Here is a 72089-nt window from a genome sequence, read left to right as displayed (position 1 = left end):
CAGGCGCTAGAAGTTTATTTCCTATTGCCTATTAACATTTTTGCCACGCACTAGATGCCTTATCATTCTTAATTTTCCCATACAAGTAAAAAACACCCGTGTGATATTAACAACGAAGCAATCAGTATCCTCATAAGAGTTCAATTAGTATTTAAATACTTTTTATCACTTTAAATCGCAAACCTAAACTATTGTTTTTTTTCCTCTCTCTGTGTTTAATTTGTTTTTTTATTGCCTTTTTTTTCAAGTATATATATTTTACAGACTTGAAACTTCACAGTAATGTTCCTTATGTTACGCAGGATGGCATTTTCCGAAAATTAGATCCCATGGGTGGTTAAAACCAGGCAACAGTGGGTACTTTGTCTGCATGGGAACAGAATTTTGCATTGTTCATGCCTTCTGCGTCTCCATGGCAACGGGCATCGCGCGGCAGTGGCGTACCTACAAGGAGGGGCATGTATAATGAGCGGCGCAAGAGTGATCTGCCTGTAGACTGCCGCACAGTGGGGCCAAATCCGAATTCCCTGGCCAAAAGTCAAAAGGGTTTGACAGTTGGCGCGAATTATCGTACTCGGGGGTTTTCGGGGTCGCTGAGTTCAAAACCATTGTTGTTGCATCGAAAATCGAAATATTTACTTCGAAATTACTTCGAAAACGGCGAAAATGTGCCTTTGATGCAGAAAACTGTGTATTTGCTGGGTTTCTGAGGTCCCTAATTGTACATCTTTAAATTTTACGTCAAAATTTAATAACATTACTTCGAATTTAAAAAAAATTACTTCGAAAATACCATAACATTGATAGTAGCGTTAAAAAATTGTCCCCTGAATGATTTCGAGGTCGCTGAATTCAATTTGTTTATTTTTACATGAAATTCAAACTATTTACTTCGAAACTACTCTGAAACAGCCAAAAAGAAGCGTTTGACGCAGAAAACGGGATTTGGTTGGGTTCCCAACAAAACTGATAGCAAATCTGTTAATGTTGCTTTCAAAATTCGAGATGACTTCTCCGCAATTTGTTCGGAATAACTTCGGAGTGTCAAAACATTATTTGCACGTAAAAAGTAGAGCCTCGGGGTTTTTGAAGCTGCGTAATTCAAATACCATAAAATTTATTTTAAGCTCGCAGTTTTTACCTTTAAATGTGAAGTGGTCATTTGGAAATTGATTTGAAATATAAGATAATATATATAATATAAGTATAAGACTGACGAACAAAAACCGGATGTGATTAGGGTGAAGGCAGTGATTGCAAATCGTTTGCTTAGGTTTGTATTTGACACGCACATCAAAAATAATTTTGTAAACTTTTTTAATACCATAAAAATTAAATATTAAATCGAAGCTAACAAGTGGCTAAAATTAACTAAGAAATTAATTATGCTTCCATATTTTATAAAGATAAACAATCAACAAAAATATATTTACTAAACAAGTAAAACAGTCGAATGATAATGAAATCTCTTTTGATGTGTGTTTGGCTAAAATGGCAATGCAAGAAAAGCCCTCAGTCTTCCTCAGATTCACTATCAAGAGTACTGGTGTCACTTCTACTGTCATCATCAAGTTGTTTAAAGAGGGCAACAACATCCCCACTCAGGCTGCCTGAGAATATTTTGGGAGTTTCCCGTATAGCAGTGATAATCGGATCGGAGGAGGCGAGCATTAGATGAAACTTTCCGAGATCTATGTCTTCGGTAGTAGCGGAAATCTTTGTTCCTGCCTCTTGAGCTTCCTCGCTCAGCATTCCGATGGGAAGCGGACAGGCTTTGATGATGAGTTGCAATTTGGTACTCGCCTAATCACTGGCTGGCAGTGGTGCTATCTCTTCTGAAATTAGGAAGGTCAGGGTCGTCATTAACACACCGTAGTAATTTGTTTAACATAGGTGTGAAGAAAAAACAATGCACTTTATGCCTAATAGTAGTCTTTAGTACTTTCCAATGGCTTTCGCGTTTTGTGCTTTACAAAACTCGGTCTGGCATGGCGTCAGCCAGACAAATAAACAAAACCGTACGCGCGAAAATCCGAAGTACAAGTAGCGCCAGGCAGCGCAGGGCTTGCTTGGTAAATCGACCATCAAGTGTACACATGTCGTCTGCTAACACAATTGTAAGAAAATACATGCTTAACACATTTACATATACTGTGGATTATTGGTGATATGTTATAATGATTTATAACAATTATTGTTTGCAAATAGTTACGGTAAAAAATATTTATAAACGGTACATAACAAGTGACCATTTCTTACCAACGACTACTGTGCCTGGAGATCGGCAGCCACTCACAATGATTGTATACAGTCGGCTTTGTTCATTTCAGAACTCAACTAAGAGTGAACAAAGAATAATAAAAAAAAGATGATTCATCTTTGTTTACAACCTGCGAAACTTTCCAGTCAAAACACGAGAACCAACAAAAACACGCGTGGCGGTCACCGTCGCTCGCAGCCCAGTTGAGTTTCTGCAGCTGAATATACTCCACGGGCAAATTTAAAAATATGTATCTTTCAAACGAGCAAGTTTGAGCAAATGCCGTTTTCAGGGCTATATAGGGTACATATTAGGGTACCTAAAAACACAAAAATCTGGTTGGGGGAAATCGGGGGAAATTTTGTAGCTCAAAGAACAGTTAGATTTACTTAAATTTTACCGTTATTTTATTAAAATACGTTAATTTGCAAGGTAGTTGTAGCTTTCCCGATACGAAATAAGTACTCTAAGAATCAGAAAAGAACGTAGATTAAGCTAGTACCTCTGAGAACTCTAAAATGTTGAACCAAAAGTGAAGTGCATCAATCAATAAACGACGTTTTTATTACCTAAATTTTTTCTGAAAGTTGAGATTTTTGTCTTTTCTCAATTACTGTGCAAAAACTATTCTTCATAACGAAGTGATTTGTGCAATTCTTGATGCCCTGGACACTTATATTTCAAAATATAATTACAGGATTCGCGAAAAAAAAATTAATTTTAAGACTTTTGGCCAGGGAATTCAGATTTGGCCCCACTGTGTGCCGTAGCGAAGTATGGGTACATCAGTTGTACGTTGCGCGCACGAGTCGGGAAACCATCGATGCTATTCATTTTCTCTCCGGTACATTATACAGCATTGTAATAAATATTCACTGAATTTTTTTTTATTTACCATTACTGTAAATGGGAGATGTGGCTTAATATTTTTCCATTAGTATAGCCGTGCGAAGCCGGGTCGGGCAGCTAGTAATACTATGATGTTTTCCTTTGGCTTTGTGAACTTTGGTTCGCAGCATCATGGTTACACATTTCCGTTCCATTTACAAAATTACTCCTTCCAAATGCCGTATACCGAGAGATAGATGTTTACTTACATAGAAAAAAAATACTATTTTCCTTTGTAGATACCTACACAAGGTTGTGCTGTCGTCGAAAGAATTCGAATATCTTTTCATGGCTAGTTTCTACTAAACGTTGCCTTGAAGTTGTATCCTTTGGTTAAGGCTGCATCGGCTAAGGCCACACCCTTAAGGGACCGTTTGGTCAGGGTGTATGTGTTTTAGTGAGGCGGGATGATAAGCTCGACACTTACTGGTATTTCTAGCGTGGTATCACCTCTAAGCACAAGGCTCTGAACCGGTGCTTAGTCTTCTCGTCGTCCCAGGATAACTGTAAAATTTTAGCGGTTACATTATATAAGCGTAACATTAGGTATATGAGGAGAAATTAAGATAAAGTTGTAATGCAAGTCCCAGTTGATTTACGCCTAAAAATTACTCTGAAAACACGCGTTTTAGCCATTTTAACTCTTATAAAAATATATTTTAAAAACTTAATCCTAAATCAAAAGTAATTTTCGGCCCTCATAGAATTCTTAAATGCTTTTTGTAAGCAGACCTCCACTCTGATGTCTCGAGTAGTTTTGAAATCGCGTTGTTTTTCCTGAAGCTCTGCTCGCCGTGTGTGTGCCCGGGCAGACGGCGCCCTTGATATCCGGAAACAGTGTGCGTGGTGTGGTGTGGTGAACCCCAATGACGTCAGCGATCAGAAAGCAGCGTCAGCAGCTCGAATGCACCGCGTCAGACGCGTGTCGCCGGAGGGCGGCTGCATGCTTGCCAGGAACCTGGGTTATAGTGAGGGAAGGGGGGGGGGGGGCAGCCTGGTCTAAGAATAAGCCACGGCCGAATACGGCGCGCGGTTCAAGGGCGACGACAGGCCCCTGCTGACTCAGCCGGCATAGACGCCATGTTAGTCATTACAATTTCTGTCACATGACATTGCTCTTCAGGCTACTGCTTTGAATTTTCCTCGGTATCTTCCTTGCAAATGTTATTTGGACGCTAAATTTCCCATCATCTAAATACTAAATGTTATTTTGAGCTGTAAATAGTCACGTAATTAATTAATAATTAACTATTAATACTTTAATGGAATTTTACAGCTGTTAAGTTACATATAGCAGTAGCGTACGCAAATGAGAGGGGATAAGGGGTAATATATTCCCCTCATATAAATATGCACGATCTCGGTGAAGGTAGTATCTTATGTTGGGTGATGCGAAGTGAGCTGATAATACATCTGGAATCACAAAATAAAAAGACAGCGATGTATTTGAAAATACATGTAACTGTTAAACTGTTAACTGTTAAAACCCTTTTTTTGTTGACGTAAATTTTGTTTTGATTACACAAAATATCTTCTTTTTTGAAAATCCTCTTCCGTAAAAAATTCCTGTACCGCCACTGACACTAACAAATATGTGTTGACACGATTTGTGCCAAAAAAATAAAATTAAAAAGAGCTATTGGGATCAACTGATAGAAATGCTTATTAAAAATAGCCATTACAAGAAAATGAAAGGAATAAAATGCGCGTGAGACCCAGCCTTAAGGCTCTATCACACTGTCAAAATGTTTGCTTCTAAAATTTTCCAATGAAGTACGTCAAATAAAGTTGGAGGGTTATGATAATATCGTAAACGTCACAAGCGAAGCAATGTTTGTTCTAGAAGTTGGATGACCCAGAATATTTTCTGTATGGAAAGATTAAAAAATATTAAAGACTAGCTTTTGCCCGCGGCTTCGCTCGCATTTATGTCCTTAAATAAGTATCAAAGATCATTGAAAATAAAATAAAAAATAATATGGTACCTAATTGTTTTTTTTATTGCGTGACTTATATCATCAGTATTTAAAAATACTAACATACAATTTAGCTTAAAAAACTGAAAACATGCTTTATTGAAATATGTTTCACTATTACAAGTATAAATAAATTTAAATATTAACATTTTAATAACTTCAAAGTATTCACGTATAATAAATTAATTTTTCTTTAAAAGAGCTTACATCAAAGTATTATTCTAGGATGCTCCTGTATACTATGTTATATATTTTTCTGTCGGGTGCAACTATGTGTAGATTTCGGGCATTGGACACACGCGAACAGGCTACATATAGTTGGCCATGGGAAAAGTATGGCTTTTCCAAATGCACCCCTGCTACCTGCAATGTTTGCCCTTGCACTTTGTTGATGGTAACAGCAAAACTATGCCTGACGGAAAACTGAACTCTTTTGAATTTGAAAGGTAGATCAGTGGGGATAATTAAATTCTAGGTATGATAACACTTTCCCCTTTACCAACACCTGTTAAAATAGTAGCTTCAAGTATATTCTGTCCCAATTGTGTGATCCGAAGCGTCGTTCCATTACATAGTCGAGGAGCATCTAGATTTCACATAAGCATAAATTTTACATTTAGTTACATTTGAAGTGTGTGTAAGGATACACCTGAAAGTTCAAGTGAATTTAAAAACTCTGCAGGATATGAAGTGCTTTGTTCTGTATCAATAATTGTATCTATTGACAAATACTCTTTCATTTCCCCTTGCACCTCTTTTAAAATTTAAGTGTTGATTTTATTAACGTTATAATTTTTTTGGCGCCAATATTTTTCTTGCGCACAGCCACTGATCCCTATTCAAATTTTGTTGCAAGTCCGGGAAAACTTGAATAATAAATAAGATCCTCATCATTTTATATTAAATTACAAAATGCTCTTGAAAGTAAGATATAAACTTCAGCATCAACGTCCAAACAAACATCACCGAAGAAAATAAACTGTCACCTAACCTCAAACATTAAAAACGTTTACCTAAGTACCTATTGCTTGGCGGTGACAGAAAAATAATAATAAGTGTGGAATTGACCGCCGGTATTACAGTATCAGATTGGCGAATTATTTAATTTACTTATTGAAACGCTAGATGGCGTTTAGTTTCATTCAAATTACTCAAACTCTTAGTCGGACGATCATACATACCTACCAATATCAATTTTTTTGCCCTTCGGGAAAAAATATTTTTAAAATATTTATATTAATATAAATATTTATATTTTTTAATATTTATGTCCTTTACTATACCCTTGAAAATATGCGCACAAAATTTCATGATGATCGGTTGAGTAGTTTCCGCGTGAAAGCGTAACAAACAAACAAACAAACTCACATTCGCATTTATAATATTAGTAAGGATATTTGGCAGATTCAGCCAACTAAGATCCGTGCTTAGAGAAAACGGAAATGACTTACTTACCATCGCAACAAATATTCGAAATGGTAAAGGATACATTAGAAAATTGTGTTAATAAGTAATCCATGTTGCATGTAAAATAATTTATCTGAAAAATGCGATTATCTCAACAACTTAATTTTAATAACGCAGAATATTCGTATTAATATGCAACGAGTAATAAAACATTACATTTCGAACTGTGTTTAGAAGTTACTAAGCCCATATAAATCATAAGTTATTTTTTTTATCCAACACAGTAATGCATGACATATTTGAGTTTTAAATTATATTAGTATTCAAACGTGAAGAAGCTCAGTCCAATTATAAACCTTGAATGTTTGTCAGGATTTGAAACATATTTAAGGATATCTGTTCAAATGTATTCGAGTGAGGAAATTGAAAGCCAATTTGTCAAATATTTCTCTTCAAACTTTAATGGAAAATATATTTGGAGGCAAAAAAATTACACTGTGAACATGATATTTATAAAGGGCTAATTCAGTGTTGTCAGTGTCCCTAGAATTAAAACCACAAATTGAATTTTTGAATGTCCATGAATGTGCTACAGCACACACAATTTCTAGGGCAAAAATTGTAATATTGTTAAATAAGTAGATCTTAAATAACAAAAATTAAGGCCTTTAAGTAATACAATAAACTGTCATGTATTTATTGGATTCTATTCTCCAAAAATATATTCAGGGTTGGAATTTCTAAAATAATATTAATGTGACGAGTCGGTAAACAGGCCAGAAAAGGAAAGCCCTATCAATTAAGTACCTAAAGTTTTATTTTTTACCTAATATTTACACCATTAAGATATAGGTAAAAATTAACTGTTTATACACAAAGTTATCGTTCTTTCATAAGGTCCGAAATTCACTTTCCACTCTGGAGCTTGGCTCAACAGTGGCTCTAACCTACCACTCGTCTCTTACCACACACCTCGGTCCCAACCCACTGCCTCGCACTACTCACTCGTCCACCACACTCCCGCCGCAGTCCCGATGCACCAGTCTCCGCACACGAGGCCCGCTACTCGTTCTCCACCTTCGCTCACTCAGGTGTCACTCACCCTCTTCACTTCGCTGCCTCGGAGGCTAGCGTCGCCGTTGTCATGCCCATTGGCGTAGCTGTGTTCATAAAGTTGGGGGGGGGGGGGGGACAAATAATGATTTTGATGTCATGTAAACCTATTCCCCTCTTACTATGACGGGGGGTCCGGGGGTCCTTCACCGGAAAATTTTGATTTTAAAAGTGCAAAACAGCGCTTTTTAAGCAGTTTTTGTATCTAACCATTGGATACATCGATGTTAAAATTATTATTGTTTCATAAGGAAAAAATTTGATGAGTGAAGAAATTACAAATAAAGTTGGGCAAAATAATATTATAAAATAAAAATATCACGGTCTATAAAGTTGGGGGGGACAGTCCCCTCCATACAAAAAGTTCAGGGGGACATGTCCCCCCTGTCACCCCCGGTTCCTACGCCCCTGGCATGCCCCTCAGCACCCTTCTGGACTGGTCTCGCACTCCTTCGAAGTGTCGCGTCATCAGGGTCGACTCGACACTCGAAGCTACCAGAACAATGGCGTCCTAGTTGCGCTGCTTAACACAGGTGGGGCTCTGGGAGCGTGCCGAATCCTCCAGAACCGCAGGAAATTCAATGAGGAAGCACTGAGAAAGGGAAAGCTGTTAGAGGAGTTAGCGAGGCGCCGTTGCTAATCGTATTAGGCGTGTAGCGATTATAGAATGCGCCCACCCGCGGACTACAGGCCTGCTGGCCCACCCGACGGCCCCGCATCCCGTATATTTTTAATGGAGCTGATGTGTGATCATTTTTATTCTCGGTTTAAACTTAATGAGATCATACATATTTTCACTAAATTAGGGAGCAAAATTAAAACAATTATATACACGTGCTTATTAATTTTTAATTATTAATACAAAATAGCAAGGAAAATGTGCTAAAATTAAAATTATTTTGTTCCGTATTTCAATAGAAATTGCAGTGTTATGGCCACACAAGACTGCACCGAAGAAAACATTACGATAATAATGATCGAAACACGCAAATCTTATTAAATATATATTAAAATGCAAAAATAACACAGATAATTAATTAAAACTTATGGAAATTAATTATATTTCCAAACAGCAACGTTTTAAAGAAACAGGAGCTTTTGCAGAATTTTGTTTCTTGGTGGGGGTTCGTTTTATATTTGATAGTGGGGGGGGGGGGGGGGGATATATAACTACTGTGCCCACTGTTAGCTTTCAGATTCTTTTTTTTTTAGGAAAAGGAGGGGGACGTATCTCCCCTCCTGCTGCGAGTGTCCCTGACAACACATGGACTGCCACACACGACTACAATGAAAAAAGCATCAACAATGCAATAGCTGTTGTCGGTAGGGAAAAAAAACCGAAGAGAAAAAAATTATTTAAAGAAACTTGTTCAATTAAAATTTTCACTGAAAAATAAATATGTTGCTGATAATAAAACGAATGAAATAAGGAATCGTAAAACTCATTTCCTGTTGAGTAAAAAACAACCCGCGCGCAAACCGAATGTAGGGCTTTGTAGAAGAACACTGTTAAAGGAAAATATTTTCAAAATAACTGTCTAAAAATTCACCAAAAATCTGTGAACTAATTTGGAATTTCATTACAAATTACATTTGAATAGCTGAGGTGTACATAATGGCGTAATTATCGTCATCAGGAAATGAAAAGAAGCGTAGATAAATGCTGTCGATAATCGTTAAAAATTAAATTGCATTTGAAAAAAATTGCTTCGAGGTGCAAAGAAACACCTTAACCACTTACACAGAAGAACTTCAAGACCTTCCTGTCGCCCGCAACGCAAATGACAGACACACTCTCGGTTATCATTCTCTATTTTATTATTACAGCTATACTTTGACTTATGTATGTACTCACACACATACTTACATATGGTTAGGAAATTTCTAGGCATACACTTACTGGGTAGCAGGGAATACCAAACAAACAAGTTTTCGAACACTGTGTATAGATGTATACCTATTAACAGCCCTATAAAAGTTATTTTACTTTTAAAATGTTATAAATTAGTTATGGATTATCATATCATCTTTCTGAGTAAGGTAATGTAGATTGATTTTAATTTTTCTGTAATGTCAGCCGGAAAAATTTCTGGCTTCACCGCTATGTTGTAATCCTGTTTTATAAATTGATTGGGTAAACGGTTTCGACATCTTAAAGGCACTCAAGATGCGCTATGAAAGTGCAGACAGGGACATAAAGCTGACACGAAAGATGGCTACGTCTGGTTTTCAGTGAGACTGTCCTGTATGGTACATGCAGGCCGCGCTGTTGCTTTAAGCGCACCGGGAACGGGAATAGAACTGTGTTGCCAGAAGTCTGCCTTGGCTCCTCGAGCGCGCACCGAAAATAAACCCAAATAAATAATTACAAGCCGTCAGGGTTTCAAAACATTTGCAGCTGGAGCGGTCCAGGTTCAGCCTTGTTTCTTTTCAGTGAGGGTTTTACAATTTTGTAATGTGTTAGAAAGGCAGGGGAATTTTACCGATGCGGATAAAAAAAATTGGCCTTAATGTGTGTGATATTGTTATTATTTTGAAGCGAATTCAAATTCATGTTTTTATTGCCAAACACGAGTCAACTTCTAGGGTTTTCGTTGCTTCCTGTGTTTGTATTAGCTTGTCATTCAGTAAATTTGTTGGGTCGCACATTCAGTAATGGAAAATGATAACTATAAAAATAACTTATTTTATTAAAGTTTCCGGTCTTCCTGTCTTATTATCTGGTAAGCAAAAATTTTTGTGCGCTATATCTGGCTGTTTTTGCTTTGCATGTGTTAGCATTATCTACTGTCAGTTTTGGCACATATTTTTGCGTTGACCTACTTGATTCCAAGTTGTACACACACATTGCCATGTTCTGCATTCCCTTCTCCTCCAGTAAAACTCTATGACTATTTAATAGACGGGGTGAAATAAACCATAGCTTATATTAAAAAAACTATTAAAGTTTTCGCCTGGAATGATTACTTCGGGAAACCATGGAATACGATTTCATTGTTTGCACCAGTAATTAAATATTAAACAACAATGAATATAAACTTCGGCCCCACAATAGGTTGTATATAACCTCGATAATATGCAGCTGCTTGCGCCATGAAGATAGGATTTGGACATTTTCCGTGACTAATAAGCCTATCGATGTTGGACTAAAATAAATAATAATCTACTGCAAAGCTTGAGTGTATGTTCTATATCCACATATAGTCTATTAAGTGAACATGTCATAAACATTGCAAAGTCAAACTGTTAAGGCTCAGTCTTACATTCCATGTTGATAATTTTTATGATTTTCTCTTTTTTCTAGTATTTATGGGTTATTTCGGAAATTTTAACACTATAGGGGAAAATGGGGCAAGATGGGGTACCTAAGGTTTGGCCCTATTTTATGACAAAAAAATGAAATAAAACAAACATTTTTATACATCCAGTCCCTTCATTGTACCTTTGTCTACATAATGAGATGGTTGAAAGTTCCAAAACCACCACTAATCCCAAAAATATCAATACTTAAACAAAAAAAGAGCATTCACCCCGTCTTGCCCCACTAATGGGGCAAGATGGGGTGCCTGAAATGTACCCCTTAAATATACATTGAAAACATCAAATTTTTGTATCTTTACAAACACACTTGTGAAATTAGTTATCACAGATGGCACAGACATGGACAGCGTCCTCATCATCACTTTCAACACCTGCACATGAATTATGCGCCCATCTAGCACAAATACTACACAGAATCCATCCTTCTTCGGAAAAATCTTGACAGTATAAGCACTGATCATCTTCTTCAATACTGTCAATGTCACTGGATATTTCCTGAGTTACACGTGAGGACAATAGAATGCTAGGTCTACTAGAGATTTTCACTTTTAAACTCCGTGAACGTGTTTTCTTAGCTGTCTTCTTTGGTGCATTAGGTTGTGGGTCAACTACTTTTTGCTTGATGGCAACATTAGATCTAGGCCTATATTTGTCTTGTTCGTCCATTAGTTGCGCTTTGTAAGGTGATGCAGTAAGAACAGATGTCTGTCCGCATCGTTTTGACATTTTCCTCTTGTTCCTTTGGTCTACTTTTGGTATAGGCAAAACCTCCCCTGGGCTAGCAACTCGAAAGTTTGAAGGCGATTCAGAAGCTGATGTTGAAGGATGGCTGTTTTTTGAAGCAAAAGTTGCAGCAATTGACGATGAATCGTTAATGTCCTTCGATGTCTGAGGTGCTAAATGCTGAGTATCCTTGATTGAAGCTGTCTCTGCTGATGCGTCCTCAAGAGAGACCTGGATGTCGGTTGTTGCAGATGGTAAGAAATCCACTTCACTGAACACGTTGCTGTCAAGGGGCCATATCCCACATTTACGGAAACCATTCAGTGCATTACTCATTGTTGCTGATTGGATGTATGCAGAGCCAAATAATGAATCAATCTGGTGCAAAGTAACAACTTTTCCAGGATTTGTTTGTTGCCATTTGCGCACTTCATCCTCATAATATTTGCTCAAGGGTTTCATGTATAAAACGTCAAGAGGCTGGAGGTGGTGGGCAATGTGGGGGTAAACATATTAAAGTGACGCCATTTTCTCTAGCCAGGTCAATCAAGTCCAAATTCTTTGTGTGCGTCTTATGCCCATCGAATATGAGGAGTACTGATTTGGCCTTTGATGCTCCTGTGTAAGGAAGAAATTTCTGGAACCACTTTATAAAATGTTCTTTAGTTATCCATCCCGTTTCGTGCACTTCTGCTGTAGCGCCAGGGGGAAGTCCAGTTTGGGATTCCTGCTGCATTCTCTTCCGGGGAAATATCAACATCGGTAGGACGTAAGAGCCAGAGACCGAGAAGCAAATTACAGCAGTTAGAGTCTCACCTCTTTCTGCTGATGTCACTGTGCCAACTTGTCGACGTCCTCTTAGCGCCACTATTTTGGTGTGTCCCTTCGGGTTCACAGCCAGCCCCGTCTCATCTACATTGAAAATCCTATCGCTTGTCAGTTTCAAGGTATCAACCTCTTCAGAAAGGAGATCAAAACATTTCTGCACAGTTACTTCATTAAATCCCATGGCTCGTGCAACTGCTGTTGCCTCAGGTTTCCTTACAGTCAAGGTAGGATTACGAGCCATTAATCCGACCCAGTCTCTTCCAGCTGAACAGTCTTCTTTATTAAATGGGTGCTTGATATAATTTCGTTCCGCTATTTGAAATGCAAGTTCACAAAGTTCTTTTACCGTTAAGCCAAATAACTGACCTTCCATTGTTGTTAAATACATAACCAATTGTTCCTCCTGTTTTTCATTAAAAACACACTGTATAGGTCCCAGCACTTTTTTTTACAGAGTAGTTCGGCTGACTACGCTTTTTCGCAACATGGCGTTTCAAAGTTGTCTGAGGTACATTAAACTGACGTGCAGCCTTGTAGTATCCCATCGACCCATTTACAACTGCTTCCACTGCTTCTTGCATTGAATCCTGCGACCAGTGTTGTCTGGTAGTCTACCGTTCGTAGGTACGCACCATCTGTAACAATATAAAAAAGAAAAATGAAAACTCTTTGTTAATAATCTAACGAATACCTGTAATGCATATAATATAGGTAGGCCTATAGTATAACATAACATAAAAACTTACAGAAGACATTAATCTGCGTAGTTGCATAAAATAAATATTGTAGGGCAAGATGGGGTAGTGTCAAAAAAGGTGGGGCAAGACGGGGTGGTACCCCGTCATACCCCACCCCATCTTACCCCATATGCTCCATTTTGAGGTTAAACCCTTATAGCACACAACCTGTGCATTGAAAATTATAAGTAACTAAGTTATAGGCCTATATGCTCAGAAGAATGTGCTACATAACAGCATATATGAAAATTAACTATATCAACGTGAACTTAATTTAATACAGTAAATATTACACATAAATATTGCAAAATTATGTTGAAAACGTACATACCTTCACAAAATCACAGAACGACGCATGGAAATAGCCGTCGCTGGCTATTGCGGAAGAAACCCAGTGTCTGATCATCTAGTTTCGTCATCATCCGTCGGATAGCGCCACTTACTGGAGTAAAAAATGCCATACCCCGTCTTACCCCGCTACACGGCCTTGCCCCACCTTCCCCTCCCTTGCATTTTTTGACGTGTCACTTATACTTTCAATAAACATTTATTGATAGTGATATAATGGGTACAATACTTCGTGCAAAATGAATACTTGAGCGACAGTTTATACCCATTACATTAAGCTGAGTGAGTATCTGTTGAAAAAATTAATGACATAATAACAAATGCGAGGGTGATGTATTAAAATTTCAGAAACAGCCCTTAAACAAGACTTCTGATGAATAAAAAAATACGAGAACGAGTCTTTCAGTGCACCCCAGAGATGTGTAGTTTCTAACCTCGGTAATGAGCAAATTCATGTATTCACATGTTGCAAATAAAATTATAATACAAAAATCGGACACAAAATTTTACGTAGAATTCTTTAAAATAATGCCGAGCAAAATAAACATATGAAAATTTTATTATCAACTACATTTCTGGACGCGAATCACACGTCGTTTCCGCACCCGCCGCTACTACTCGCTACCGGAGCAGCTACATTGACTATCCAATCAATCGAATTGCAGACCGAAATTTAAAACTACATATATATTTAAACGGCTCCGATAAAATTAAAACAAAAGATAATAATGTTCTCAGGCTTTCACGACCATTGTCTTGGCTTCTGGGTTGTAGCCGTATCCTTGGCGAATAATTCACCGACGTTTCGGTCGACATTTCAGTCGCCATCATCAGGGAGCAGATGGAACGGAAGTCGCATGGAACGGAATTGTGTAATCACGGTGCTGCCATCTGCGGGGGATGACGCAAACCAAAGTTCACAAAGCTAAAGGGAAACTTTATAGTATTAACTGTTTAATAATATTTTAACAAGATGGGCAGTATTTTTGTTCACAAAATTCCTTGTCTAAAACCAGGTCAAAGTCATTTTCGTTATTATCGGGGCCGTTTCATTGTGTAGTTTAAAATTTAGTTCTGATAATAAAATGATATTCAATAGTCGAAGTAGCTTATCCGACAGCTAATACTAACGGCGGTTGCAGAAACTACATGTGATTCGCATCCATAAATATAGTTGAAAAAACAATTTGCGTATATTTATCACGTTGGCTTTTATTTTCCACAGGTTCTGGTGATGATGGCCGAAGTAGAGTGTTGTTTGGTTTCGGTCAGCGGCACACGAGTAGTAAAATAATTATCAGTGGCAGATATATAAAATAGAAAAAAATAGAAATAAACATTAAAATTTAAACACATGTATTTTAAAAAAATTACTATTGACGCATGGGCGTAGTAGTAGCCGTAGGTGAAGTGGCTTCTCACACAGTTTAAATTGTGGGTGTTGTAACAGCTCACATCGCATCGCACAAAGTAACATACTGCTTTCAAAGATATTTTGTAATTTTTCCCCAGTTTCTGGGAAGGGGGAGGGGCATTTATCCCTCCTATTTGCCATCAAAACCCCCACTCCTTTTTATTTGCTCTGATGAATCTTCGCCTCGTCTCACTCTACTGACACTAAAGAAGTTTTAATTAATAATTAGTCGTATTTATTTTGGATGCTGGTAATACACTTCTATACAAATATTAAAATAATATATTAGGTCTTTTCTGTAGGTTACACCTTTTAAACTGTTTGGAGTTTGCTATTTTGTTATCATTGAAAATTAGTAAGGTCTGTTCGAGAATATTTCATAGGAAGCTCTCAGCTGGCTTAAAAATAATAATCCATTACGTGTAACGTGGTTTCGTCACCTAACTGCATAATTATATTTCCTATAAGCTGTTAATTGTGGTATGAATATTTCCACGTATGATTTCTTTTTTATTTAAATGTACGTATTGAGTGATCTACTTAAAATATAGCTTTTGTAATGCTTCCTACACTGATAAGGTCCGTTCTAAAATGACGTGGAAACGTAGACGGATCTCATGGAACAGAGTTTCTACAACAGCGCGCAGACGGAGACGGACCCGCACGGATTAGCTCGGCAGTGCTGAAATCTTTCGTGCGACCAATAGATGCCGAATACTTGGCTGCGGCAGTAACCATGTTTGATCAACTTTTAAATACGTTAAAAATTGTTTCAAGTGCAATAATTACTAGTGCTCTATTATTATTTTGTCATTTATTTTTTGTACTATTTAAGGACATTATGCCCGTGCTATGGTTTCAAAGCATAATTCTAATAAAAAAAAATTAGTTTAATGATACATAACCTTGAAATGCAATCTCATTAGATGCCATTTGTTACGTTTCCGTGCATCGTGGAAGCGGCAGACGCGATATAGAAACGTTCCAGGAAGATGTCTCCGTTTCCGTGTCATTGCAGAACGCATGGGCGTAGAAAACGGGGGGGACGGGGTGGACACGCCCCCCCCCCCCCAATAATAAAAGTCTTCAATTTAGTCACCTCCAATAAAATATTTAGTTTCGTAGTTATATTAAAAATATGATTTCTGTCATATAACCTATATGTTGCGCATAGTGCATTTAGTCCAATCGTGGTAATGTGAGCACTTTTTAATTCGATCTTCGAGTAAAATCAAAATCAGGTCCGATACCGAATACAGATATGTTAACTGTGTTTTTACAAATTTGTTCTATGAAAATATTAAAAAAAAAATTATATACTGCAACCAACTATAATTAGAATATTTAGGAAAGAAAAATGCCTAAAAACCACCTTTTTGCACCTTCAAACCCCAAATTTTCTCGGGGGAGGACCCCCGGACCACCCGCTTTTTTTCCCCCAGGGGATGGATATTCCTCAACAACTAAATCAATTGAAGTTCCCCCCAAAAAATATATCCTTGCGACGCCCTTGCAGAACGGGCCTTGTCGTTTATCTTCCCAGACGCAAACCACAGAATCTGCAGGCTGGCTCAGATCAGTTGCTAATGCGGACAGCACAGTCAGCGACCAGTGCGTCGCGGAACTGACACCGTCATCATTGCCGGTCCGCATGCCTGTCTGTGGCATCGATCCAGGGGCTCGCGGGGTGCCGCCCACTACCTCTTGGCATGTGTCTGTGTGTACTTTTTTGATGTGTTTGGGTGTAAATGATTCTGGAGTCTGTGGTAGGGGGTGGCTGTTTGGCCTTTCGGCTGTGGTGGAGTGCTGGTGTCTGGTTGCGTGGAGTGGGGGGTGATGCGCTCACGAGATCCGCCAGAGGAACGCGGTCACAAACATCCGAGGACGTGTGCAGGAGCGCACACAGGATTTAATATCTGTGGAGAGGTGTTTGGGGGAGGGGTGGTTATGTATCCCAACCATCACTCACTTGCGTACGGCCCTGGACGCGAGAATCTCCGCTCGAGGCGCCCGTGCTATTCTGGAGAGCCGCGAAGACGCTTCCAGAAACAGCTCGCGCGCTTCTCCCCCTCCCCCCCATCACCCAGTCAACGGCTGCTACGTGTAGTTTTGTGTGTGTGTGTGGGGGGGGGGGGGTTAGGGGAAGGGGAGGGGGAAGTTTTAAAACAGAGTCGGCGTCCCTCGCGCGGCAGTGCAGGTGCGAGGCGTCTCGGAGGAAACCTACGTAAAAAAAAAAAAACACTCTTCACAGTGAGTACAACACGTTTAAACTAATCATCTTTCAGGGGGTTAAATCGACCACAAGTAAGGGTGTACACAGAATTTAATTTAATGGGCGGATTGGGTTTGCGGGGGAGGAGGGTGTGGTGAGGGTAATGAGATGAACCTTTCTTTGCTTGCAAAGTCTTTCCTTTTTGTTGGAGGTAGTGATAGATTTTCAATGGCGTACGCACGGGGGAGGTAACATAGTAAATAATTTGAAAGCAAACAGCAGACAAAAAGGTTCTAATCCCCCCTTCCCTTTTCCAAGTTTAATTCTCGTTGTAGTTTCTGTCTGGGGAGCCAAACACGCCGACTTCGATTCGAGGCTTCATATGCAAAGTTAATTCAAAACTATACATCATAATATTTTTTTGGTATCGGATGCTAAGATTGAAAAATAAATTAGTCTTTATGGTTTTCGGAAACATTCATTAAAATCATATTGAATTGGTAAAACTTTGTAGTTAAAACAATCAACCATTATTTTATTATTCATCCAATTTGGATCATGGAAAGAAAATACAAAATAAAAGAAGCAAAATAATTTAGTACACTACGCCCATAAGTCATTTACCGTTATTGACCAACAAACCTCAATTCAAATAAATTTTGAAATTAATTATAACGTGTTCACTGCGTCGTCAAGCGCCACTGTTTGAATACGAATAAGTGGTCTAAATTAGTTAAACGGTGCTAACTGAAAACTTGTTTAGTGATCTGTCTGCCTTCAATGTAAGACACCTATAGAATGACTTCTACCTCTAGATTTACTTGATTTTAAAATCATTATTTTAAATAATATAAAAACTTTCACTCCCAATTTAATCAGTGTATACTGCTCTATATCTGTGGACCTTTTGGTATATCTGTTTATAACTGCTTAAAGTGAATATTTTATTTTGGAAAAATTTATTTTAGTGACAATTTATCTGATAGTGTAGATATATTTTTACTGGTTTTCCAGTCATGCATTTTAACTTGAATACATGTCATCAGTAAATTTAAATTATTAATACAGTGAAAAAATCTTAAACTCACACGTACAAATGTTTTTTTTTTAACAAGAACAGTTTTTGTAGTTATAAACAAATTTTCTACAAATTCTAATTGTACTTCAGGATTTGGCTGAATAACAGGAATATGCGTCTTTAAACTCAATAAATAAAGTGTTAAATAAGATATTTTAATGTGCATTAAAAAAAACCTACATTTTTGACTGTAGCATTCCATTCATGTTCTATTTTTGTCAGTAGACTGTAGTATTTTTAACACACTTATCTCATTGTAGAAGTGCACAATATTTCGTTAACGTTGATTCACAATGACCAAGTATCTGCAAAAATGAACGCGCTGAATGACAAATTCTCATTTCATGTATCTAAAACTTTTTTACTGTTTATATGGAACTTGTTGAACGCATTCTCAGTTATGATAGTGACATTCTATGCTTTATTAGTTATTACTTCGCACTTCGATCGACTTCCGTAGCGCAGAAGCAGGCACGCCGGCTCTTGGTACGAGAAGCTCTGGGTTCGAGTCCCGAGTAAGACATGGGTATTAATTTGTATCGTCTTAAATGTTCTAAAAAAAATGCCAAATTCAATGAAAACTTCAAAACAAAATGTCAATAAAAACTCGGTAAAATGGAAGGAGAGAGGGTTGATTTGCTGGTGATGGAAAACCAACTAGAAGCCTCGCAACGTTAAACTGGAAATCTAAAGGACGTTAGTTAGATTATAAGTTTTTTTTATTTTATTAAAAAAAACGTTGGTTTGATTATTAAATAGTAAAAAATTAGAAATAAAGTATGAAACAAACGTGGATTTACATTTTCATTGTATGTGTGAATTTAGGTAATAAATATTGCAGTAAATAAGTAATTAGATTTTGTGGCAACTTTACTCATGCATTCAATTTGATAATTTACTTACCACAGATTAGAATGTACCAACAGCTGTGGAAAATTTATGAAACAATATAAATTTTTACTTTTACACTTTTGATACTATTTTTATTTCGGCAAAAGAGCAAACATAGGCTACCCCCAATAAGTGTATGTGTTTAATTACACGAACGTCGTCTATGACTCCGCTGTCTCAATCACTGTGTGTGAAATGCATACTTAATTTATACAGTGTATCAGTCACCAGAAGCTCACAAAGAGAATGTTTAGTAACTAGCATTTTAATTTAGTTTAATAACCGAATCGTATTCGTAGCATATTAAGTACAGTCATTTAAAAAAATAAATTTTATATTATTTAAATTAATTTTTTAGTAAGTGCTGTTAATTTTTATTATTTAAATTATCATATTTTAGAATTTCCAAAATATTATCACAGTAATTAAACATGATTTATTAGGTAAATTTGCAAAATATAGTTTAACTTCAATCGTGAGATTTTAAATCATAGACATAAGACAATAACAAATAATCAGTAACAGAAGTACTGTGACTAGATGAATATTAATGCAAATTTTGTATTCATTTTAGTTATTCTACTTGAACACATAATTATTTTGTGTTTTTAGTATACGTAGGCCTAGTAGGTTGACTGTTATATCGTAGATACGGAAAAATTACAGTATCTAGTCACCCATAAATGATCTATGTCATGATATTACTTCAGTTGCAAGGTTCGCTCATTGCAAACCCCCAAAAAAAAAAAACAGTTATTAATTTTTTGATCTCATGGCCGTTTGAAGGAAAATATAGGTAATTTTAATTAGTCACAATTCAAATCTGTTGATTAAATGACTGGATAAAATTAACTTTTTTTTTTCACTCGCGCTTCGAATTAAAAAATTTGTTAATTGAGCCTGAGGCCAAAATAAATAACGGTGGTACGGGGGAACTGCGAACTCTCATAATGTGTTGTTTAATTGAGCCGGCAGCCCGACGTAATGACTTGGATTTTGAAGTGCCCGCCGCGGGACTGCTGATTTCCCCTCCTCTAGGTCCGATTTTTCCTTCCTTACCCCTCCTGAGTTGGACCTGTTCACGCTGCGCATGCGCCGACGTCATGTCGAGGCTATATAAAGGCGTAAATTTTGTTAACTTCGGTCTTCTTCGGCGTACTTTCGAATTGATATGTTGTAGATCAACCTGGTCGCTAGTATAGGCGGGTGCGTGTGCAGCACTCAGCGTAAGCAATGATCGTTAGGAATAGTTCTACTTTTTCTATCTAGTCACTTTGTTTCGGCTCGCCCTTTCAAATTGACTTAATGATGTGTTTAGTAGAGTTAATATGATATAATGAATTTGCAATTATATTGTAAGACGTTATTTCTGCCGTAAACTGAACTAGCGGGTTTGTGGAACGACCATATTTGGCAAACTGCGCAAGCATGTTCACGAATGAATACCGTTCGGGCTAAGCACATCATGAGGTTGTTAAGCACGTTGCATGACTGACACGTTTGTAAAATTAATTGTAAGGTTAAACAGGTGCACATGTTGTTCGAGAACGTAGCTAACTCTGTGTGGTGTACGTGGTTGTCTGCGAAATACACGCTGTATGCGTAACCTTGAACCTAAAAAGACGGCAAACGTATTTAGTAACGTCTTATTGAAATTAAATTTACAGAGCAGTAGTAGGTAGCACGCGAGCTGTGACTTTTGTATTAACATGTAACTTTGTTATTACTTTTGTGTGCAAAATTGTGTAACCAAGTTCCTGTAGTGAATGTGAAAATGTCATTGAACGTGCTAAAGAGATAAAAACCACACAAGTGTAAAATAAACGATCATGTTTAGAAATATTTTGATTTTCTTTCAGAACATGCAGGGTTACACAGTTGCTTGCCTTGTATGAAACTAGCGTCGTGAGGGCTTATTTTTAAGATCGCTGGTTTCATAATCACTATTCACTTGGGCACTGTCTGCAAGGTCAGTGATAAAAATTCATTTTAGGAAAAGATTTATGGTCCAGGATAACATTATTTTCCCAATTTTTTTCTCGATTACAAACATTACAATGGTATTGCTAACTTTAAAAGAGAAAAAAAAATAGTCTGGAAAGATTTATTGTCTATAGTTATGTGCAGTGAAATCAAACTGTTCCTCTCCATTAAAATGTATAAAAAACTAAGGAACTTTGAAAAAAAAACACACTCAAGGACGTGAGAAACACAAAATACCCCTAAAATAAACAAAAATTAAAAGATATATTATTATTGAATCTAATTTTAACAATACGAATGCAGATATTTTCTTGCGTTTTTACCTGATGAAAGTGAAGTACAACGTCGATTTGTTTTGGCTTTGGGAGCAATGTTTTATCTCTTGCCTGGCTTGGGTCATAGCATATGCCTTGCTGGCCTCGTGTATGAATAGACCACGTGATCAGCCTGCATCGCACGTAGTTGCCTTTTACCTTATTTGCCTCATGCACTGCTAACCTTATGTCCTGCTTGCCCAGCTAACTTCGTGCCTAGCTGCCTCATGCTCGTTTTTCGTAGTGCTTGGCTTTCGTCAAATGCCTGAATTGCAAAATTCCCCGCTTGCCTTACCCCGTTTGTAGCCTGACTACAAATGTATCCATTTCCGGTGACTTTTCTTTACCATTGCAGGCAACGATCCGTAATCTATATAAGCTTTTGAAACTGATAAAAAAAAAAAAAAAAGCACACTGAGAGTATAAATTGAAACCAATACTCAAAATGGAATTATAATAATCCATCAGCGCCAGTTAATTTGTCATTATTGAAAAATTAAAAGGACTAAATAGTTACGCTTCTTAATAACAGAGTTCTTGACATGATGATTTAAAATATATAATTATTAATTATTTTATTTGTAATGGACAATATTATTTTGAAAGAAAATAATATTGGTCAAATATAATCAAATGTTACTCCATCTGACTACAAATGTTGCCAATTGCTATTTCTGGCTACAAAAATAACCAATTTGGCTTCATGATTGCCATCTGATAAAAATAGTATTGGTTTTAATTTATTAAAATGAATTCACCAATCAAATGAAACTCTGTATACAATTTAATGTCTCAAATATGTAAAAACAAATGCAAGGAGTGATTTTTGGCCCAGGAATAACCAGAAGCACTCGGAGAAAACCAACAGAATTTTACCTAAATCATTCGCTGTGAATACATATATAATTATAGTTGCATATATATGTTATAACTTTAAGTATGCATTTGAAAATTTTAACATACATATATGCTAAGCATAACTATACAGGTATTATGCACATGCACAGGGGTGCAACAACTAAATTTCCAAAGGGCAATATACCTTTTTATAAAGAATCATCGATCCCCCCTATTGAAGCGGGGGGTACGGGAGTCCTCCCCCGGGAAAATTTGTATTTCAAGTTGGAAAATGGTGCTATTTAAGCAGTTTTATTATCTAAAAATTGATTACACAGCACTTTCTTTGCCCCCGTTTGCCACCACTTCAAGGTTTCAGAGGGGGGGGGGGGCAAAATACCCTTGCCTCCCCCCTGTTGTTGCGCCCCTGCATATGCAAGTAGTATGTAAATGTATGTCCGGGCGCAGGCGCCAGGCGGTGGAGCCGAGAGCCGACTCCGCCATCTTGGATTTGTGACGTCACGACGGCAAAAATTCCTCAAAATTCCTCAAAAATGACTCAAAATGACTCAAAAATTCCCGTTTTAAGAAAAAAATTCCCGTTTTCGAGGGAAAAATTCCCGTTTCGAAGGAAAATTTCTCGTTTTAGTCCGTAAAAATCCCAGCGGCTAGAAATGTCCTTAAAGAGGCTTAAGCATCCTTAACTCAAGCCTCAGTTAAGCCTCTATCAGGACTTGACCTTGACCTCGACGGTCATCTTTATCCGAGATCAGGATGCAGGATGTGGAGCCGAGAGCCGATCCACATCTCTGACGTCACGTCCATCTCTGACGTCACGTCGGCCATCTTGGATAAGCGTAACGGGACACAGCGTAACGGGACACAATGTAACGGGACACAGTGTAACGGGACATAACGTAACGGGACAAGTAGATCACGGCAGCCATATTGGATCCACCATCTTTAAATCGAGCGCCCCACTCATTATGATGGAAAATTAGTCTCCGTCGCCATATTGACTTTTTTCTGTTCCACTGGAGGCCGCCATCTTGGATATCGTCGACTTTGTTTCTGCTGTATGTTCCTAGATAGCGCCAGCGGCGCTCATGTTATTTTCTGTTCCGCCGCAGGCCGCCATCTTGGATACCGTCGACTTTGTTTTTGTCGTTTGTTCCTAGAGAGCGCCAGCGTCGCCCTGTCTCATCACATAAGGTCGATGTTCCATTACCTACCATAGCTATTATGAACCTTATCGACTTTTTAAATTTAATTTTTTACGAAAAATATATTGGAAACGCTGTGATTCGAACCATCGCAGCTCTGATCTCTAGGTTGGAAAACATACGCCTTTAACCGCTCGGCCATCGAGACATTTACCAGATTGAAAATTAAATAAGGTATATATAAAAATTACATGCATATTTGGACTTGTAATTTTTTTTTAATTTAAAGTAATAATAGCACCACCTGTTCGAGACAGAAGCACCATCATGGATTATGAGGTCACCGTTGCAATTACCGTTATGGTCGCCATCTTTGAAATCCGTAATTTTAATGCTAGAATTTCGGGAAAAAGTTCAAAATTCATTAAATAAATTTGTAATCTATATACTGATTGATTAGATCGACTTAGGTCCTTGGTTCGAAACCGGTGAGGGTAAAAAATAAAAAAAATCAGATCCTTCCTCCACAGAAGCCACCTACAGACTGACCAACCACCACCAATAACTAAGTTTTTACCATCAGCTGGTATGACGTCATGTCCGCCATCTTGTCTTTGTCCGCTGGAGGCAACCATCTTGTTTTCGTCTGCTAGAGTGTGCTGGAGACATGTTAGTATAATGTTCTGTTCTCCATAACTTTGACCTTGACCTTGAACCTTGACCTTGAAATTTGACCTTGAAATTTGACTTTGGCCTTTGACCTTGACCTTGACCTTGAACTTTGACCTTGACCTTGAAAATTGACCTTGGCCTTTGACCTTGACCTTGAACTTTGACCTTGACCTTAAAATTTGACCTTGACGTTGATGTCCATCACGGATCCGTCATTTTATGTTCAGTACATGCTAGTGGTCATTGCCACCATCATGTTTTCGTCTGCTGGAGGACACCATATTGTGTGTACTCGTCTTACCATCATGCTAGTTTTATTCTAACATGCTACAGTGCAGTAATCATTTATTATTACTGAGGTACCCACCATCTTGAAATTTGACCGCCATCTTGAAATCATGTAATTATTTAGCTAGAAATGCGGGAAAAATTCCAATAGTCTCCGAAAAAATCAATTATTAATTTACAAATTGAATCGATGGATCCCTGTCCACGGTTCGATTCTTGACCCGAGACAGTTGTAACTAATTATTAAATAAATGTTAGGTTCTGTTTTCCATTACCTTTCGCGGAGTTTATTAATCATTCACTCTACGAAATCAACTCAAGTCAATATACCGGACCAACGAATTAAATCAGTGCCGATTAGCCTATTATGAAAGTCTAATTTTTCAATAATCTGAATAGCATATAAGCCGTTCATGTACAAAGCCACACATATAGATCAATTGTCTTCAGTCCATGAGACCGAGACATGTCATTATCAGAAGTATAGGCTAGTCATTTCAGGACCACATGACCTTCGTAATCCATCGTGACATATTTATACATTCTAAAGGACCAAGTAACCTTGTTAACTATTTTAGTAACACCAAGAGGTGATAAACTAGTATATATTCAATCACTACATTTTGTACTACGCGCAATCAACAAAAAAGGAAGCACCAACAACGGAAAGACAGCACCACCAACGAAAAGACAGCTCATTTGGAAGCACCGACAACGAAAAGGCAGCACCGCCAACGTAAATACAGCACATTTGGAAGCACCAACAACGGAAAGACAGCACCACCAACGAAAAGACAGCTCATTTGGAAGCACCGACAACGAAAAGGCACCACATTTGGAAGCACCAACATCTAAAAGACAGCACCGCCATCGAAAAGGCAGCACATTTTGGAAGCACCGACAACGAAAAGACAGCACCGTCATCGTAAAGGCACGGACCGCAAGACCGGGTCATGTCAATATCAGACATATAGACCATGAACTCAGTACACACAGGAAAAAGGAATGTACACGCAGGAAAACGGAACGTACACGCTGGAAAACGGAATTTACACTCAGGAAAACGGAATGTACACGCAGGAAAACGGAATATACACACAGGAAAACGGAATTTACACTCAGGAAAACGGAACGTACACGCAGAAAAAACGGAACGTACACGCAGGAAAAACGGAATGTACACGCAGGAAAACGGAAGGTATACGCAGGAAAACGGAACGTACACGCAGGAAAACGGAACGTACACGCAGGAAAACGGAACGTACACGCAGGAAAACGGAACGTACACGCAGGAAAACGGATAGTACACGCAGGAAAATGGAACGTACACGCAGGAAAACGGAACGTACACGCAGGAAAACGGAATTTTCACGCAGGAAAACGGAACGTACACGCAGGAAAACGGAATTTACACACAGGAAAACAGAAAGTACACGCAGGAAAACGGAACGTACACGCAGGAAAACGGAACGTACACGCAGGAAAACGGAACGTACACGCAGGAAACGGAACGTACACGCAGGAAACGGAATGATCACAGGCTCCAAAATTCATTGGCTTTAATATTCATTGACTCCAATATTCATTGGCTCCAATATTCATTTACTCCAATATACATTGACTCCAATATTCATTGGCTTCAATATTCATTGGCTCTATCAGTCATTGTCACCAACAGTCTTTTGGTTCCAAAAGTCTTTTGGCTCTAAATATATTTGGCTAGAATTCTTCGAGTCTAAGAGACTATGAGGCCACATGGCTACGAGTCTAAAATGATCTAGATATTTACGAGTTATTCACGGCTTGCGAGGCTAGAGCTACGAAGCTTCTAGTTCACAAGTTTACGTGACTGCGAGGATACAGGACTACTAGTTTACATGAGTACTTGACTACGAAGCTACTCGTCTACAAGGCTCCAATTGCAGCATCTGTCTTCGTCAGAATTTTCTCTCTTGCTCCAACTGCACCACCACCATTATGTTATAAGATTACATGGATACTTGCTTACATAGCTTCAAGTCTACGAGGCTTCAATGCATCATGACTACGCGACTTCAAGCAATGAGGTTACGAGACTACGTGAATACGAATCTTCAAGTTTACGAGACTGCGAGGCTACAGAGCTACGAAGCCTCTAGAAAAAGAGTTTACGTGACTGCGAGGATAGAGGTCATCAAGTCTACATGAGTACTTGACTACGAAGCTACTCATCTACAAGGCTCCAGTTGCCATATCTGTCTTCGACGGAATTTTCTCTTTTGTTCCAACTGCACCACCAGCATTATGTTATAAGATTACATGGATACTTGCCTACGTAGCTTCAAGTCTACGAGGCTCCATTACATCATGTCTACGCGACTACGAGCCATGAAGTTACGAGACTACGTGACTACGAATCTTCAAGTTGACGAGACTGCGAGTCTACAGATCTACGAAGCCTCTAGAAAACGAGTTTACGTGTCTGCATGGATACAGGAATACAAGTCTGCATTAGTTCTTGACTACGAAGCTACTCATCTACAAGGCTCCAATTACTACATTTGTCTTCGACGGAATTTTCTCTTTTGCTACATCTGCTCCATCAGCATTATGTTATAAGATTACAAGGCTACTTGCTTACGTAGCTTCAAGTCTACGAGGCTCCAATGCATCATGACTACGAGACTACGTGCCATGAGGTTACGAGTCTATGCGATTGCAAGTCTTCAAGGTTACGTGATCCCGAGGCTATAGGACTACCAAGCTTCCAGAACGTATGGTTACGAGACTGCATGACTAATTGGCGGCGCGGCTACGAAACTTCATGTCTCTAACTGACTACAATAGCACTATTCAGTGGTGAGAGTTAATTTATCTCATGCAAAGGTACTTGCTGCAAGTAGTTCCGCTTTTCAACATCAGATGACGTCACGTGTTGCTTGCAGGTAAATAATATTTATTTCTTATATGCAGGATGCTCACTATCGATCGCATAAGAAGGATGGCTTCGTTAGTCTCCAAGGAGAAGGAAGTTCATCCTTCCTGCTTGTGCTTCTCAGATTTCTCACGGTCCACCATCTTGGATTGCGGCGTTACGGCGACCATCTTTGATGGGTGTGACCTTGACCTTTGACCGAAACCGCAGGAATGATCGCAAGCACTCGGATTAATCATCAAAATATTGATAAGAATAATCAGGAGCACACGGAGAAAACCATTACAATATTGATAAGAATAATCAGAAGCACACGGAGAAAAACGACACATGTTTTCTTTGATATCATAAACTTACAGGGAAAAAAATTAAAAATAAAAATAAATTAATAAAAAATTTAAAAAAATTAAAAAATACATAAACTGATTCTGCTAGCTTGTAAACTTATCATTGATGAGCAAAGATAGAGTTTTAGTACAAGCCAGAATTTTATGTATTTTTTAATTTTTTTAAATTTTTTATTAATTTATTTTTATTTTTAATTTTTTTTCCTGTAAGTTTATGATATCAAAGAAAACATGTGTCGTTTTTCTCCGTGTGCTTCTGATTATTCTTATCAATATTGTGATGGTTTTCTCCGTGTGCTCCTGATTATTCTTATCAATATTTTGATGATTAATCCGAGTGCTTGCGATCATTCCTGCGGTTTCGGTCAAAGGTCAAGGTCACACCCATCAAAGATGGTCACCGTAACGTCGCAATCCAAGATGGTGGACCGTGAGAAATCTGAGAAGCACAAGCAGGAAGGATGAACTTCCTTCTCCTTGGAGACTAACGAAGCCATCCTTCTTATGCGATCGATAGTGAGCATCCTGCATATAAGAAATAAATATTATTTACCTGCAAGCAACACGTGACGTCATCTGATGTTGAAAAGCGGAACTACTTGCAGCAAGTACCTTTGCATGAGATAAATTAACTCTCACCACTGAATAGTGCTATTGTAGTCAGTTAGAGACATGAAGTTTCGTAGCCGCGCCGCCAATTAGTCATGCAGTCTCGTAACCATACGTTCTGGAAGCTTGGTAGTCCTATAGCCTCGGGATCACGTAACCTTGAAGACTTGCAATCGCATAGTCTCGTAACCTCATGGCACGTAGTCTCGTAGTCATGATGCATTGGAGCCTCGTAGACTTGAAGCTACGTAGGAAGTAGCCTTGTAATCTTATAACATAATGCTGATGGAGCAGATGTAGCAAAAGAGAAAATTCCGTCGAAGACAAATGTAGTAATTGGAGCCTTGTAGACGAGTAGCTTCGTAGTCAAGAACTAATGCAGACTTGTATTCCTGTATCCATGCAGACACGTAAACTCGTTTTCTAGAGGCTTCATAGATTTGTAGCCTCGCAGTCTCGTCAACTTGAAGATTCGTAGTCACGTAGTCTCGTAACTTCATGGCTCGTAGTCGCGTAGACATGATGTAATGGAGCCTCGTAGACTTGAAGCTACGTAGGCAAGTATCCATGTAATCTTATAACATAATGCTGGTGGTGCAGTTGGAACAAAAGAGAAAATTCCGTCGAAGACAGATACGGCAACTGGAGCCTTGTAGATGAGTAGCTTCGTAGTCAAGTACTCATGTAGACTTGATGACCTCTATCCTCGCAGTCACGTAAACTCTTTTTCTAGAGGCTTCGTAGCTCTGTAGCCTCGCAGTCTCGTAAACTTGAAGATTCGTATTCACGTAGTCTCGTAACCTCATTGCTTGAAGTCGCGTAGTCATGATGCATTGGAGCCTCGTAGACTTGAAGCTATGTAAGCAAGTATCCATCTAATCTTATAACATAATGGTGGTGGTGCAGTTGGAGCAAGAGAGAAAATTCTGACGAAGACAGATGCTGCAATTGGAGCCTTGTAGACGAGTAGCTTCGTAGTCAAGTACTCATGTAGACTAGTAGTCCTGTATCCTCGCAGTCACGTAAACTTGTGAACTAGAAGCTTCGTAGCTCTAGCCTCGCAAGCCGTGTATAACTCGTAAATATCTAGATCATTTTAGACTCGTAGCCATGTGGCCTCATAGTCTCTTAGACTCGAAGAATTCTAGCCAAATATATTTAGAGCCAAAAGACTTTTGGAGCCAAAAGACTGTTGGTGACAATGACTGATGGAGCCAATGAATATTGAAGCCAATGAATATTGGAGTCAATGTATATTGGAGTAAATAAATATTGGAGCCAATCAGTGGTGTAGCGTGCCATCTTGGCGCCTGGGGCGGGAGACCCATTTTGCCGCCCCCATTCCATAGGTGCTTAATTAAAATTAAATTTCACATGCAATGAGGTACCTTTTATTGAAGTTAAAATAGGATGAGCGGTTTTACAAGCGGATTCTACGGGCCTTATGAGCAACGAAGTCAGAAATAACTTTGTCAAAATCAATATTAGCAGCCAATTCTTGTTCAATCGACAATATAGCCAAGTTTGATAGTCTAGCGGAGCTCATAGTAGATCTGAGGTGATTTTTTATTAGCTTCAATTTCGAAAATCTTCTCTCACAACTTGCAACACTAATCGCCAAAGTCAAATATATACGAATCAAGATGACTATATTTGGAACCGAAATTCCGAGATTCAGTTTTTGAATGAACTAGAGGAGCACCAGTGGTCCTTTACCACTTATATCTTCCTCTGATTCAGAACAGGCAACAACAACAAACTACTGAAGACGCTTCCGCTCCATCTGAAACTCGTCCTTGTCGATGTCTTCTAATACATGGGAAAGATCACACTCGAACTTGTTGTCCAAAAGTTTCGCTGGCATCAAAAATCCGAACTGTCCGATATTTCTTGAATTTGCTGGAATCGAGTCGTCATTTCTTGAATGATCTTGTCGAATGATGCGATAATCTCTCGACGGATTTCCTGTTAGTGAGACAAAGCTGCATCTTCAGAAGATTCATCGCCATGCATGCGTTTTTTCCTGCGAATTCTTCTCGTTTTGAGTTCGAATCCGAGTTTTTCGCAGAGAGCCTTAGCAAAGTCAATTGCTTCTTGCACGAAACGGTCTCTACTTTGCACTAAGAGGGTTTTCAAGCGCAGAGTTTCTGAGCACACTTATCAGCACTTAGTCCTCGTTGCTGCAGGTAAATCTGTGCTTCATCTACTTCAGGTAGCACTGCAGCCCAAAAGCCAAGAAAAGTTAGGAAGTTAAATGACTGCATGGCTGTCAGGAGAAGACTGGCTCCCGATCTTGTTTCGGAAGTTTGAGATGAATCTGTTAATTGTTTCAGTACCTCAAGAACTACCTCAAACTTATTTTTAAGCATCTTGACAGCTACATGTCTAGCGCTCCAGCGCGTTTCAGTGACTCGTTTTATTGCTTGACCTGTGACGGCAACCAAAGCGTTCCATCGAACAGTTGATGCGGAAAAGAAGGCAAACAGCTTCTCCAGAGTTCCAAAAAACGTCACGGAATCCACTTATTCAGAAGCAGCGTGTACCCCAGCCAAGTTTAGAGAGTGGTTTGTGCATGCAACGAATATAGCTTTCGGATTCAGTGCTTTAATCCGGGCTTGAACTCCATTGTGGATCCCTGACATTGTGGCAGCATTGTCATAAGCCTGTCCTCTCAGATTCTGTATGTCCAGTCCGTCTGATGTTATCTTCGCGATTATATCGTTGCTGAGATCTTCTGCATTTTTTCCTTTTGGTTCGAAGAAGTCAATGAAAGATTCTACCACGGCGACTTTTTCTCCTTCGATATGTACGTATCGCAGAACTTGGCTCATTTTGTCATTGTGGGAGATGTCTGGTGTACTGTCGAAGATTACGCAATAATATTTAGCTTCTTGAATACGACGGATGATGGTGAATCGAACTTGCTGTCCCAGTAAGTTTATAAATTCATTCTGGGTTTCTGGAGATAGATACGAAACTGAGACTCTTGCTCCCAGCTTTATCTTTGTCAGGTGTTCCATTAGAAGAGGGTCGTATTTAGCTAGGAGGTGCACTAACTCCAGAAAGTTCCCGCGATTGACACTATCATCTCCTCGAATGTCTTCTCGATGTCCTCTGAAGGCCAGATTCTGTTTGGCTAAGAACTGGATAATATTCAGCAACCTGTACAGTACATCCCTCCACTTCTTCTCCTCACTTTCGAAAACTTCTTGTTGTTTCTGATCGATGGTTGCTTTACAGTTCAGGCGAACTTCCAACTCCTTCCATTTCAAGAAGCTCTGTTCATGGCCCAGGCTATTTTCATTGTCTCCTATTCTTGGATTTAGCTTCCACCATTTGTTGAATCCTTCTTCAGATGCTAAGCTAGAGCCGGAATTGCCAAACAGCTTGCAAGAAAAACAATACAAGGATTGCTTCAAAGGCGAGTACACCATCCATGTTCGGAGAACCTTTTCGCCGTTAGATAATGGTATGTAGAACCACTCTTTGGTTAGTTTTCGGGTACCGCCTTTCGTTGAAGTCCCTGAGCGAACAACTAATAAAACTGAAACTGGGATTTTACGTTCAGCGTGTTTCACCCAATCCCTGCCAGACCTAGAAGAAAAAAGGCGTCGACCGTTAGAAAATGACTTAACTGAGAAGGCTTGTAAACCCATAATTTGTAATTTGCTAAATTTTAGGTATGTTTATTTGCATGTTAAGGTGTGTCAATTTTTTGCTAGGTTTCGCCTATGTTAATTGATATTTACAGCGGTGATACGCCCGGTGCGTATCTATATTTGTATTTGTATTTGTATTAATATGTTCTTATATATTTTTAATGCCTTTTTGGTAATTATATTTAATTTTCGGAGCTCCGAAATATATGATCAAATTATAATTTTTTGGGGAAATTGTTAAAGTAATTTTTAGTATTATTATATAGCTATATTTTTATAAGTAGTAATAGGGTATGTATTTTATGATAAATGCGTCGATTTGTGATGAAACGATTTTATGATATATATATATTTATTAAATGTTGTCATATAAATTTTGCGTCTTTTTAACTTGCTGCCTCCTCTCACTGTTCGCAACCTTATTAGTATTTTTTAAGCCTGCTATTAGTTTGGGTTTTAATATTTTTTTGGGTTTACCTGCGCTCGCGGTACGGGGCAATATAGGAGTTTTACTGTGTCCCGGTTTGCGGAAGTTGTTTGGTTTGCCCTGGGTTAAGGTCAAACTTTACAGTACAATGCGTAGTACTAAATTCAATGAGTGCGAAAGAGAGGCATCGACACGGGCCGACGCGTGAAACAAAAGATTTTGTATGAGTAATTAACATAATGAGTGCCGCTCAACTCGGCTCGCGCGCGCCGGGCGGCGCGGCGTGATGCGATGTTGCCGTTCGTATGTAAACAAACAAATGTTATAAAGAGCTCTGTCAGTGATTTCGCAGTTTTTCTTTTAAATAAATATCAAAAAATAGTTGGTGCGCAAAATTGTAGATAAAAATGGAACATTATAGTGTGTCTGACACATGTAATGAATGAATCATAGATGAGATCTCAACCCGCTTCACCGGCGACCCGCCCCTGCGGGCTACCGCCCGGGGCGGGCCGCCCCCTCCGCCCCACCCTCGCTACGCCACTGGAGCCAATGAATATTGGAGTCAATGAATATTGGAGCCAATGAATTTTGGAGCCTGTGATCATTCCGTTTCCTGCGTGTACGTTCCGTTTCCTGTGTGTATGTTCCGTTTTCCTGCGTGTACGTTCCGTTTTCCTGCGTGTACGTTCCGTTTTCCTGCGTGTACTTTCTGTTTTCCTGTGTGTAAATTCCGTTTTCCTGCGTGTATGTTCTGTTTTCCTGCGTGAAAATTCCGTTTTCCTGCGTGTACGTTCCGTTTTCCTGCGTGTACGTTCCGTTTTCCTGCGTGTACGTTCCATTTTCCTGCGTGTACTATCCGTTTTCCTGCGTGTACGTTCCGTTTTCCTGCGTGTACGTTCCGTTTTCCTGCGTGTACGTTCCGTTTTCCTGCGTGTACGTTCCGTTTTCCTGCGTATACCTTCCGTTTTCCTGCGTGTACATTCCGTTTTTCCTGCGTGTACGTTCCGTTTTTTCTGCGTGTACGTTCCGTTTTCCTGAGTGTAAATTCCGTTTTCCTGTGTGTATATTCCGTTTTCCTGCGTGTACATTCCGTTTTCCTGAGTGTAAATTCCGTTTTCCAGCGTGTACGTTCCGTTTTCCTGCGTGTACATTCCTTTTTCCTGTGTGTACTGAGTTCATGGTCTATATGTCTGATATTGACATGACCCGGTCTTGCGGTCCGTGCCTTTACGATGACGGTGCTGCCTTTTCGTTGTCGGTGCTTCCAAAATGTGCTGCCTTTTCGATGGCGGTGCTGTCTTTTAGATGTTGGTGCTTCCAAATGTGGTGCCTTTTCGTTGTCGGTGCTTCCAAATGAGCTGTCTTTTCGTTGGTGGTGCTGTCTTTCCGTTGTTGGTGCTTCCAAATGTGCTGTATTTACGTTGGCGGTGCTGCCTTTTCGTTGTCGGTGCTTCCAAATGAGCTGTCTTTTCGTTGGTGGTGCTGTCTTTCCGTTGTTGGTGCTTCCTTTTTTGTTGATTGCGCGTAGTACAAAATGTAGTGATTGAATATATACTAGTTTATCACCTCTTGGTGTTACTAAAATATTTAACAAGGTTACTTGGTCCTTTAGAATGTATAAAAATGTCACGATGGATTACGAAGGTCATGTGGTCCTGAAATGACTAGCCTATACGTCTGATAATGACATGTCTCGGTCTCATGGACTGAAGACAATTGATCTATATGTGTGGCTTTGTACATGAACGGCTTATATGCTATTCAGATTATTGAAAAATTAGACTTTCATAATAGGCTAATCGGCACTGATTTAATTCGTTGGTCCGGTATATTGACTTGAGTTGATTTTCGTAGAGTGAATGATTAATAAACTCCGCGAAAGGTAATGGAAAACAGAACCTAACATTTATTTAATAATTAGTTACAACTGTCTCTGGTCAAGAATCGAACCGTGGACAGGGATCCATCGATTCAATTTGTAAATTAATAATTGATTTTTTCGGAGACTATTGGAATTTTTCCCGCATTTCTAGCTAAATAATTACATGATTTCAAGATGGCGGTCAAATTTCAAGATGGTGGGTACCTCAGTAATAATAAATGATTACTGCACTGTAGCATGTTAGAATAAAACTAGCATGATGGTAAGACGAGTACACACAATATGGTGTCCTCCAGCAGACGAAAACATGATGGTGGCAATGACCACTAGCATGTACTGAACATAAAATGACGGATCCGTGATGGACATCAACGTCAAGGTCAAATTTTAAGGTCAAGGTCAAAGTTCAAGGTCAAGGTCAAAGGCCAAGGTCAATTTTCAAGGTCAAGGTCAAAGTTCAAGGTCAAGGTCAAGGTCAAAGGCCAAGGTCAAATTTCAAGGTCAAATTTCAAGGTCAAAGTTCAAGGTCAAGGTTCAAGGTCAAGGTCAAAGTTATGGAGAACAGAACATTATACTAACATGTCTCCAGCACACTCTAGCAGACGAAAACAAGATGGTTGCCTCCAGCGGACAAAGACAAGATGGCGGACATGACGTCATACCAGCTGATGGTAAAAACTTAGTTATTGGTGGTGGTAGGTCAGTCTGTAGGTGGCTTCTGTGGAGGAAGGATCTGATTTTTTTATTTTTTACCCTCACCGGTTTCGAACCAAGGACCTAAGTCGATCTTATCAATCAGTATATAGATTACAAATTTATTTAATGAATTTTGAACTTTTTCCCGAATCTCTAGCATTAAAATTACGGATTTCAAAGATGGCGACCATAACGGTAATTGCAACGGTGACCTCATAATCCATGATGGTGCTTCTGTCTCGAACAGGTGGTGCTATTATTACTTTAAATTAAAAATAATTACAAGTCCAAATATGCATGTAATTTTTATATATACCTTATTTAATTTTCAATCTGGTAAATGTCTCGATGGCCGAGCGGTTAAAGGCGTATGTTTTCCAACCTAGAGATCAGAGCTGCGATGGTTCGAATCACAGCGTTTCCAATATAATTTTCGTAAAAAATTAAATTTAAAAAGTCGATAAGGTTCATAATAGCTATGGTAGGTAATGGAACATCGACCTTATGTGATGAGACAGGGCGACGCTGGCGCTCTCTAGGAACAAACGACAGAAACAAAGTCGACGGTATCCAAGATGGCGGCCTGCGGCGGAACAGAAAAAAACATGAGCGCCGCTGGCGCTATCTATGAACATACAGCAGAAACAAAGTCGACGATATCCAAGATGGCGGCCTCCAGTGGAACAGAAAAAAGTCAATATGGCGACGGAGACTAATTTTCCATCATAATGAGTGGGGCGCTCGATTTAAAGATGGTGGATCCAATATGGCTGCCGTGATCTACTTGTCCCGTTACGTTATGTCCCGTTACACTGTGTCCCGTTACATTGTGTCCCGTTACGCTGTGTCCCGTTACGCTTATCCAAGATGGCCGACGTGACGTCAGAGATGGACGTGACGTCAGAGATGTGGATCGGCTCTCGGCTCCACATCCTGCATCCTGATCTCGGATAAAGATGACCGTCGAGGTCAAGGTCAAGTCCTGATAGAGGCTTAACTGAGGCTTGAGTTAAGGATGCTTAAGCCTCTTTAAGGACATTTCTAGCCGCTGGGATTTTTACGGACTAAAACGAGAAATTTTCCCTCGAAACGGGAATTTTCCCCTCGAAAACGGGAAATTTTTTCTTAAAACGGGAATTTTTGAGTCATTTTGAGTCATTTTTGAGGAATTTTGAGGAATTTTTGCCGTCGTGACGTCACAAATCCAAGATGACGGAGTCGGCTCTCGGCTCCACCGCCTGGCGCCTGCGCCCGGACATACATTCACATACTACTTATGCATACTATAAATAGTCCAAAAGTAATATTGAAATTCGTAGCTAGGTCGCATTCGCTAAAAGGATACATTAGTAGCTAGATGGAGCAGTTGGGTACATTTAAAGCCAGATGGAGCAATTGGCTACATTTGTAGCTATATGGAGCCACTGTCTACATTTGTAGCTAGATGGAGAGACAATTAGGATTGACCAATATTCTTCACTTTAAAGATAGTTTACTACATTCAGAATAAAATACTTAAAAATTGTATAATTTACAACAGCGAAATCTTTCGTTAAGAAGTGGAACATTTTGTAAATGAAAAATTAACAGGCGCTGATAATATTATTAAAATTCCTTCTTGAGGATTGGTTTCAATTTATAAACTCACTATTCATTTATTATCAGTCGCAGAAGCTAATATAGATTCCGGATCGTGGCATCGAAAAGTCACCAGAATTGTCTACAATTGTAGTCAGGCCACGAACGAGTCGAGGCAAGCAGGACATATTGTAATTAAGGCATGTGACTAGGACGAAACAATCATGAGGTAACAAGGTACTAGGGAAGCAGGGTACGAGGTTAGCAGTGCATGTGACAAGGTACAAGGCAAGCTAGGTGCGATGCAGGCCGGTCACATGGTTCAAGTCAGGCACGAAGTTAGCTAGGCATATGGTCCAAGCCAGGCAAGAGGAAAGCTAGGCACTTGAGGAATGTATGTCTAAATATGCGTTCATTACGTTGAATGTGCGTCCATTCGTTTAATTTTCGTTCGATTTAATGAAGGTTCTTTCTTTTCCTTTTTGTGCCTCCTTTTTGATGAAAGTGCTTCCAAATGTGTGGCCTAGATGAAGATATTTTGTGAATGGCAGAATACGATAGGATATAATTAGCGGGATACGGTAGGATACGATTGGTAGAATACGGTAGAATGCAATAGAATACGAGCGGCAGGATACGATAGGATACGATTGACAGAAAGAGATAGGGTATGATTGGTAGGATAGATCGACAGGATACGATCGGATATGCATATATATATGTGTGTGTGTGTCTTAATGACTTTTGTGTGTCCCAGTTTGCATTCTTTTTGTTGAATATTTGTCCAAATGTGTGCCATAAATGACGAATGTGCGTCCTTTTTGCTGTTGAATGTGCGTCCATATGTGTATTAGACGATGAAGTGTGTCCAAATGTGTCATAGATAACGAATGTGTATTCGTTTTGTTGAATCTGTGTTAAAACGCGTGTCCTAGATGACGAATGTGCATCTTTTGGTTGAATATGCGTCAATAAGTGTGTCGTGGATGATGAGTATGCGTCCTTTTTGTTGAATGTTGGTCCATATGTGTGTTTTAGAAGACTGAATATCTAATGGTTCTGAACCTCTTGGTCCTGTTATAAGAGTAAAATATATTTTAAGAATGCTTGGTCCTAAAGTAAATTTAAAACATGCTTATTAAGTTGGTTTATGTGCTTGTAATAGGTTATATTCATACTAAAGGAAAGGCAGTTCAGAGACTCTTGTCTGACTTAACTAGGTCATGGCTTGTTTGAAAGGCATGCCAAGTATCGACAAAGAATTCCTTATGGTCCGGAGCTGCTTGGTCTATATGCTTGTACTTGGAAGTCTAGTAGTCTGGTGCACCGAAAACGGCTCACATGATACGTGCAATATTTATCATTTATTTATCTAGGCAGTTATCTTGTATAGAGTCCTTGTTTGCAGTAAGGATTATTATTTTTAATGATTTTAAAGCTTCAATTACCATTTTGCATTTACCAAGATTCAAAACAAGGACGTTATCGAAAATTATTTAAAATAGTTTTTTTAAGAATTGTTTTAATATTTTTGTGTTGATAGTTAAATATTTTAATAAATCAACTAAGGTGGCCGACAAGATAACGGATGCTACGATAGAATATGGTCTGGCGATGAAACTACTGCACTCTAGTATATATAGATAAAATAATATGTTGCAGTGAATTATAGCGGACGAAAACAAGATGGCGGATCTAAGAGGGCAGCCATGACGTCATACTGGTTGGTGTAATATATATTCTCTGTCACTAGCCGGGGCGGGGGGGGGGGGGGGGGGTCAGTGTCAGTAGACATCATTGGGGAAGTACCTGTTGTCATTTTTAATCGAATGGCCTCAACGGGAGTCGAACAGATTTATCTTGGATCTATTACGTCAGTGCGTTTTTAATTAAAATTTAATTAATATTCTAATTAAAACTGTTGTTATAAATGTTTATTTAGGTACTTTTTTTTAATAACATGGCAAACGTGACATCGCAATCCAAGGTAGCAGCTGTGACATCATAACACAATATGACTGAAATTTCTAGAAAACAAAATGATGGCTGTAACACGAACCAAGATGGCGGAATCCAAGATGGTGTCCAGGTCAAGTTCAAAGATTAAGTTTTTACAAGATGGCAGCTGTAACTGAACTCCATCTTCAATTTTCGGAAGTACTTTTATGTACCACTACTTACAAATGAAATTTATATGAACATTATTTTCGATGTGATTTTCGTTGTTTCAAAGTTTTCTTGACGCGGAAACGCCCACCATTTCCGTTTTTGCTAGGCACGATTCTGATTGGCTGATTTCGTCACATATCCAAATTATTTTAAAACTTAGGTATGAAAAAATATTTTATGGAAATTAAAGCCATCGAAATTGTCAAAGAAACTGGTTGTGCTAGTAACGTTTTCGGAATATTCATAATCCGCCATAATTATTTTACCAGCTTTGTTGAAAACTACATTATGAAAATAAGTTCAATAACATTTTCAAACACCCAATTATTAACTAAGCAAGACGTAATAAAGCAAAGCAAGCATCTGCTATCCTTTGACTCCTTGCATTTCGGCTCGCGTTTCTGCCTTCCATATTTGAAGTGAAGACCTCTGAAAACATGACACAGACGGTACGTGCAAAGAAGTCCACGATGTTGTTTTTATCACATGCACCACGTTTTCAGTTGCTAAACATTGGTAAGTGAAAGAAAATAGCAATTTTAAATCAATTTATTGATAATTCCATTGTGTTCATGCTAAATGTGAATTATAAAAAATAATTCTGGGGAAGAAATATTTTGCTTTTGTTTTAAATTTTGATGCTGTAGGGTTTGGACGCCTTGCGATTTCCGTGCTTTTCTTGCGATCGTTGCGTAACTCGGCCGTAGTGCGTCAGAGGAGGTGACCAACAAAGTGCTCCGGAGCCAACACCTCACGACCGGGGCACGATGAGGTGGACAGTGACGCGTTCGAGGATATTCTAGGCAGTCGCCAGGAGTTAGTCTAACTATAGACTTGACTGCGGTGTTTCTGGCGCCAAAGCGTTCCCTCCCATTCACCCTCTCCGTCACGCATTGTGCTTCCCGGTGGATTCACCGATTTAGTTTGCTCAATGACTCGCGTTACCCTTGAGTACTCGGGATCATACGAGAGAATCATATTGTTCATAGACCCAAGTCAGGTGCCCTATAATACGCAATATTGCATCTCCATAATTTTTTTCTTCTCCAAAAAATATATATGTTAGGTTATGTGTGTTAGAATAACTAATTTAACAAAAAAAAATTGAAATTTTTTGTACATCTCTAAGTGATTGTAAGTGAAAGAAAATATTGTTTGAGGTGACCGCCTGGTCGGGCGCTAAGGGCGACTCTGGCTCGCGCATCCCATGCCTCACAGCCTCTACGCGCCAGGCACAGATCTGAAGCACAGTCTTCGCGTCGGTAACGCGCCTATACAAGACTTGCAGTGGTGACGATACCATTTTGTGTTAGAATATTAAATATAAAGTCTCCCTGCACGTCACTATACCACTTACAATACTGCGTGTCAAATTTTCCATACCTAAAAATGTCTATGAAAACACCCGTTTCAGGCTATTACACTTCCCAAATAATGTACTTTATAGACTAAACCATGGAACTGAACTTGTATAGAAACATGCAATGGCTCTTAAATGCTATTCATATTCATTAACTTTAAATAAATTTCTAAGGGTTTGTAAGTGGCCCCTTAAAACCTGGAGCTCTACATGTCATTTTAGTGACCTAGCCGGACGACCACCTTAAGTTAGGTCAGCAACATTATAAATTCTCTTAAATAGTGTAAATGTATGAAATCTCTGAAAAAAGTATTTTTAAATATGGAGAAAACAGGGTTCGAAAGGAAATCCAAATTATTAAATGCATATTTATTTATTACACTCAATTTGAAAATTTATCTCTTAATTTATAACATTCCAATGTCCATCTGGAAAATCTAATTTATTTCCTGAATGCAGAAACCTCTTGTACTTCATGTCCGCGCAACACTATCCCCTTTAATCATTCGCATGTACCACGTCGCTAACTCTGCCTCGCCGACGTCACCTTGCATCTTCCTCCTGGCCCAATGAGTCACCGCACAGTCGCTCGTCGCCGGAGAACTCTCCTGCGCGCTGTTACCGCCAACCGTAACCTGCTGGTACCACCACCGTCCTCTCGTGCGCTGTCATTGGCCCCGCAGGCCTGCTGGTAGCGCTACCAACAGGCCTGAGCTCTCTCCGCACTTGTCGGTCAGGGCCTTTCACACCAGCTACGGAAACCCGCCGAAATATCTCGTGAGCTGTCGAATGCATTGCCCTACGAGGGCGACGACCGAACCCCTTCTGCACGAACATTGGGCATCACCAGCGATCCGATAACGCATGTGCGGTGCTGTGACGTCATGCTGGGTGGAGAGGATGGGGGTCGAGTGACAGGTGACGGCCGATGATTCATGCTGCCGCATTCCATTGCCTCGCCGCGAGTGACGTCACATGGTCGCAGTGGTTGGAGGGGTGGGATCGATACTTCCTAGACTAGTGCAAGGCCGTGTACGCCCCATAACAGTAGTTTTTATCCCAACCGCGAGTTTCATGACTGAGCGGTGAGATTCGGATATGTTCGGAGACTGATCAGGGGTCAGAGGGAATATAGGCATTCCATCCTACTAACACTCGCTACACGCACTTGTACGATACTTTCTTATGTCACTTATGATAGCTAGTATTCGAAGGCGAGTATTCATTGGTTTCGAAATTTTGCCTAAATTCTTCTTCTTAATGTTCCCACCTACATGCAGTCCCAGCCGTACCTATGCCGAGTAAAGGTTTTACATGTTTCATATTATTAGGAACAATTCTTTTCCCTTATAAACTTTAAAACAAAATCTTAAATGTGCCTTGGCAATAGAAAAACATTACCGTAAGAGAGAAATTACGAAAAAGGTATTGTGGGTATTTGTTTTTGACCATTTTTTAACCGTGTTTGCGATATTGTACGAAGTGGCTGAATTATTTATCATTATTTAACATGTAAATCGCTATGTCGGCGCATGGGAATATCTCCATGCCTCACAGGGGAAAATCAAGAGTTTTTGTCTCAACATTTTTAGCGTTCGTTATCGAGAATAAGCATTCATATATTTTACTAGAATTAGTAGGATTTCTGAGCATTTATATTATTGATATGGTATTATGTTTTTTACAATTGTATTCCTTTTTCGAAATGAATTAAACACTAAAATTACAATCAGTATTTCTGGTATGGGAATCAATTTCTTTTATCATATCATTATTAACATCAAAAGTTCCATGCACTTATAACTAAGCTATAACATTTCCAGATGTCCACAAATAAACTAAAAATTGTTTGATAATTAAAAAATGGATGAATCCAATATGACTTCGACCAGTTTCCACATTTGTTTGACAATACGATATGCTTGTACCCTTGTTAATGGGCTTCTGCCTGGTGGTAAGGAATCCCTTGCTCTTTCTTATTCTCCCAATACCTGAAGCCTCCTTCTTAAATCCTTCCCTCCTCTCACAGCTAGTAATTGCCCGTCAAACCCATACCACTCCCACCCTATCCTCACCTCACTGCTCTCATTGAGTTCGTCTTCACTCCCTCTGGATCTTACACCTGTGATCCCTCTTCCCTTTATACCCCCTTCTGTTCAACCTATCTCCCAGCTTTCCTCAGCTTCCTCCCATTTAATCATTTTAAACAATTTCACCAGTCTTTCTAATTTTCTCCTCCTTTGCAGTGTGTCTACCCTAGCTCCATCATCACCGATGATCTATGCATCTCCCCCTCTCCATCTCTACTCCTCCACTACTTACTACATCACTCATTTCGCTGCCCTGCATTGTACCCTTTCCAGCTCTTTGATTTCCTCCCCCAGGCATGATCCCAAAATTGCTGCAGCATATTCCATAATCGGCCTCACTTTCCTTCCTGTCCTCTTTAGTGCCCTAAAAATCAGCCCCAGCCCCCTCCTCACCATCTTTACAACCCACGGCACCTGCTTGCAGGGTTGCTCGCAGGTAATTGTAGGCAGTTGTTGTTTGCCACTTGCCGTGCCAGATGTCGATGATGCCGCTGCTGCTGCGCGACTGGTGGGACGACGCGGACCGGCCGTCGCGGCTGTGGGACCAGCACTTCGGGCTGGGGCTGCGCGGGGACGACCTGCTGGCCCCCGTCGCGCCCCTGCTCAAGTCCCGGGGCTACATCCGGCCCTGGGGACTGCTGGGCCGCCAGAACAGCGGCCTCTCCACCATCGCTGCCGACAAGGACAGCTTCAAGGTGCGTTCGCATTCCCGGCAGCTCGAATACCTTTTCCCCCAATTCTCGCTAGAGGACTACGGACTACTCACCAAAGTCAGTGCCGGGAGCCAGTCGCCCGAATAATACACGTTTGTGCATCTTCAATTTAATTTTGCTGTTTTAAATGTAAAAGGTTCGTTAGGTTAGGTCCTTAACATAAATAAGAATTAAAATTGTTGTTCAATTGTAAGAGAACTCGCAAAAACTAGTTATTAATTTTTTTTCCTGTAGGGCATTGTTTCGCACATAAGGGAATCGTAACTAAAATGAAATGTTAGTTAGGTTATGTCTGCCAAATTAAAAAATACTCGAACATCGTTATAAAATGTATTAATACTAGCTATACGGTATTATTTATTGCTATCTTGCTGTTAACTAGTAGTTTTTTTTTTTAGAGAATTTCGGATATGTTCGAAAATGACTCCGTTTGAGTCTTAGGCTTCCCAAAGAAATGAATGCCACACTGCTCAGTGCCTGGGTTCCGCGCCAATGAGAATTCAATGCAAACCTTAATATTACAATATTTTTAGCCTGATACCAGGCCAGACTCGGATCATGTGTAAAAGTCACCTCGAATGTGACAAGTGTCGCTTCTGTTCATATGGCTTCAATAAGGGTTTGCTTGAACTGTGTTAAGTTTATCTCTCTATAGCTCACTGTCGCGAAGAATAAAGTTCTAGTAATAAATACCAAGTCAGTAGCCTCGATATTCGGAAATGACTAGAATTTTGGAGGTCCTGTCGCCGTAAGCCAGGGACACACAGAACGCATACATTTCACCGGGATGAGAGCCACAACCGAACAGTCCCGAAGTTCTCTGGAATTTGCCGATCGCTCGTGAATAAACCCCATATTGCAAGAATTTATATACTTTATGGTTAAAGAGTATTTTAAATAATGCTAACCTAATCAACCTTTCATTTAAGTTACGAAAAAACCAAACCTAACCTACCCTCCTGGAAGAACTAAAGGACAATTATTTATTACAGTGATGTAACCTAACCTAAGCTTTTATTTCAGTAAGCTTCGAAACGGTTAGGGTAGTGGTTGTGGCTCTAATCTTTGTGAACTGTAGGATATCCGGGAGATCGTCTGTTGAAAGAGGGAGCGCGGCATTGTGGCACATGGACGTGAAAACTTTGACGGATGGTCTCCGGGATGGGTAGCCCCTTCAGTCATTTCTTCAGAGTGAGCTAGTTCGTCCGCAGTAGCAACGATACCTAAATATTTATTTTATAAATATGTGTTCAGAAGAAATAAAAATTTATTTACTGATAAGTCTAGTTCAAGACAGTCCCGAATTTGGGATAGAACTTCCGAGATCTACGACGACAAAAACAAAGCCAAGGAAGGGTTCCAGACAATTTACCCAAAATTTGAACCTGTAATTTAGAGACATGGGTGAAAGTGAGTGAAAGAACTATGGTAAGTACAAAATAACTTTACTGAATCAGTTTATTTAGTATTAATCGGCATCACATCTATAAGAATAATTTTCATTAATTAACACTTTATGATCTTGGACAATATAAATGGTAGTTTGTATAATATTAACAAAGAATAAGAGGGACATTACTCATAATAAATTAAATAATATATACTAAGGGTTTTTTCTATCTGGTCACAATATTTATTCATAAAAAATATATATTTCATATTTTTGGAATGTTTTATTTAAAATGTGTTGCTAGTTGTTAGTACATTTTTAAGGGTCAAGAACATACCTATTCACTGGAAAAATTATCAGCCAAAACATTTCTAATGGCTTAGGCGCTTCCCCCTCCATTCCCCGTTCCTGAATTGTGTTTGGTTTTGTGCTTGTAAGTTAGTTATATAAAAATCTTACACATTTCAAAGTTCATTGTATCCTCATCCATCCCATTCCTCACTAAATTATGAAGCACTAGATGAACCCTTTCGTTTTAATGCAGAAGTCTGTATTTTTTTTTTTTTTAGAAAATAGTGAATACTCCACGATTTATTTGTTAATATGCCAAAAGTGCAATCAACATATCGTCTACTCCGCGGAGTAAATAGTTGAAAATTGGTTTCGTAATAGTCAAATGTTTTCCTCCATAAGGAACATGTGAAGGCATATGAAGGCCAAAATCTTAATATACTATTAGAATGTATAGAAAATCAGGGCTCACAGAACCATATACCTAAAGGTCTTGCTGGAGGCAGAAGTTGGCGATTTTCTTCAATGCTATTCCAAAATGAAGATAAGGTTGAAAATCGTTGGATCAAAATCACTGTCATTCGTACCAATGTCAACACACAGAAATTACGATTAGTGTCTGCTACGGTCGTTAAGACTACAGAAAAACTTTTATAATCATAAGATAAAGATCCACTGAGTTCGGTCCTTACAGTTATATGAGAGTTTTTTATAAACTGCTCCGATACTGTGAGGAAAGTTTGCTCGACTGTGAAATCCTTCTTCCACTGTCTCGCACAGCATTTTCTTCTTCTGTGGGGAAGCAAACACGCCACCGCAACGTTTTTTACGCCTGTCTAGTTACATTTCTTGGAACAAAACTGGCGGCACTGTATGGACGGGTGAGCGCTCGGTTTGTGTGTTCAAGCACTGTACATTTCTTCCGTTCTACAGAATGCCCGGACTATGTGTCCCTGGCCTTAAGTATCCCTGTAAAATAGTGCAGCGAAACACATCACCTTTTTTTCCCTCTCCACAATTCATGGTGACTTTAAAACCAAGAAAACAGCTTGCATATGTGACTGCAGAAAAGACTAGCATGAACATGTTAATGATCACATTCGTACTCACGACAATATGTGTTCGTTTTGAAAAAAAAATACTAAAATTGTTGCATGTATATGTGTTAAGGGAGAGAAAAAAATTGCTAGCCGAAAGGAGCTGGCTAGTAGGTTTGAAAACTGACATTGAACAAATGCTCTCCACTTTCAGAGAATTAGATGAAATTCTACCTAATGTAGAAGTCACGAGAGTATGGGAATTTTTAAGTACGTAACCAAAAGAGTCTCACAAACTTTCTAGAACAGTCACATCATAGTATGATTTATGATGGACAGTGGTGGAACAGAATCATCGAGAACATGAATAAAAAACACAGATGTCAATGAGAAATTCTTCATATAGTTAAAAATTAAAACATAATTAAAAATGTGCAGATGTAGTATGGTTGCCATTGGCAAATGTGATGAGAAAGCTAAGCTTCTCAGAACAACTGGATGTTTATTCCATATTTAAGCATCATTATATGATGAAATTTCGATGCTGTTAAACTGTCGTAGAAGGAAAGATAGGGGAAGCTCTTAATCCTTAATGCTGGAAGGTGATCCTTGACGTGCAGCAGTTCGCCCCCAGAGAGCTGATGAAGACAGTCGGTTTCGAGGTGGTTATTAGCTCATAATCCTTAATGCCCGCAGGTGATCCTTGACGTGCAGCAGTTCTCCCCCAGCGAGCTGACGGTGAAGACGGTCGGCTCCGAGGTGGTGGTCGAGGGCAAGCACGAGGAGAAGCGGGACGAACACGGCTTCGTGTCGCGCCACTTCGTGCGACGCTACCTGCTGCCGCCTGACACCGACCCCAAGGACGTGCAGTCCAGCTTGTCCAGCGACGGCGTGCTCACCATCACCTCGCCGAAGAAGGTAAGCCCGTTTTTAGCGCTATCCTGCAATTGGCCGAACGTATTTCTTTAAATTCGGTTTAAATGTCTCAACAGCGAGATCATTGGAAACAACAACAAAATGACGGCCCTTACTTTAGAACCATCTCTTCAATTGCCGAAAATGATTTTGGGAAACTGAAGACAACCAAAGATCAGAATTGCCTGATCGGGTCCTATAAAATTCGAGACCAGTATCTTACAAATGCCTCATTTCGCTCCATACTGCACCCATCGTGAATCTGTACACTCCTTAGATACTTAGTTTCAATAACAATAATCTAAACATCAGTAATTACCAGAAAATTTTGTGTATCACTTCCAGACATGCTGAAATCCCAACACTTGTACTTATTTGCTGCTGCATCTTAGATTGATTCATAGTTCATTATTTGACTTATATACTAACAACAAACCTGCCACGAGAGAAGTGCCAAATCACGGACAACCCATTCGAGCCTCTCATAAATTTATAAAAATAAAAGAGAAAACTATTTTGGAATGAATCCTGTAGGTAATTGAACCCGCGAATTTTTCCAGCCCCTAAGGTCTGTGACATAGTAATGTGGAATTTTTTACACTCGATAGCCAATAATCAGTGCATGAGTTTGGCTGAAGTCTATGCTATAGTGTTCAATACCTCGCAAAGATAACTTTTCTGCGGGGCTAACCGATCACCACCCATTCACTCCCATTCGGCCACCCTGCACCCCATACCAGGGATGCATCCAGATTTTACTTCTTTGGTGCTGAAGTGCAGGGATTTTCCTTTCTCCTGAAGCAATAATGCAATAATAAAGTTTTCTGTCAAAATTACGATTCCAGGGGCGACTCCAGTCAGGGCAAGCCAGGCAAAAGCCCATGGCCTAGCGTCGGTGCTTTTAATTTTTGTTTCTCTAGTGTTCTGTTAAATATATGGACGCTAATGGGAAAAATTATATTAAATTTTTACTATCGTGTATCCTAATGTGCTGGTTAATATTCATTTCAGTTCATGATTTCGTAGTAGAAAAAAAATTCAAAAATTTTGTTGCCACATATAACGCGATTCTACCAGAAATTCGATAGTAAGTAATTATAAAACTGACCTTAGTATAATTTATCAGGAAAGAATATCAAAATATTCTAATATAACCACTGTCGAAATTGAAGTTACAGGTTGGGTTAATAATGTGGTTTGAATGGGCAAATGTTCAAAATTTTCGGGGGGAGTAAATCGCCCAGGGCCTCGCAAAGTCTAGGGCCCCTACTGTCGATCCGCTTATAATAGCATGTTCCTCACAGATGCCTCTCCTTCGTATAATCACATGTAGAACATTTCCTTACTGACTACCTCTTCATATAACCTCTTCTTTTGTCACTCGAGCATCCACTTGATCTTGTATTATAAATTGCTAACACTTACCTACTTTAAGAACGCCAATTATTTCCGATATTTTTCCTTGTGGTTCAAATTTAAGCTTATTACATTCATTAGTTCACATCTTTAAAGTTTGGCTGCATGCACAGGACTATGGCTGGCCTTCTGTTGAGTTTAAGTCATCACTAAATCATTTCATGCGTGAATTTCAATTGGATTACAATAAAACGGAGTTGTCTGTTGCCCACGTAGCACGTAAGCTTGTTGCAGGCTTGTTGTAACTTGAATTAGGCTTGCCGTGCAAGCTTGATATATCAAGCTTGATTCAAGCTTTCTTTGAACTATGGCCCATTGTCGCAAGTTCGGAGGCTTGTCTTGGCAGCTTGACATGCGTAAACTAGTTAGCTTGATTCGAGCTAAATTCAAGCTTCCTCTGAGCTATGAACCATTGTCGCAAGTTTGGAGGCTTTTCCTGGCAGTTTGTCATGTGTAAACTAGTTAGCTTGATTCAAGCTTTCTTTGAGCTATGAACCATTGTCGCAAGTTTGGAGGCTTGTCATGTGTGAACTAGTTAGCTTGAATGAAACTATCACACCAACCACAGCAAGCTTGATGCAAGCCTGCAGGGTGTACTTGTGTACGAGTGTTGAACCCGTGCGTCTCCGCGCGTGCCGCAGGCGGAGCCGAACGCCCCCGGGGAGCGACTCGTGCCCATCGTCCAGACGGGACTGCCCGCCGTCAAGCCGACCACGGAGACGACCCTCCAGCCGACCATCGAGCAGCCGGAGACGCCCAAACCAGAACACTGAAGGAACAAAGACTGATCAACCCCCTTTTCCTTGCGCTGTTCCCAAGAGCGTCGTTTCAACCCTCGGCGCTACGGTGGCGAGCTGCTTGCCTGCTGAAACTGATCCGCGCTTCATATACTACATCACGGATACGTTTGTAAAAATGCAACAACGTTATGTTTCCACAACATTGCATAAATGTGTCTGAAAAATGGCAAAGAAATGTATTTGTAATTTTAAAATATTTATTTAACTAATACAAGTATTTTTAATATTAAAAAAGGTTGTTTTTGTAAACCTATCACATTTGTGTTATTGCCACAGCATTATTTACACGAACGCATAAACTATGCCGCAGAAACAATGGTTACAAATGTTGGGTGTTCAAACAAATTTTGCACGAACAGTAGGTAAACCACTCTCATTAAGGCACTTTTTTTTTCATGAACGCATAAACTAAATAAATTGTAGGTATATAGGTAACGGAACTATATATTCAAAACACTGAAGTTTTAACTGTTAACTCTTTACCATACAGAATGGCGGAGGAAAAGAAATGGATAGTGGTTTCCCCCCAGTAAAAATAAAATAGAAATGGAAGTATAAAATATACATTTTTGAGCATTTAAAATGTTTAAAGTAGATTTATACTTTATTGTAAGTCTTCAAATAAGTAACTTTAACGGTTTTACCATAAAATTTTTCAATAGCAGCTGCAACTTGCTCATGTGTCACTGTCCCCTGTCAATGTCAATGTCATTACATTCAGAACGCGATTTGGGCATCCTCTTATCTCCTGGAATAAACGAAGTCCTTCAGAGTTTCATGCAAGCTAATGAATCAGTATTACAGTCTCGAGATGCTTTGACTGTCAACTAGGAACCACCCTCTTCCCACAGCGAAACGTATAAGCTCATCGAGTTAGACTTCGTACAGGAGTGCACCAAAAGAATATGATTCAGAATGACTAGTTAAAATACGAATACGGTAACAAATTTGGTGGAAAGTTGCGAGTCATACACAGTCGGTTAAGAGGTTTGCACCAATTTCCCCAGAGAGAATTATATGTTTGATATCTAATTAACTTTAATATGTATAATAAATAAGCCAAAGTATACTAGGATCGATATATTTAGATGGGCAGGTAGATAATTCCAAATTGTTTCTTATGTCATTTAAAAATGCAACATATTGTAAACACAGACATTTCTTCAGAAATTATAACATAATTGTTCATGTGTTTTGTCTATTGATGTTTCCGTATTTATATGAAAGAAAAAATGGCTACTGTGATTATCAAAGTTCTATTGATACTATCAGTTAAAATTGAAGGAATTTGTTAAAGGATTAAAGCAACACTTATAAAATGTAATTATGTTAAGAACTGTACTCTGTTAAAATTCTACGTACCTTAAAAACTATACTTTTTGTAGGATGAAAAAATCGTTGAACCTGTCATGATTGGAAGTGTTTTTGCAGATTATATTTGACTTTACAAATATATGTTAGGTCTATTCCAAGTAAAATAATGCACTCCCTTATATTTGTTTATAAAATAACAAAAACTTTTCAGCGGATTACAAAAGAAAATCCATCATTTTCCATAATTTTAATGAACTGTCGCATACAAAACTTACTTTGCATAAAAAAAACTATCGAGATAACCCTTCTATTGATAACAATTCTTAATGAAAAATTCTTTTGGAAGAAAAAAAATTCTCTGCACATTATATGCATGTTAAGTCAGGTAACATCAACTATGCATACTGTAAAAAATGTACTACGCTAGTTTGGTGAGTATAGCATACTAGCTGTAGTATCCGGCGTTGCCCGGGCTGAACTCAAGGTGAAGGGAACGTTTTTAGAAATCAGATGTATACATTAACTGGCTTCTTAATTGGAACGTCAAGTGTGAAAAATCATTTCTATCAGTCGCAGAACCCTGCGGACGTTGTATTATGCCAGTGTATAGTTATTTACCTTTATATAGGGGCTATCTAAAAATGGTCTATATTATGCTCAACATGCGTTACAATGCCTCATTCGATTTTTTTTTGTAATTCTCTATCTAAGTATTTATCTATATCTCTCCTTATCTCTATCTACATCTATATCTCTCTCTATTTATCTATCTCTACATATATACATCTGTATCTCCTCTCTCTCTCCTCTATATACCAATCTCTATACTTCTCGATGTATGCCTCTATATAGCTCTATCTATATACATATTTATCTAACTCCATTTTATGCACTATACCTCACCCTAACTCTATCTCTATTTCTCGGTATCTCTCTATCTCACTCTATATCTATTACTCGATATCTCTCTGTATCTCTTTTATATTAAATTCAATTCAATTGTGTCATGCGTGCGCACACTTCTAACGAAAACACACAAACTGCCGCTATACAATATGAAATAAACACATTTGTTGAAACGACTCTCGGGCTACCTATTATTTACATCACACACGAATTGAAATGCCACTGTTTGTATTTTATTCAATTCAATTCTGTGAATTATCACTTTTTCTGTTAAAAATTCATTTAAATTCTGTAATGTGTGTGCACTCATGCATCGAAAACACACGAAATGCCGCTAAACTATTTGAAATACACACATAGGTATGTTGGCACGATTCGTGCGCCACCTATTGTAAAATAATTATACGAATTCATAAACCTACGCCGGGAATGCGCATAACAATCGCCAAAATTTCATCGCAACCGTATGAATGGTATAGTAACGCATAGGGACAAACGAACGAAAATTTAATACATGACGGACGCCCCAAAAGATAGCGCGTTTAAAATTCAAGGCAGTGCCATCTATTAACAAGTTCCATAACTGAACTTTTATTAGCGCTGTTAGTTCGCTAGCCACCGCGAGCTCCACTAAGCAGACGGGTCTCTCCTAGGCGAAGGATAGGAAGTGGCCAGACCTTACTATATGACCGTGTGGCGGACATACAGAAATGACACACACTCACTGTTATGATTTTCTGTTATAAAAATCAATTTACCCCTTTCCCCCTCCATAATTGATGTAATTTCATACTCCATTATGGTTGTAAACTCATAGTACTATGTGGCCTATGTGTTAATTAAGGTCATGAGCTAGCTGTATACCAAATCTCATCCAAATCCGTTCAGTGGTTCGGGCGTCTAGGTGTAACAAACTTCCACACAAACTTTCGTTTTTATAACATTAGTAGGTTTTAATGTTATTTTGAATTGTTGTTAGTTTTAGGGTTAAAAATATTGATCACAAAAATTAAAAGATTTTAAGTATTTTTCCTGCTGTGAAGTGCGATGTAACAAAGGAAACCGGTGTTCCTTCGCATGACTTGAGTTTCTTCAGTTCCACTGTTAAACAATGACTCTGTTAACATACATTGGTTAAATTATATTTATCTGACATCAGATCAATGGGGAAAACAGGAACAAATTTACATTTCACATCTTTGCATTTGAATAATACTAAAACTAAAATATATAAATAAAAAATAATCAATCAAGGTGCCATAAAACACGTATTTCACTCGTGCCCAGTGATGTTACAAAAAAAAGCGCACTGTATTTACGGAAATGCAATTAGAGCTCGCAAACTCCACATAACAGCTGACCGACCTTTAATACTAAAACAAGATAAGCAATCATTATTTTTTGATCTAAATACCCAGTAATGATTCTTAAGTAACCTAATGCAAAGCCAAAGTGCAAAATTCAGCTTGTACGCTTAAGTCCGGATTTCATCCACCATGCTTTTTTTTAATTTAGATGTTTAGGACGTTGGAAATGTTTTGTCTTAATTCAAAAATAAAAGTTTAGAAGATATTTTAAATGCTTTTCTCAGCCCTTGGAACAAAACATGATTTTTAAGTGAGTGACCACATATAATTTAAACAGAATATATATATATATATATATATATATATATATATATATATATATATATACACACATATATATATATACACACATATATATATATATTAAGCACGTAGCATATAACCGCTGCCAAAATATATTTTAAAAAATAAGCCATTGATTTTGTAGTGAATAAACAGGATAAATAATGTCCGATATAAAAAAAATGGCACGAGAATTAAATAGCCTAAATTAAGATTACAGGCTAACATTATGAGTTTTACGCATATGTCAGAAACTCTTCTATTGGACGATATATTTAATTACCTTGCGGGCCTACATTTTCAGGTGTATGAGTTATTATTTAAATATGACTTAAAATACACATATCAATATTTTTGGAAAAATTTATATCGTTAATGTTATGCGAAATGTTTTCTAATGTTAAAATTACAGTAGGCGATAATTGTTTTAATCAGCAAACTTAGTTTAGAATGTTATATTATTTTGCGAGATATTTATCTAACTCATTGCAGGTTAGGTGGTCCTTCGCTTGCACTGACGCGCCAAAGAGAGCTGCGCGCACTGAGTGGAGGTGGCGAGTCCACACTGACAGGAGACTTGATTCTGAGGCTCACACAAGACTTGTGCATGCGTGCAGTATGCAGTTATACCGCGCGCAGCTGTTATCGACACGCTACAAAGGTCAGCGAGGGAGGGAAAAAATTGCGTGACTTCTGACGCCGGAGATTACTCGTTTAACTTAATTATTATCATCTCTGAATGGACTTGTTTGGTCGCGCGCGCGAATGCAACAGTCGAGAGCGAGACTTCGCCACCGTCCCGCCCGCAGAAGGACGCATGCCAGAAGACCTGCTGTGTGCGGTGAGTCACGGCTAATTTTAAGTGACGGCTCTACGTCACCTGAGGATGCGCAAGGGCAGGCTCGATACAGAGAGCATCCACAAATAACTTTCAAAGTCACAACTCAGAACAGTACCTACTGCTTCAAATCTTTGAAGAAAAAAAATCTACATAACTTAGAACTGTTAGAATCTACAACTACCATAACTCACTACTTACAAATCTTGTGACTAAGAAAATAATAAGTTAGAACTGTCGTGACTTAAAAACCCACAACATCTAGCTCATATAACTTAGAAACACAATACTTAGATAATGAGGCGAAAATCTGTAGGACTCCCAGGGTTTTAAGGACCGCTGGTTTAAGTTATCATTCCCATTTCAAAGTCACGTTTTTGCAAACGCAAGTGAGGCCTCTCAGAGAGGAGTTTTTTTTATCAGGGGGGGGGGGGGGGCTAAGCATCTACAACCATGCTTAGAAATACACAATACCGAGCCACGTAACTTAAAAAACGCCATAACTTAGAAAACGCAAGATGGTGATGTTGATGAAGATGACGTCATGCGTGATGGCAGCGTTTCGGTGTGGTAGTCACGCATGAGGCTGTTATGAAATACTGCCTCCTGCAGCGTGGAGTTGCAGCGACGACACAACACCAGTCTTGAATCCAGGGGGAAAAATTTCCCACTTGTTAATAATGCCGGGAATCTACCCGGGACTTGTTTGTCCCCTAGGCCAAACGTCAGGACCATCTTAGCAATACCCGATACGCTAATAGTGACAATATAATGGGAAAAAAAATTTGTAGCTATACAGTCCTTGTCAAAATTTTAGGGCCATTACGAAATTTGTATGAAACGATCCTGTGTTTAAATGTTTGGTGAAGTTTCTGTGGTTCGTTTTGCCACCGTTGTTAACAACAAATTTTATTTTTATGACTTTGAAATATTGTAATTGGTTTGTTGGTTTACAACTTATAAAAGAACTTACAGGTTATAGAAATGTATTTTTTACAGTTAATGGTGGAAAAATATGTACAGAATTTACATTTTGTGGTATATTAGGGTTAAATTCTATTCATTTAAAAATAACCTTTTTGAATGTAGTTTTTAGACAAATTAAATCAAACAAATGAAAACCTATATAAACAGAGTTTTTAAATTTACTTTGGGAAAAAAATCATCCTATAATTTGTTCAAAATTTAAAACTCTATATGTTTATACTAATTGACCCAGCAAGATGGGGTTTGATGAGCTCTCTTGAATTGGAAACAAACAAACACTGAAGTTCTCATTTCAATGGCTTAATTTGTATTGAAAAAAATTCAATTTAGTTAATTTTAAGGTAATTTTATCCTAAAAAGTTAATTTCAATATTATTACTAAAACTTAACCTTCAAAGTTATAAATAAAGTTAATCTTTAATTCTTAGTAAAATTTCCCCCCTTTGTTTTAATATTTTTGTTCAAAAATTTATCAAGGGGTAGTTAAAAAAAATATGAATACTGAAATATAAAAATTTTATTGTGGCTTTATTTTTTTTACACACAGTGAAATGTACCAAAATCTACTTTTTTATAACCTGTAAATTTTCATAACTTACAAACTAATAAACCAATTCAGATGATTAAATGTATTAAAAATGAGTGTTCTTCACAAAAATTGTGGAATAATATTTTAAAAAATATCACGACGAATTTTTTGGGACATGGACGTTTTTGTACATTTTTCGTAACGGTCCTAAACTATTGACGGGTACTGTACATTGGAAGATTCAATGTTTGGGCTGTTGAAGAGCTGCATATATAGATTCGCCTAGTAATCGGACAGAATGTGCTCTAGCCAAGCTTTCAAAAACAAGAAATCAGGCAAAAATAAGATGAAATGAATGAAAAATCTATTTATAATACACAAAACAATGAAACGTGCATGTGAAAAAAGGTAATTTTGGTTTTATGTGTATCATGCCACAAACTTTTATTAAAACACGTTAGACACATTTGAAAGGATAATAATTAAAATACCTACATAAGGAAAGCAGGTAATAGTGTGACATTATTTGATACATGTTTGAGGTTTTCCCTCTAAAACGTTTTTGTAGGGAAAGTTGAATGCTCTATTTAGTCTAATTTTTGACGTGAAAACGTCTAATAAATCGATGAACGCCGGCTGCACGAACGAAAAAGTGTCCCGTTACGCACAGTGTCCGTTACGCGGTGTCCCGTTACGCTCATTGTACGCTTGCGCCGCATCTATTTCTCTTCCACTCGATTGAAACAACCATCGATTTGACTTTTTAGAGGCACATTAAACTTGAAACACTCCCATTCGTTTCCTACTTTTCCTATCATCGTCCTATCCTTAACAGAATAACACAGATTGGAAGAAGTTAAATAGCAAACATGTATAAAAGTTATAGTTAAAATAATCTCTTCATTAAAGTAATAAAGATATTTGAATTAAGGAGTGCAAATAAAAGTAAATTTATCAATTAAATTGTAGATTTCATTTCACTCCTTCTTTGTATCCATACAAAATAGTGAAAATTCAATAAAAGTGATTAAATTTTATTCATAAACAATGCAATCATTTCATCAATGTTTTGTTATGACGTTGTCACGTTAAACTATCGTCCGTAAACCGAATTTACAGACAACCAATTTTTCTCTAAAAATTTGGTAACATAAAAGTTAGAGACAAAAATCGGAGAGTGTAGCATTGCCTTAAGTAAATAACACTAACTTGATACCACCCTCTTCCTCAGAAATGAACACTTTTCTACATAATTTCTACATCTACAATAAATATCTTGCCGTACACATGCAATATATTCTTTGAATTAAAATAATTGTGAAACATATTAATAAAACTCAAGTCTCCTCTGCACCCTTATTGATACAAAAAATAATTCTTATTATTTACCTATTTTTGTTATACAATAACTATGAATGTTTCACTACCTAGCCCTATATAAGAATTGCAACTACTTTTACGCCGGGTTTATAAACTACGCAAGAAGGAAAAACTCTATGCAAACATCGGCTAAATCTCAACTTCTTGCGTTTCGACTAACGTTTCCCCTTTCCATATTTGAAAAGAAGTGTTCTGAAAACTTGAAAGACGCAGTTATGTGAATAGAAGACCACGATAGTATTTTTACTATTGTTGTTACGATGTATAATGTGGGGAAAACTGGGTTTTAAGGGATAGTCTAATTAAGTTTTTTTTACAGTTTTACTGACTACTAATATTTACATTAATAATAAATTATTGTACTTAAAAATGTCCTATCTCAATAATCACTGGCACTAAAAAATGTTTATTCTCAATTCACTCAATGTCTGTTCAATCCACAGTTCACACTCCTCACCGGAGCTAGGCTCAACAGTGGTTCGCCCCTTACCACGCGCCTGTCCACACACACAGTCTCGCGCCACTAAGTCGCTGCACTCTCAAGATCCAGTCGAACTCCACGTCGCGCCACTCTCGAGGGGGGGGGGGGGGGTGTTGTCTCTCTCGCCCTCTTCACCGATATCACACTTCCCTTCGCTCGCGGAACTCTAGGAACTCCGGAACTTTCGAGGAACTCGTCGCGGCACTCTCGCGATACTCACGCGGCACACATTGCTGAACTACTCGTGAGGCTGACGTCGCTGCTTGAGTACCTGAGCGTCCTTCTCGAACCGACGAGAGTTGTTGTGAAGAGCCGCGTCATCCCGGGCCAACCCAACGCCCGAACAGTCCAGAAGGGCTGCGCCAATTCACGCCACTCCGCGCGGCGGCGCGTGGAATTCCCAAGGCCGCTCAGCGATAGATAACAGCGCCAAGGCAGGACGATGCACGGGAGCGGTTTGATTGGGGGGGGGGGGTAAGCCACTACGCTTGTAATCCGGTGAGGCATGCGTGGTAAACCTTACGTCAATGGATGACGCGTGACGTCAGTAGCCGTGCGGGGCCGCCAGCCAGCTCCGAACCTGGCATCGCGGTCATCACAGTTCCACTTGTTAATCTTTCGTACAGTGAAAGAAAATAACACTTCTGAATCAATTTATTGACAGCTGATATGATTTCATGATGGAGATGAATTATGGAAAGAAGATGTCTGGGGAAGAAATTTGTTTTTTTTACTGGTTTACAATTTCAAGTTGGAGGGTTGATGACGTCTTGCGACTTGCGTTCTTTATAAACTACCGTTATTTTGCTACATTGGTTGCGTGTTGCATTGTTGCGTGGTTTATAAACCCGGCTTTAGTCATTCATTGGTGCACCATATATATTTTTCACTCTATGTGATACATATATTTTTTCAAAATTAGGCCAATAGCATGATTGTGTTCTGTGTTTCCACATTTGGTTTATGTATGTAATAGATTTCTTTAAATGTTGTTTCCAAATAGTAACAATGTATCCTGTACCGATGCATTCTTTACCAAAGAGTCCTTTAATTTTAAGGAGTCATTCAATGAAACCAGCCGTGAATGGATATGCAAATTTTTTCGACTCTTACACAGTTTGTATTTAAAACTAGCTGACCCGGCGAACTTCGTACCGCCTTAGCGTAGCAATGATGCACTACTTTATTTTGTATAGCTGACCTATCTTAGGTATGAGTACCTATTCAATTTGAACTGGAATCTATAATATCCTCCATATAAAAATGAATCCATAATTCCCTGGTATCACTATAACTGAAAAGGACCTTACTAATTTAATTAAATAAAAAACAAAATATATATTGTCAAAATAGTGTTTATTCCATAGGATTCAATAATTCCACTAATGTTTTTACAAATTGCTATTGAACAACTTGGCATTTTTAAGTAAACAATGAGCTCAATACCACGCGCGCTCTATAAATTAACTAATAGTCTCTGTACCTCTCACTGCTTCTCTCTACTCTAATGATTTTTGATAAACTAATCGATCTATAACTTTGGGAGTCAGAGCTCTCATTGTGCTGAAATTGAAAGTTGTGTATGGAATGATTACAATAATCCAACAAAATTGATGATGCTTAGGGACCGGAAAAATTCGCGAATTCATTTCACGATAGGCTAAAATACAAATAGTTATGCCTCAGTGCTGCCTCTGCTATTGGCTCACAACTCAATTGGATGATTCAGGGGCTATAAGAAACACCCAACTAACGCTTTATCCAATCACAGGCTGCTACGTCATGTATCGACCGCTCTATCGACTCTCGCCGCCGTCGAAGGAAGGCCGGGGTGTACATTATGTAATTATTGTCTTCTTGATTTGAATGTCAAGTGTGCAAAATAATTTATATCACTTTCATACGGGTACTGCAGCTAGTAGTATATAATGCTGGGGCTAAGGTTACATTAAAAAAGGTTTAAATAAAGGTAGTTGTTAAGTTTTCTTAAATTTTCTAAGTTTATGCGCAATTTTCTTATTTTTCTAATGTAAGTATATCACACAAAAACAAACAAAGAAAATGTTTACATATTGTATTGATTTGTTTTTCTATTTTTAAACTGCAACACAGTAATAACGAATTATGGCATGACAATGGCCTAGGCAGAATGTACACAGCCAGAATAGCCTGCGCCAGCAGCTCTGTACCGAATGTACCGGTACAATATGTAGTAAAACGTTAATGTTGATAAATATATCCTAAACGATACAGTTTCTTTACATCCTCTTTGAAGATATTTGCAGCAAACATTCTGTCAATTCTATGTCAAACGTCATAAGGTTACTTTAAAAATATTTATATTGTACAAAGTGTTGGGTTAGTTTGGAAATAATTTTATATATGGTGGTTCAGTATTCTTAAATTTTCTAATTTTCCATTAAATTTTTTCTTTCAAAGAACCTTCTCGTGACAATAACAAACACAACAAAAAAAGAATTAGTGAAATCGGTTCAGTCATTTACGCGTGATGGCGTGACCAAGGGAAATAGGAATTCATTATTCTTAAATTTTCTAATTTTCCGCACAATTTTCTTAATTTTTTCTTTCATAAGAACCTTCTCCTGACCATAGCAAACACAACAAAAAAAAATTAGTGAAATCGGTCTAGCCGTTCACGCGTGATGCCGTGATCAAGGAAAACGGGTTTCATTTTTATATATATAGATAGTACAAAACTGGCAGTCATTTATTTACATTTACATTTACGTTTTTCACACTCTTTTTCCAAATAAGTTTCAATATTAACACGTTAAAGTTAATCATTTGATAGTATTAGATAAAAATTAAAGGGCGTAGAAAGGAATGATTGGCTAGCTATTAGACATCTTTTAAGGTGCAATTTTTAAGGATATTTTAGGCCGTATTCGGAAACAGGTAAAAGTCCTATTTTAATTAGCCTACGTTATTCCAAGACGTTCGGGCAAGGTAGCGAATAAATACTTTCTTTTTTGGGGTTCAACCGTGATATATCTCGCGGGCTGTATTTCAGAACGTGTCCAAACCGAACCCCAGTATGGGACAAAAACGGTAAACCATTTTAATAAACGGTGCCCTGCGCGAGGCTAGTAACTGGTTTCAACGCGTTCTAGCAGACGATTGGGAATCAGCGTTATGGCAAAAGTACTGGAGATAGCAGCATCATCACGCAAAAATAAAACCGCCTGTCTAATTTTTCCAAGTACTTTTTGAGTTGTGATTATTTCTTGGTATGACCATTAAAATGTATAAAACGTATTCCAGTATAGTTTCGCTACCATTACGTTTTATTTGGCATACCAACACGCTTGGTACGGCCAACGATGATCACGAAAATTACTTTATACGAGTTAATGGCGCCAGACGCGGGTCCGCAATCTGTACGAAATCAACAAAAAATTGTGAGCTCTGCGCATGAGCGGAATTTGGGCAACAGATCGCCAAAGGATAGGACACAAAAACCCGTTCCCTAAAAATAAAGGACTGGCCGTGTCCTATAGTGCACTTGGAATACAGTTAGGGTACAGGTATAACATATTGTTACGAACGTGAGCAAGGCCACGACATGTGCAGGTGCAGAGCTGGCTGGCGGCCGCCGCAACATGAGACGCGTGGTAGATTATAAGGAGCGCCGCTTCCCCTCCCTACTTCCCACCACTCCCCGCGCGGCGCCCTGCCTTTGACACGTAACTGAAACCGGACAGCTGCGGAGTTACGCGAGCCGCCGACACGTGTTTCGAGAGATTTCTACCGTCGGGTCGGCACGGAATGACGCGACTGGCCCCGGCCGCGCTCGCGAGTTCTGGAAATTGCGGCTGATAGATAAAACGAGGACGGCGGCCTCGAGAGAGTTCAGAGGAGTGGAGAGAGTTCAGTCGGGAGTTCTTCCGCGGCGGAGTTTCCGGGGGAGATAGTGCCGCGGGTGCGGCAGAGTGGCGAAGTCCTTGGACGAAGGTTCCAGGGCAGAGAGTTCAGTTCCGGGCGATAGTGCCGCGGGTGCGGCGGAGTCCTGAGCGAAGTTCCGAGCGAGGCGTCGAGTGGGATCTCGACGAAGGGGAAGTGCGACGGCGGCGGCGGAGTGTGGCAACGGAGTCCTGCGACGGAGGACCACGAGGGGTGCTGCGGCGAGAGTTGCGCCAGAGGTGCGGCCCAGCGAGGCGTGTGGAATGTGAAACGAGTGACTGGAGGAAGCAACATTTTTAAAGTACAATTGATTAATTGGCAATTTTAGATTATTAGCTAGTAATGTAAATAGTGGCAATAAATAAAACTGTTTGTGATAAAAATCTTTAATTGGGCTATCGTTTACGAACCCGCAGTAAATCGTAACAGTATTAATACATGAACCCTTATTTATGTGTGTTGAAATACCGGCCAGAAATATTTATTCATAAAGTACTAAAATCATAAAAAATAAATAGACGGGCTAAAAATACCACATTACAGTTTTTAATACTAGATCTGATGGTTAGTTACATTGCTATGATTAATTTACAGCAATGGAGCTTCACATTGAATTTCCCAAGGAAGCATTGCTGACCATCTTCTGCTGTTTGCTGCTCGGCTGCAGTGGCGCTGCTAACGCCTACCAAGACTTTGGTGAGGTAAGGCCCTTTTCAACGATATAATATTTAATGAATTTCTACCATTGGATTTTATCTATCCATAAAATCGGTAATTATGTTTAAAGATGGGATTCAATGAAATTAGAAAGTGTTTAACATAAGTCCTGACTAACGATTGTCCGTGTCTGATAACGGAAGCAGAGGTCAAGTTTCCAAAACGTCGCATTTGTTTTGTCTTAGGAAGGCTATTGTGATCGTAGTCGTTTTGTGCAGATTATCTGATTATTATCATCGTCCAACTTTTTGTGGCTGTTTTGATCAAGGCTGTTGTTCGTGTGTTGTTTTCGCAACTATCTAGTCGTTGTCAGACCACAGTATTCATATGTGCCATGATACTTTTTCCGTATCATTCCATCTACGGAATTATCTGTGCTGCCAATGAATTTAACATTTGACATCAGCTGTTTTGCTGTGTGTTTGTGTTTTCATCTTTTTTTGGCTAATAATTCTGTATGTACACAAAATTATTTAAATAAACGTACAACATGGCGTAATCTTGGCCCGAGTGCTCATTTATCCCATAGAAACACACAACCCGTCCTCCGATCCAAGTGATTCGACAAAAATGTGGGCTGCATCTAAAGTAATATGCATCAATTGAGTTGTAGAAAACTAGGTTCTTGGTGTCACCAACACTAAATTCCCCATATTGCATTATAATGGATCGACGGCGGCAAGATACAGTGTTTACTGAACTTTGGTGAGGCGAGCATCACCAGCTTAAATTCCCCTCTCATCCTTCAAAGGCAATATGTCGGCCTATGGCATCTGTGAGCGAGTCCTTCAGTACTCGCCAGTTATGTATAACATCTAACCTATGTAACGAGCAAATTCGTGTGTTCCCATGTAGTGATGAAACTTTGCACACTTGGCCTTCGAAACATGATGAAGGCTACTGTCATCAACGTAAAATAGATGGCGCGCCAGTCGTATCCATGCAACTGGTTAGCAATTCGATAGCAAAACAAATTGTAGCTGTATAAAGGCTAATAAATAAATAAATAAATAAACCTATATATATATGTGTGTGAATGTTTGTTTGTTTCTATACCATTCATAAGATTACGATGAAACTTTGGTGAGTTTTATGCGCATGCCCGCGAAGCTTTCTGAGTTAGTAGTACAGCCATTTTACTATAGGTGGCGAGCGAGTCGTTTCAACAAATGTGTGTATTTCATATAGTATAGCGGTAGTTCTCGGGTTTTCGTTGTATGAGTGCGCACGCATGACCTAGTTCAATTGAATTAAATATGAAAGAAAGATAGAGAGAAATATAGATATAGATAAAGATATATAGATAAAGAGATATATAGATCTAGATGTATAGAGGAGAGAGATAGTGGGACATATAGAGGGATATATACAGAATGATAAAGAGTGATAAATAATTAAAGATGGAGAGATATAGGTATAGGTATATGTAAAGATAGAGAGAGATAAAGTTAGAGAGATGGAGAGATAAAGAGAGATAGAGATATAAAGAGATAGAGAGATACTGAGAGAGATATAGAAAGATAGATAATTAGAGAGTAAGATAGTGATGATTTGTATATGTGTAGCTACTTACTTCAAACAAATTACAAAATATTGAATGAGGCATTGCAACGCATGCTTGGCATTAGCTAGTAAACTTATAATATGAAACTCGGACACGAAATTTAACGTAAAATTCTTCAAAATATTTCCTAGCGTTATAATTATATATCTAAATTATTTTCAACTACATTTCTAAACGGGAATCATACATAGTTTCCGCACCCGCTACTAGAATTCGCTGCCGAAGTAGCTACACCGACAACCAAAATAATTCCATTATCAGACCGAAATTTTGACGTGACAACGTCTATAAAATCGATGAATGCCAGCTGCACGCATGAAAAAGTGTCCCACTACGGATGTCCCACTACGGATGTGTCCTGTTTGCTCATTGTACGCATGCGTGGCATCTCTCTTCATGCTCATTGTACGCATGCGTGGCATCTCTTTTCCACTAGATTGGAACAACCATCGATTTGACTTTTCAATCATATTTTCGTCGTTTGAATGATTAATATTATGTAATTTAACGATCATCCACCGATTTTCAGCACAATCGGCACGGTTATTTAAAAATAATGTTGAATAGGCCTATTCAAATACGTTTTGAACCAACAATGGTGTTTTACAGTTACACATAATAATTAAAATCACACCCGGGATCTTTTGCACAATGTTTTAAAAAATATTGTAACACATTATAAATAAGTTTGGGGTATTTGGGATGCGTATTTGTTATAAAATCATGTTATAAAACGAAATAATAGTATTCCCCTACCGTGGACAAAATTTTTATAAACTTGTATATAACATCTGAAACTAATAGATTTAAGTATGCCTCGTGGCCCTGCGGTGAGCGTCTCTAGCTTGCAGGTCAATGGTTGTCGGTTCGAAACCCGGCAGCTGCGAAACCTTTTATTGTACTTGTAAAAATAAATATACGGCGCACGCAAAATTTCAAAAGTAATAACTATATTTGAATTAATGAATGCAAATAAAAGTAAATTTATTAATTAAATTGTACATTTCATTTCACTCCTTTGTATCCATACAAAATAGTGATAATTTAATAAAAATGATTCAATTTTATTCATTAATGTATGCAGAGGTAGATTATATCATACAAAAGATATAAAAAATTTAAAAAAAAATTCTTCCTCAAAGAATATAATATTTTTAATGTCTAAATGGTTTGGTGGCAAAAACCTATTACGGCTCAGTCTCAGGTCGAATATGATATTTCCTTTTCTTCTGGATCAATCATTTCATCAATGTTTTGTTATGACGTTGTCACGTTAAACTATCGTCCGTAAACCGACTTTACAGACAACCAATTTTTTTAACTATATAATGAAAAGGTTCCAATAAAATTGAAAGTTACTTTTACAAAAATTAAACACCACCATTGGATCTGATTTTCAACAAGGAATTTCATAAATATTCGGCCAACATTGTTAAAATTCATTAAACTGTTACTATCATAAAGTTTCTCTTTGGCTTGGTGAACTTTGGTTTCCGCCAACCGCTAGAGATAGCAGCGCCACCTGTTACACATTTCCGTTCCTTTACTTCCGAGTCACATTCACGAAATTATTCCAACCATATGCCAGAGCTAAGATGTTATACATCCAAAATATGAAAAACATTAACATTGATTATTTGCTCACTTTGATCAGTTGGTATGACATTTCTTTTTATCGTTTTCGAAAAAAACAATTGGGATGGTAGCATTAAATTAAGAAAAATTATTGACTAACCTTCCATTAAAACTTAAATATAATTTTTGTACTCCCTATTCAGACATAAGAAATAGGTTACGAATGTTAGTCTAAAATTGGCATAAGTTTCTCAAAACTCAAGAAAACTATAGTTATTTATATTATGTTTCTATTTTGTTACAAGTCCATACAGTGTCTACACGCTTTGGTATCGGCCACGTCGAATATAATTTTTTTACAACTAACAAATAATAGTCATAATTTTCAATATATAGCCATTAACTCTAAAAAAAATTAATCCAGATACGATAATTACCATTTCCTTTCTGACTGTATGACTTGAGCAAGATTAAGAATGTTGATATCGATACTGGACTAATTTCTCTTTTTTCAGTTGTATTTTTCTAAATTCCTGCCTCTTTACATTGTATGTTCTGTAACTTCTTTTAAATTGTAGAAATGTTAAGTTAAATATAAACTTATAATAGTATATTTATTAATTTAAATAATATGCAGTACTAAAAAGTATCCTTCCTGTATGATGAATCAATTTCAAACTTGTGGTGGTTTGTTGTATCGGTCTTGTAAATAACAGCCACGAGTTTTGTTTCTCTGAAATTTGTTTTTATGTCCAAACCAAACAATTTATAGTATCCATTTGTAAAAGCGAGAATCATGATATTTTCAATTTTTGTCAACAACTGAGTAAGTATTTATCAATTAAAATTTTTTCCCAAATTTCAACCCCTTACGACACGAGTGAAGCACTTCTGCTGGGTTGCAGGTGGATGCTCTCAGGTCTCGCGTGGATGAATGCTGTGGTCAGATGCAGGAGATGAGCCACCAGCTACAAGAGTGCAGGCGTCTCTTGTCGCAGGACCAACACAGCAACAAGAAGAGAAGCGTGATAGAGAGCCTGGTACGGTCTTGCAGCACAGTTTACACTCATGCCCGCCAAAAGTTTGTGTTTTAACGTACGAAAAGGGCCAGAGTTATCTATAAATTGTAAACTGCCTGTGTGTTGTTCGTACTTTGTGGATTGTGATCACAGAGGTGAATCACGAGCTCATTGCTCTAACCCACCATGAACCGTGCATGAGACCGGCATTGTTAGCTCCTGAACTGCTCAATCCGTCCACCACGAGACGAGTTGTATGGAGTGAAGCGGTGCAATAGCCTTCCATCCAGTCCAGTCATCCTTATTCCGGCTAACCATTGGTTTTTTTGAACTCAATCCAGGAAAATGCTGGGATGGTCGCTCACCATGTACCACAACCGACTTCTTCCCCAATCATCTACGCTCATTGTAGTTATTTGCTACCAGAGACATAGTACACATCCTTAAAAATCGATCAATCTCAACATACTGACTTAATTTAAAGCAAAGAGCAGGCAAAGTGGTTATATACCCACCTACTCAAAAATAAATTCTGTACTGTATTTTTTTTTAAAGAAACAGAAATATTCGTGTAGAATTACAGATATTTGAAAATATGAACATTTACGTGAAAACAACATCGCTACAAAATAGTGTTCGCAGTAATAACTGGGTTCCATTCTTACCCGGACATTTATGCTTCGTGTTTTCCTGGTACCTCCGTAAGTCAAAGTTATTTGTAAACCGTAATAATTTAAATGGTTTAAAAGATTTGCGCTTGAATGAAACATCGGTAAAAACATAAAATAACAGTATTATATAAATGGGGCTACTAGATCAGGGTTTTTGAGATTTTATGGCGGAATTTTTTTTCCAAAAAATTGGAAATTTTTAAGATTTTTGAGGAATTTTAAGGAATTTTGGGCAAATTTTGGCAAATTTTGGAGATCAAATTCAAGGTCAAAGGTAAAGGTCACGACCATCCAAGATGGCCGCCGTGACGTCACAATCCAAGATGGCGGACCCCGGCACCAAGCACCACACCCGGAACCCTGATCCAGTAGCCCCATTTACATAGTACTAATAACCGCACATGGTGTTGAGCCGTGGAAGAAGCGCAGGAGACGTGTGCGCAGGTGGAGGACTTCAACGAGGACGGGGACTGGGGCAGGCTGGCGAGGCGCCTGGAGGCGCAGCTGGAGCCGGGCAGCGCCGAGCGGGCGGAGCTGCAGCAGCTGGGCCCCGCGGAGCAGAGGCCGCTCACCCAGGCCGTGGATGCCGACCGCGCCGCGCTGCTGCGCCTGCTGCTGCGGCACGGACTGGCCGCCAGCGCGGCCGCCGACGAGCACGAGCGCCAGAGCATGCTGCACGTGGCCGCGGCGCACGGCAGGCTGCCCGCGGCGCGCCTGCTGCTGGCCCGGGGCGCCGACCTGCACGCCAGGAACAGGTGGGCGCCTATATCTAGTCTCTCTCTAGCACCCCGACCTGTGGCTTTTCATTATAGCACACCTAGGAGTATACCTGGTTCTTCAATTATGTAAAAGTCAATAGGTATTCGAAAAAAAAAAGATGGAGCCAGGCCCTTTTGTATCCTGCTAATTATATCTAATCGTTTAATACAATTTCTTGTAGAGGTGGGTTGCAGAGTATCAAACTGCTACTTTGTAACTGATACACGCCTGTATCAAGTACTGCAAACGAGTACACTATTCGAATATCAAATACTTTAGTATCAGTTTAGAACTCACCAGGAACAACACCGCGGGAAATGTGCGCAGAACCCGATCGCAGATGACGGTCACTTGGGCGGAGCTTGTGAAAGGGGAGGGAGCAGCACGACGAATAAGGGATAAAGAAGGAAAGAATGTTGGGGAGGGGGAAGCTTAAGATGTACATCAAGATTTGTCCCTGCCCGAACACGCCCGAATATTCACCTTTGGCCAACCTCGGGTTTATTTATATATATTTATATTTCTCTGTTTATTTTAATGTAGCTATACTAACCTAACTAACCGTCCATAGTGTTCTAAAGTGTTTTAATGTAGCTAACCTAACCGACCACTTTTAATATTTGAATTTATTTTTCCTACGCAAAAATAAAACAAATCCCGAGGTTGGCCGAAGGTGAATATTCGGGCGTGTTCGGGCAGGGACAGAGCTTGATGTACATCTTAGGCTTCTCATCAAAGTACGCTCAGTGCGCAGTGCGTGCTCCTTGCAAAGATTGAAGACTCCGATTACGAAAGGCGTGGAAAGAGAACACCGATACCTTTTTTCGACTACGAAGAATGTAGAATGAGAAAACTGATACCTTTTTACGCTGGTGATGACGGCACGGAGGATGTGTAACATGTAACGAGAATGCTGATACCTTGTTGCTTCCTGGTACCGCTTCTGCTTAGCTGATACAGAAGTATCAGCTACTTGTAACCAGTACATTACTGTATCAGTAACTGGTTGGAACAGATACCGAAAACTGCTGTAACAACCCACCTCTAATTTCTTGGACACAACGCCATTGCAGCTTTGCATTTTCTGTTATGGGGAAAAAATTTCCAGAACGTAAACTAAGAAATAAAAATGAAAACATAGCCCACGGAGAACAAGCCGAAATCAGCTGATGTCAAACAGATAAACCCAACGATGTACCTAAACATGTATTATGGATGATACTACGATGACAGAGCAGAAAAACACACTCAAACATAAATATCAGACAGTAAAAGAATTATTGTATTCGTGTTTTAATTTTTATTTATTAATTTGCTTTCTTGAATCTTTTCCCATGACAAACAGTGCAAAGCTGAAATGACGTATGTCCAAGAAATTGTACTAAATCCAAATTCCCCATCGCACGAATCATTTATAAAACATATCCTATCATGTCCTGCCAATTGTATCCTACTGTATATTATCGTATCCTCCCGACCGTATCAGACACATTTGCCAATTATGAAATTTTTGGATTTGAATCCGTATAATCGCCTAGGTGGAAGGCAAGTGACCCGACATGGTCCTTTGCAGAACTTGGAGCGTGTTGAAGTAGCTCCAGCAACCAGGTGGTAGAGGTTGGTCATCAGCACTTTCCACTGAAGCTTGGCTCGACAGTGGCTCGCTCTTCTGTTCGCCTGTGTCCGCTTCCTTCGCACTCTCACCCACACCGCGCCGCAGTGCAGTCCTCAACTATCGCTCGTCACACCCGACTGGCTCACCAGGCCTTCTCGCAGGTATCGCCTCCCGATAGGTCCGGTTCGCTCAGCAAGGGCCACTTGCCCTCTTCACCTGTCCGCTGCTCCGCTCTTAGCTCTTCGCTCTTCGCTCGGAACTCTCAGGGAGGCCGGCGTCGCTGCTTTTATACCCGCGGAGGCCAGGCGTGGAAGCGCCCAGAAGCATCCCTGGCCAGGCGTGGAAACACCGAGACGCCGCGTTTGATGTCACAAGTGTCCCTGACCCGCGCTCCAGGGCTCTAGCAAGGGGTGGGGGGAGGGCAGGGGTAGGCCGTGATTGACAGGCGGCTAATGGCCCGGTGACACCGCTCCTCTCTTGCTGGAGGGTGGAAGGGTGGTGGAGGATCCATGATCTCCCGGACTCTGCCCGCGGCAGCCGGCGGCCAGCGTCACAATATTTCCAATATTTAATTACTTAACTGATTTCGCTCCTCGGTTCTATTCCCGGTAGATGCACTTGTAAACAGTGGCGACAGGTCCTTCCTCATTTTATGATGTCATGGCAGCCATCTTGGATCCGCCATGTTGTTTTCGTCTGCTAGAGTTCGCTGCCGCGGTACTGATTTACTTTTCACCCACGAGAGCACATTAACTTAAATAGTAATATTTTTTCATATATATTTAACCTAATTTTCCAAATTATTATTGTACTTGACAATTACATGTCTCCTTTATGCAATGTTGTTATTTAATTTCCTCCAAGCTGTTGTTGGTGTCGTTGGTCTGTTGAAAACAAGAGGGGTTGTTCAAGGAGTTTCTATGGCACTCGCCAAACAACCCTGACGAGTACCTTAAGGAAACATCACTTTTGTTCTGACGACAAGGTGAAAGCTGTGATTCAAGCTCGGTGTCGACCACAACCACCTGAATTATTCTCCGACGGATTTGGCTCAAGTGCTTGGAAAGTAATTGGGACTATGTCCAAAATTGAAATGTGCATTACATAGAGGACACAGGTAGAACAAAAGATGTGAAAACCTGGTAAAGAAAAATATTGTTGTAGCGATGGATGCACTGGAAAGCAGGCCGGTTGACGCGTGCCCGGCAGGTACTCGAACACGCCCCTCGTGGAGGCGGCGGCGGGCAGCCACCTGGCGCTGGTGCGGCTGCTGCTGGCGCGCGGGGCCGACGTGAACAGCGCGGGCGGCGACGGCCGGACCGCGCTGCACGCGGCCACCTTGCACGGCCACCTCGCCGTCGCCGAGTTCCTGGCCGCGGCGGGCGCCGACGTGGACGCGCGGGACCGCTGGGGGCAGACCGCCCTCCACTTGGCCGCCTCCGCGGGGCAGTCGGCCGCCGCGCGGCTGCTGCTGGCGCTGGGCGCCGACCCGGCGGCGCGCGACCGGAGCGGCCTGACGCCGCTGCACCTCGCGGCGTTCGGCGGCCACCTGGAGGCGGCGCGCCGGCTGGTGGGGGCCGGGGCGCCGCCCGACGCCGCCGACCCCACAGGGCAGACCAGCCTGCACAAGGCGGCGGGCGCCGGGCACCTGCCGCTGGTGCGCTTCCTCGTGCAGTCCGGGGCGGACCTGCTGCTGCGCGACCAGGCCAACAGCAGCGCCGTCGACCTCGCGGCCGTGGAGGACCACGCGGCCGTGGTGGAGTTCCTGTCCGGCAGCGCCCCCCGCGCCTGGATCATCATACGAGACGACTAGTTTCTGTATACTGCATTCAAGCTATTACAAGATCAGATAACCTCACCGATGTGCCAACTGAATCCACCTCGCTCTTCAACGTAACTTTTATATTGGCAAATCGACCTTTCTATGTCGGCGCCATGTTTTTTTTATAGAAAGCATTTTGAGCAAGCACTCGAACTTCGCTATAGCACGCCTTCGTTAGTAAACAATCAACTTTTTTCTTGATATACAAAGATCATGCAACAATCGAATCACAAAAAATTTTGATATTTTTATTATTGTTAATTAGCTACCAATCGGAAGAAGAAAAATATTTTAAGTGCAATATTGAAGCTTGAAGATGAACATTTTTTATCAGATGTTTCTGTGGGAACTTAATACTACACAAAAATAAATGTTTCGTTACTTCGACGAATGTGAAGAATTTTTTTGCCTAAAGTTTGCCTCTGCTCTCTCGTATATAAACAGGACAAACATAGTTTGAATAAGTTAACTATGTCTATTAAAACTTTTTTCAAACATTATATTTATTGTATCATTAAGGATTAAAAACAGGATGATGCTCTGTATTTAGAATGTGGATTCAAAAAAAAAAATCATGGAAATAAATGACGAGAGAATTCCCTGACCTTAAAAAAATTACATAGTATATGTTTAGCATGCCATATTGTTTACCACATTTTGTCTCGATAGTACGCAAACATCAATTAGTACATAGAACTTGTTTAAATTTTATTTTATAATTTTTAACATAGCACTGTTGAGTAAATCAGGTATAAGGTTATGGAGATGAAAATAATATTAATATGTGTCTTGAGGCAAAAAAATAAAAAAAAGGATAAACTACGCGTTCTTGTATTCATATCAGTAAATCAGTAAATTCATCGTCATCCGAGGAATTATCGTTGTACTGCAAATATACTGATTTTATTGGGTCGTCGATATGAACTGCGATTTCCATATCTCTAACAAGAAATCGTTATAAAACTTAACAATATTTTATTTATTCAATGAAAAGCGTGTTATTCAAGTATTGAAAATAAATATACCTAAATCAGAGAAGTATCTCTTAGAATAACCGGTGTTATGAAAAAAATCTTCATACGCTTCTGGTAGTTGATTACCAACGAAACAGGTGCGAGAGAGTAAGAGATAGGAACAAGTGAAAGGGGAAGAGAGGCGCGGAGTGGGGAATACATGCTTTATCCAAGTTACACTCACTAAACATTTTAGACGATTTTTGTTACTTCGGCTTGTGGAAATCGGCAGATTATATTTTTTTCGTTATTCTTGTATTATTTCCTTCAAAATAATAATAAAAAATTGAACCGCGCTTGAGAATGTCAAGAACACATATTTTTTGCAAGTTTGTGACCCTCCCAATCCCTTACGTTACGCTCAAATTGTCAGATTATTGAAATGCATACTTTTCAGCTAGTAATTAACCCACTATACCTTAATCTGACGCACTTGAATATTTCTGACGATCGACATTTTTTTTTTACTATTCTGATGGGCTGCCCTAGAGGCACTTTCTTATATTAAGGGCTCATATATGGTGGAGATACTCAACAGGATGCAAGGTATCCTCCCTTATGTTCATCTGCCGCGCTCGAG

General features: G+C 39.2%; 2 protein-coding genes across 4 annotated transcripts; both read left to right on the top strand.

The window, feature by feature from the left end:
* Positions 1 to 17194: 17194 nt before the first annotated feature.
* Positions 17195 to 50204, top strand: LOC134527629 (protein lethal(2)essential for life-like). Of its 2 annotated transcripts, none has more exons than XM_063360478.1 (4): positions 17195 to 17265; positions 42664 to 42882; positions 46315 to 46536; positions 48591 to 50204. In XM_063360478.1, the coding sequence occupies exons 2-4, from the start codon at positions 42664 to 42666 to the stop codon at positions 48720 to 48722; spliced, it is 573 nt and encodes a 190-aa protein (XP_063216548.1). In that variant the 5' UTR covers positions 17195 to 17265; the 3' UTR covers positions 48723 to 50204. The 2 variants fall into 2 exon arrangements, with proteins under 2 accessions (XP_063216548.1, XP_063216547.1); XM_063360477.1 differs by lacking the exon at positions 17195 to 17265 and adding an exon at positions 20345 to 20422 and having other exon boundaries at positions 48591 to 50197.
* A 3136-nt stretch (positions 50205 to 53340) lies between these two features.
* LOC134527627 (ankyrin repeat domain-containing protein 65-like) lies at positions 53341 to 71655 on the top strand. 2 transcript variants are annotated; one of them, XM_063360473.1, is made up of 6 exons: positions 53341 to 53459; positions 60840 to 60993; positions 61349 to 61455; positions 65516 to 65650; positions 66745 to 67055; positions 69884 to 71655. In XM_063360473.1, exons 1-6 carry the CDS (start codon positions 53358 to 53360, stop codon positions 70485 to 70487), a joined length of 1413 nt encoding a protein of 470 aa, XP_063216543.1. In that variant the 5' UTR covers positions 53341 to 53357; the 3' UTR covers positions 70488 to 71655. The 2 variants fall into 2 exon arrangements, with proteins under 2 accessions (XP_063216543.1, XP_063216544.1); XM_063360474.1 differs by lacking the exon at positions 60840 to 60993 and having other exon boundaries at positions 53366 to 53459.
* Positions 71656 to 72089: the final 434 nt, after the last annotated feature.

This window comes from Bacillus rossius, chromosome 1, assembly GCF_032445375.1.
Source record: "Bacillus rossius redtenbacheri isolate Brsri chromosome 1, Brsri_v3, whole genome shotgun sequence".
Lineage (NCBI taxonomy): Eukaryota > Metazoa > Arthropoda > Insecta > Phasmatodea > Bacillidae > Bacillus > Bacillus rossius.
Note: the sequence above shows the minus strand (reverse complement) of the source record. Positions and strands in the feature narration are given on the sequence as shown.

Coding starts and splice junctions, on each gene's coding strand:
- LOC134527629 (XM_063360478.1), top strand. CDS start 42,664: ATGTCGATGATGCCGCTGCTGCTGCGCGACTGGTGGGACGACGCGGAC. Junction 42,883..46,314: donor CCGACAAGGACAGCTTCAAG/GTGCGTTCGCAT, acceptor TAATGCCCGCAG/GTGATCCTTGACGTGCAGCA. Junction 46,537..48,590: donor CCATCACCTCGCCGAAGAAG/GTAAGCCCGTTT, acceptor CGCGTGCCGCAG/GCGGAGCCGAACGCCCCCGG.
- LOC134527627 (XM_063360473.1), top strand. CDS start 53,358: ATGGACTTGTTTGGTCGCGCGCGCGAATGCAACAGTCGAGAGCGAGAC. Junction 53,460..60,839: donor CAGAAGACCTGCTGTGTGCG/GTGAGTCACGGC, acceptor TCCGGGCGATAG/TGCCGCGGGTGCGGCGGAGT. Junction 61,456..65,515: donor CCTACCAAGACTTTGGTGAG/GTAAGGCCCTTT, acceptor GCTGGGTTGCAG/GTGGATGCTCTCAGGTCTCG.